General features: G+C 41.6%; 4 protein-coding genes across 6 annotated transcripts; 2 read left to right on the top strand and 2 right to left on the bottom strand.

The window, feature by feature from the left end:
• Positions 1-11995: 11995 nt before the first annotated feature.
• Positions 11996-22813, bottom strand: LOC127950439 (gastrula zinc finger protein XlCGF57.1). The gene is made up of 3 exons (XM_052547492.1): positions 22751-22813; positions 22400-22531; positions 11996-15737 (listed from the first exon to the last, which is right to left on the bottom strand). The coding sequence occupies exons 1-3, from the start codon at positions 22755-22757 to the stop codon at positions 14077-14079; spliced, it is 1800 nt and encodes a 599-aa protein (XP_052403452.1). The 5' UTR covers positions 22758-22813; the 3' UTR covers positions 11996-14076.
• A 3797-nt stretch (positions 22814-26610) lies between these two features.
• LOC127950440 (tripartite motif-containing protein 16-like) lies at positions 26611-30691 on the bottom strand. Of its 2 annotated transcripts, XM_052547493.1 has the most exons (9): positions 30652-30691; positions 30302-30409; positions 30066-30206; positions 29083-29612; positions 28507-28602; positions 28194-28427; positions 27643-27802; positions 27459-27506; positions 26611-27250 (listed from the first exon to the last, which is right to left on the bottom strand). In XM_052547493.1, the coding sequence occupies exons 3-9, from the start codon at positions 30202-30204 to the stop codon at positions 26733-26735; spliced, it is 1725 nt and encodes a 574-aa protein (XP_052403453.1). In that variant the 5' UTR covers positions 30205-30206; positions 30302-30409; positions 30652-30691; the 3' UTR covers positions 26611-26732. The 2 variants fall into 2 exon arrangements, with proteins under 2 accessions (XP_052403453.1, XP_052403454.1); XM_052547494.1 differs by lacking the exons at positions 30302-30409; positions 30652-30691 and having other exon boundaries at positions 30066-30219.
• A 3973-nt stretch (positions 30692-34664) lies between these two features.
• On the top strand, positions 34665-62370 carry LOC127950447 (alanine aminotransferase 2). The gene is made up of 11 exons (XM_052547510.1): positions 34665-35329; positions 35692-35781; positions 47804-47912; positions 48309-48442; positions 48574-48817; positions 49889-49968; positions 51652-51788; positions 59255-59429; positions 59689-59844; positions 61006-61118; positions 61328-62370. The coding sequence occupies exons 1-11, from the start codon at positions 35225-35227 to the stop codon at positions 61416-61418; spliced, it is 1434 nt and encodes a 477-aa protein (XP_052403470.1). The 5' UTR covers positions 34665-35224; the 3' UTR covers positions 61419-62370.
• A 1319-nt stretch (positions 62371-63689) lies between these two features.
• LOC127950458 (oocyte zinc finger protein XlCOF26-like) lies at positions 63690-67583 on the top strand. 2 transcript variants are annotated; one of them, XM_052547537.1, is made up of 3 exons: positions 63690-63768; positions 64392-64556; positions 65137-67583. In XM_052547537.1, the coding sequence occupies exons 2-3, from the start codon at positions 64472-64474 to the stop codon at positions 66114-66116; spliced, it is 1065 nt and encodes a 354-aa protein (XP_052403497.1). In that variant the 5' UTR covers positions 63690-63768; positions 64392-64471; the 3' UTR covers positions 66117-67583. The 2 variants fall into 2 exon arrangements, with proteins under 2 accessions (XP_052403497.1, XP_052403496.1); XM_052547536.1 differs by having other exon boundaries at positions 63735-64092.
• The last annotated feature ends 4193 nt before the right edge of the window (positions 67584-71776 follow it).

The raw sequence follows: 71776 nt of genomic DNA, 5'->3' as shown, positions 1-71776 counted from the left end.
CACCTGCAATCTCTGTAATTTACAGGAATAATGTGAGCTATTGTAATGTACCATAATATCTTGTACTAACGTAAAAATGGAATAGATGGACAGTGGTAATCATGTAAAATTCATGTACTTCGTTACTGATTTTAAATGTATTCATAGAACGGACTACTATGATGAATGATATATGATTAATGAAATTAAATGATTTTAAAAATCTAACCTTAGGCAAGCAAGCACATAGCTATCTAAGTTAAGGTTAGCTTACCTGAATCTGACAACCTTTACAGCACCCGGCGTGACTTATTTACTGGATCATTGTAACCGAGCCATTTCTCAGGGTGTGTTCATCAGTCGGCCTCCCGTCCATGATATCATATAAACATGCATAAGACGGTTCCTCTAAAACCGTCCCACTGGGTGCTAGCACAGTCTCTTGCCCCCACAGAGTACTCGCCCCCTTTTCCTGCCGTCTCATTTTCCCAGAGACACCCTTTGTTAAATATCCCTATACTTATTCAAAAGCCAGCCAATTGGTTTGCAGTTCATCTGGGATCTGGACCAATGTCCCTACCTCCAGGACCAGGCACCTATCTACCAAATTACCCGGATCCCCACAACGCCAACAAGCCAGCCCTAGTGGCAGGAAGTGGACCAGGGAATTTGCGTGGGGTGGCCGCATGAGGCCCGTCGAGCTCCCCCGTGTGAAGCGTCCCCGTTCCCTTCAGCATCTCAGCTCCCATCTTCCAGCGAGGATTGGCCCTCAATGGCCCACCAAAATGGGTCCTGGGGAAAGGAACGGGTTTAATGGACAGGGAAGAGAGAGAGACAACAGAGGAGAGAGATGGACAGGAGTGGTCTGCCAGCTGGTCCTCCGCCAGTGGGATGGCCAGATCCAGTGACGCCGGGACACTGGGCAGTCATCTTTGGCAGACGAGAGAAAAAACTGTTCAAGTACCACTTTGTCGATGATGGCCTTGGCGTCGCTCCCCCCGACTAACAGCCATTTGCGGCATGAGTCCCAGAACTGTTGCGCCAAGACAAAGGGTCGGCTTGCTTCCGCTAATTCCAGGGACTGGAATCGTTGTCAATGTTATTCAAGGCTGAAACTGACCCTATGGAGAATGGCTCTTTTCAAATCAGCGTACACCAGGAGGTTCTGGATGGGGAGTTGTTTAGCCGGATTGTGGGCTTCCCCCGACAGCAACGAAATCAGCCACAGCGTCCAGTTGGTCGATGGCCACTTATTATTTCAAATAAATCCAGGAAGGCCTCTTGATCATCAGACAGACCCATCTTGGAGAGAGACATGTGAGCGGGGGTGGGGGGTGAGCTCCTGGTCTAGCTCCGGAACAGCTCGCGGTCCTCCTGCTGGGCTCGCATCATGGCTTGAAACCGATGTACCTGGTCCACCCGTAACTCCAGCAGGGCTTGATTGTTTTCCTGATGCATACCGGCGAGTGAGCTGATGATGTCCGCAAATAGCGTTCCCGATGTTCCTGACGGAGTTTGCATCTTGGGGGCCACTCCTCGACCACAAGTCCTTGGCTCTCTCTCTCTTTTCGAGCTGGTTTCCAACCGTTTATATATGTGGACATCCCACACCAATTACTGCAACGAAACCCAGCTGTTAAGTAATTTTGCACCTGAATCACTTACAGCCGCTCGTCTCTTCACTCTCTCTCCCCCGCCAAAAAGGCATTCTCGAACAAATCCTATGCAGTGCTGCAGACGATTTTGAAGAACATTGAGATGCGCGGTCATGCTCTCCTCTGGTCAACATGTGCGCAGGTGTGCTTTTCCTAGAGAAGTGCAAATGTAAGGAGTTCTGCTCTAGTCTACGTCATTAGATTCACGATTAAAAAAAAAAAAAAAACAGCCGAAACTTGTACCAACCCAGAAGTAAGATTTTCGGTAAAGAAATTCTCAGTCATTCTTTAAATAAATTGTTACAATATTATATATTATTATTATATTATATTAATATATATATTGGGATCTCTTTTTTTTTTTGGCCATATTGCTTAGCCCTAATGTGAAACACAAGAAAGACAATTAGTATAAGTATAATTGAAAACTAATCGTTTGATGCACACTGCAACTTTTTTTCTCATAAAAACCTACCACACTGAGGGCTGTGAACAGATTTTGTTGATTTTCATGTTCCAAAATGAAAACTTTTGCAATTTCATTCATTTCTGACTCTCAATCTTTTAATTTGATTCATTCAATTTTGACTGCTATATCAGGTACAGTACATGCCAAATTTTCGCAGGAAAAATCTATCAGTTAATGCTGTAAATTAGAGAGTTGTTACAACATTACTAAACTGCAAAAAAAAAAAAAAAAAAAAAAAAAAAATTAAGGAACAGTTTTTAATTGGAGTATAGCATCAAGTCAATTAAACTCCTGGGATATTGATCTGGTCAGTGAGTGGTAGCACAGGGGGTTGTTAACCTGTTTCAGCTGCTTTGGTGTAAATTAAACTAACAACAGGTGCACCACATGGGCTTCAATACGTGCCATTGCCAGAAGGTTTGCGGTGTCTCCCAGCACAGTCTCAAGAGCACGAGGATATTCAAGAAGACAGACAGTTACTCCAGGAGAGCTGGACAGGGCCGAAGAAGGTCCTTAACCCATCAGCAGGAATTTCTGCATCATTTTGATTTTCGGGACATCTTTGAATTCAGCCCTCTGTAGGTTTACAATTTTCATTTCTATCAAACACATCTGATGTGCATTTCATTACATACATTTTAGTTTAAAATATTCCTTTAATAACAATAATAATAATACACAATACTTTTGACTCTTATGTGTAAAAAATTACTAAAGAAAAATAAATGCCAAATATCGAATCATTCAATTATACACAAAATTATTTATACGAGTAATTGAAAACAAATGGTTTCAAACTCCTGCATACTTAATTTTCTCTTACAACAAAACTGACAATTTTCTACTGTGGGTGCATCAACTGCAGTACAAAACCCCCGTTGATCTTTTAAAAATATTTTAACCTTTTGACAGCCTTTTTTTTAATTTATAACAAAAACACGCAAAGAGTTTAAATGCAAAGAGAAAAAAAATTTCACCTGTTTTATTCATATGTTTCACTTATATATTAATAAATGTACATGGTTTCAGTGCAGCTTTACCAGACAAGTAATGCATCCATGTGCAGTTCAAAGGGTTTATTTATGTATCATTTAGAGTCATTTTAAGTGTTTTTTAGGCTCAAGGATTCTTTTCAGTGTGAGTTTTTATATGATTCATAAGGTGTCCTTTATGTTTATAGCCCTTTCTACCACATTGAGGACATTTTTTAGGCTGCTCACATGACGCTCAAGTCATCTATCATCCTCAATGTGATACTTTTTAATATGCAACCTTAGGCTTCCGAAGTTTGGGCACTCAAAAGGCTTCTCTCCAGTGTGAATCCTCATGTGAATATTAAGTTGTCCTTTATGACTGAAGGTCTTTCCACAGTGAGGGCATGCAAACAGATTCTTTTTAGTGTGGATTTTCACGTGACATGTCAGACTTGTTTTATGTGCGAAACACTTTCCACAGTGAGCGCATGTGTAAGGCTTCTCTCCGGTGTGAATCCGTAAGTGATCGTTAAGATGTCCTCTATGTATAAACCTCTTTCCACACTGAGGACACGAGAAGGGCTTCTCTCCAGTGTGACTCCTCATGTGAACATTAAATTGTCCTTTACTGAAGCTCTTTTCACAATGTGTGCATCCCAAAAGCTTCTTTCTGGAATTATTTTTAAAGTGCCCTTTTTGTGAGAGGTTTGCAGGCTGAGAGTTTTCTTCAGTTTTAAGTGTCTGAAATAGTGGTTGTCTTCAAATTTATCCAGGACTTGACTCTCCTCTTTCACTTCTGCCAGGCCTGCAATTAACATTTAATTATTAAAATTTTTTCAAGAAAGTGGTACTCAAATTTTGCAGGTCAATCACTACCTTCAATCAAAGCGCTCAAGTACCTCCTCCTATTTAAGCACCGTTTTAAAGGTACAGTTCACCCAAAACATACTTGACCTCATGTTATTCCCATCCTGTATGGGTTTCCTCCTTGTGAGCATAAAAAAGTATTTTGAAGACAGCTGGTAACCAAACAGTTGATGGTAGCCATTGACTTCCATAGTATGGAGAAATACTTTGTAAGTCAGTAATGACCGTCAGCTGGTGGGTTGCCAGAATTGTCATTCTTGGGTGAACAGTCCATTTAAGTATTTTTAGCAACATGCATCACATTTTGATTAAATGGTTAGTAGAGCTGGTAGATAATACTTACGAATCATTTAATTTCACAATAACAATATATATTCTGATAAATTTTGCTTGAAATAAGGTTATTAAAATAGAACAAATTTAAATACCGCTAGTGTTGTCCCATTACCAAAGCTTTGACATTGATACGATACCTGACTAAAATATCTACTGAACCGATACCACAACCAATCAATAACACAACAGGAAAAGTATTTAAAAAATAGATCGAATAAATGATCGACATAGAGCTTATATTTTATCTATTAATAAATAAAAATCTTTCATTTGATCAGTCTCTGCCTGTCCTGCTATTCAAGCATTTCATCCTCCTTTAAAAAATATATTTACAACATTAGTAAGTTATCTAAGTTGCTAAGGTAAGGATAAATCCAAATAACAGTTATTATTGATGTTAACTGTCCCGTTCATGTCACAAAATAAATATTTTTGAATGAGTGAGGAATGGATATGATATGACCAAAATCTTAATTCACGATACGAGTAATTTTACTTGACGATAATTTAAATCATTATATATTATTTTTGTTATTAGTATCTTCGTCTGTCACTTTAAGACTTGCACCGACTCAAAATATGGGTCTCTTTCTCAGCTGTTTATGTTTAAGTCATAATACAAGCATTTGAATTAGAGGTCGACCGATATATCGGGCCGATATTTGTAATTTTTTAATATATCTGCATCGACCGATATCCATGTTTAGTAGCGCTGATTTAAAGTCAGGCACATCAGCGGGCAGCCCCGTGTTATTGTTGCGGTGGAAAGTGCTGCTGCCGCATGTGAAGCACCCCAAGTCAAAACTTTTGGAAGATTCAACAAGAGTCCTGGGAGATGAAGGTAGTCAGAGAATTTCACTCTGTAAATGGGGTGAAGTTGGCAGCTCTCACAAACACCGCAGTGTGATTGAGGGCTCCGTTACTCCGCCGCTCACAGACAGCACCGCGCTCGGAGAGACAGCTGTCCTGGAGCTGCCCAGAACTGTGAATCACATTTGTTTGGAAGCATGGTTTGAATTATCCCAAACGTAACTGTGGCGCTTGTGGCTGTGCTGCGCAGTCTATGAACCATTTTTTTTTCACTTCAAACATTTTATGCAAGTATTATGACCAGTATTTTTTTGTTTCATCCTGTTCTGCAAAATATTAGATTTTCAATTTTTGTGTTCCGCTAGGCCTATTTGTTTTAACCTGTTAGCCTGCACCCCAACGCGGGCGTCCTTAATGCCCCTAAACTCGCACGTGTCAGTGTTTATCATTATAAATATCTAAGCCTCAAGCATAGACGACAGATCGCTGTTTTTCAATGGAAAGCTTATAAAGACTGTATTTGCTAGATTTATGTAAGCAGTACACATAAAAAACATGAACATTAGAAACGCTGTACATACCAAATCCGTCCTAATAACAAGTCATAAACACAGCCACAGCTGTAAATCCCGGTTTAGTTAGAAAGGTTAGGGTCCACTGAACGACATCTCTTGAAGCATGTTTAGTCCAACGAAGCAATAACGTTGTAATATGGAACATAACTCCTTTGTTTACGTTTCATTTCTTCAGCGACACAATTGTTTGCGTCCGTTATGGAATAACTCAAGGTCGGAAACTGTGTCTTGGTAGTAAAAACACGGCATGGTTTTGCAACGTACAGTATCACAAACAGAATGAGACAATCCACAGGAAAAAAAAAAAGAATGATAGGCGAAAGATAGTATATTTGAATTTTGGTGCTCTGACGCCCTGTCATCTGATGGAGGCGGAACTTAGCAGCCATGGTAACTACTGTATAGCTGGTTATAACAATGAATAAACTTAACTCACCGAAAGTACATGTGACGCTACAGAGGGTACATCCAGCTTGTAAAACCTGGCGAATGTGTTCTGGGGAGACCAGCCAGCAGCAAGACATAAATCCTGGATAGACATACCTCTAACCCAGGCCCAGGAGGAAGATATTGCCCTCACAGAATGAGCTTTGATGTTGAGGGGACAATCCTTCCCTTGGCATTCGTAAGCCAACGCAATAGTGTCCACAATCCAGTGAGAAAGTCTCGGTTTTGAAACAGCATGTCCCTTATTACATCCACCAAAGCACACGAACAGCTGGTCCGACTGACGAAAGGCGGCCGAGCGATCCACATACATCCGCAAAGCCCTAACAGGGCAAACAGCGCTCTGAGCAGCAGCATTATGCGAGGCTGACGGCTCAGCAGATAAGGCAGGCAGCGAAACAACCTGTGCTCTAAATGGTGTATTGAGAGACTTCGGAACGTAACCTGGTCTCGGCCGGAGAGTGACATTACAGTCGCCAGGTCCGAAACAGATGCAATCGTCGTTCACCGAAAACGCATGTAGGTCTCCAATGCGCTCCAATGCGAGAGCAAGAAGCAAGGCAGTCTTCAGGGAAAGCTCCTTAACCTCAATAGAAGCTAAGGGCTCGAACGGCGGTAGAGCTAGAGCCCTCAAAACTAGAGCTAAATCCCAAGGCGGCACGGAGGGCGGCCGTGAAGGACACAATCTCCTCGCTCCCCTGAGAAAACTGATTACCAGGGCATGCTTACCGATCGATTGCCCGTCAATGGGGGGACGAAAAGCGGCAATAGCGGCCACATACACTTTAAGCGTGGACGGCAAACTCCCGCAGTCCATTCTGTGCTGTAGAAAGCGTAAAACATCCAACACGGAACAGGTCCCCGGGTCAATTTGAATGTTCTCGCACCATTTTGTGAAAACTCCCCACTTCAGAGCGTAGAGGCGTCTCGTAGATGGAGCGCGAGTCTCCGTAAGCGTATTCAACACCCGTGAGTGCAGAGTGTCCTGCTCGTTTAAGGTCCCCGCAGCGGCCACATGTGAAGGTTCCACAGCTCGGGGCTGGGGTGCCATATTGTGCCGTTCGCTTGAGACAGCAGATCCTTCCTGAGGGGGATTTGCCATGGAGGGGCCATCACTAAACCTCTCAGGTCCGCGAACCAGGGCTGATTCGGCCAGTTCGGGGCCACGAGTATAACTGACGCTCTCTCCTCCCTGATTTTGCATAAAACCATAGGCAGAATCTTCACCGGAGGAAACGCGTAAAGTCTGGCTTCCGGCCAGCGCAATGTCAGAGCATCTCCCGGTAGAGGGGAGTGAGATAGCGAGAAGAATGTCTGACAGTGCATGTTCTCGCTTGTGGCGAACAAATCCACTTCCGCCCTCCCAAATCGATCCCAAATCATATGAACTGATCCTGGGTGAAGCCTTGAGGAATCCCGTTCCTCAAAAGCATGTCCGCTCCGCGGTTCAGGATACCGGGGATGTGCGCCGCTCTTATGGAGAGAAAGTGTCGGTCCGCCTACAACAAGAGACTTGCTGCTCGTTTGAATAGAGCTCTGGAGCGCACGCCTCCCTTGCGATTTATGTACGAGACCACAGACGTGTTGTCGGTTCGAATTAGTACATGTTGTCGCTCCAGTTTCGACCGAAAGGCTTGCAGGGCGAGGAAAACAGCTTCCAATTCCAAACGGTATATGTGCCACGTTCTCTGTGACTCCGACCACAGGCCTGAGGCAGAAACGCCCAGGCACACTGCTCCCCAGCCTGAAGTTGACGCGTCTGTCGAGACCACGGTGCGCTAAAGGAGTCACTAAACCCAAAGGAACTCCTGCGCTGAACATATCCGTGCTGACGCAACTGTGAGTGACCGTAATTCATTTGTGGCTCGACGACCACGCCCTCTGCGGAACTCGAGCTTTTAGCCAAAGCTGTAGCGGTCGCATATGCAACACACCCAGATGGCACACTGAAGAAGCCGCCACCATCAGACCCAGAAGCCTCTGAAAATCCCTCAGTGAAACTGACCTGCCCGGTCTGAAACAGCGCAGAGTCGATGAGATTGTCTCCATGCGCTCCTGAGAAAGATGGGCTCGCAACGCCATCGAGTCCAAACATACTCCCAGATATGTTATAGTCCGACTCGGTAAAAGCACGCTCTTCTGCATATTTACACGCAGTCCCAGCGTATCCAAATGGCGGAGCAGCGTTTCCACGTGACTGATTAGCACATCTCTTGAGTGGGCTAAAATCAGCCAATCGTCCAGATAATTCAAGATGCGCATTCCGCTCGATCTGAGGGGAGAAAGCGCTGTGTCCACACACTTTGAAAATGTGCAGGGGGCCAGGGCCAGGCCGAACGGAAGAACTGAATACTGATAAGCCGTGCCTTCGAAAGCAAACCCGAGGAAGCGCCTGTGGTGCGTCGCTATTTGAATATGAAAGTACGCGTCTTTTAGATCCACTGAGGCGAAGCAGTCCCCGGGCCGTATCTGCATCAGGATCTGTTTTAGTGTTGTCATTCTGAATGCGCGTTTGTGAAATGCTCGGTTGATGGGTCTCAGATCCAGAATAGGACGGAGTCCTCCACCCTTCTTTGGCACCACGAAGTAGCTGTAAAAACCGCTTTTCTGCTTGCTTGGAGGGACACGCTCTATCGTTCCTTTCTCGAGCAGACTGCAAACTTCTTGCCTCAGAATTGAAAGGTTGTGGGGCAAAGCCAGTGACGGGACCACGCCGTTGAATCGGGGAGGTCTGCGTTTGAACTGGAGAGAATATCCTTGCTGAATAATTCCCAGTACCCATTGTGAAACGCCTGGGATAGCCTTCAACGCGTCCAGAAAATGACACAGCGGACGCGTTAGCTCTAAGGCTTCCATAGCTACTGAAGGCTTGTTTTGACCGGGGCCCCGCCCCCGCAAGGTTAGAAGCACTGGCTGGGGGACAGCCCGTGGCGGGCATTGTGTGTTGTTGGCACTCTCGCGCCCTCGAGAGGCCATTATAATCATTGCTTGTGACTCTGCGCTGTCCTGAGACAGGGCGAGTGACACAGTGTTGGGTGCACGAGGAAGAGAAAGCTCTTTTTGTGAAAAGATACATGTTTTTATTGTGGAACTCACACAAACAGCATTTAAACACACATTTAGCTTGTCGCCCAAAGGAACCTGGGGGACACGAAGCTCTTGAACACAGCGCTTGGGGGCGGGGCCACCAGCGCGCTCTCTCTTCATCTTGAGCGGCCCGTCAGGAAGATGGCTTTGCAGCAGAGGATGATGCGCTGGCTCTCTCGCGGCGCGGGCTCCTCTTCCTACTCTGATGCCTCTTCCCAGGCCCCGACCACTGCTTGTTTCGGCCGAAACGGACGTCACGGCGGACTGTTCAGCCAGTCCTTGGGCCTGGCGAGGTGCTGATGAAGAGTGGGACCTCGCGGATGAGGACTGAAGTGAGCAATGAGGCATCACGTGGCTCATCGCTTTGGCGCGCTTCTGAGTCTTGGAGAAACGCTCCGTGACCGACTCCACGGCGTCACCAAAAAGGCCGGGGGGAGTGACTGGAGCATTTAGAAGCGTCCTGCGATCCGCGTCCTTCAGGTCAGCTAGGGTTAACCACAGGTGCCTGTTAAGGACGACCATGAAACCCATGGAACGGCCGATGGCTTGAGCGGAGCGATTGGTAGCCATCAGCGCGAGATGAGGCTTTGTCCGCCTGGTGAGCTGTAAACCTGCACGGCTTGGAGGGCAGCGTGCGGACGGAACCCAACACTGAGGATGACGGGCACAGGTGCGCGGCAACCGTCTCCTCGACGGGGGACCCGCACAAATCTGGCAAGTAGCTGCCATCGGATGCGGAGAGGAAAAGGTGAGTAATCCTCTGATACAACTTCCACGATGGTAGATAAAAGACTTCAAAGCATGAAAATAACTTCATTAGCGTGAAGAAAGAGATTCTGGCATAATTTTCGCGCCCATGCAATTTATACTGCCCGCGAACCTGTCAGTATTTGCATGTTTCGCATCAATTGGCCAGCTGCCCCCAGCTGGCGTTAGCCAATAAGATTTCAGCAAAAGTGGAGAAGGGAGGAGTTCCCATATACGTCTTAGCTGACATAATGTTGAGTTACCGTCTCAAGAGGGAACCCATATCGGTCGATCTCTAATTTGAATGTAATTGTGTGGGTGTTCATCGTCGATGCACAGTAACTTTTGAAATAGATTGTGAGAGTTCTTTTTCAAGATTTGTTGCACTTAGCTAACTTTAGCATCAAGCAATTATTTTCAAAATTAAAGCATGTTAAAAGGTAGCAAATTTTGGAATGTTCTGAAATAAAGTGTATTTACTGCACTTTCTTCAGCTAGGTACAAGGTTTACTTACGTGAAACATTTCTACTGGATTTTTCATGAAAATCCAAATAGAACTTAGTAATATAGTATATATAAAATTCCACTTTATGTAAAGTGATGATTAAAAAATACATATAAGCTCCTCGGTTTCTTCATCTTTCACTCTGCATGGCTCTGGATCACTCATGTCCTCAGGCTCCTCTTTAATAAACCCCATCTTCACATCCATGACAATATAAAATAAAAAAGCTAAGTAAATAACTACTGGTCTCCGTGTGTTCAAGGCAATTTCCTCAGAAAATAACGCTAATATATTTTGGTGCCATTTACAATAAGACTTTCAGCAAACAAGTCATTGCAGGATTCCATTGAACATTCATTTCTTAATACCAGACAAACATCTGTGATACTACCATGTTGTCAGAATACATTTGTTTAAACAACTCTTAATCTAAAAATGCACTTACTGAACGGCTCAAAACAAACACGAGAAGCACACATAGACAGTAAAAGAAATGGACAAAGCGACCCCATTGGAACTCAATTGAGACAAGTGAGGCCCATTTTTAGCGTTTTTTAGCAATTCCGTTTCTGACGTGCAAACTCAAACAAAGCTTGACGACGTCAGCAACCTGTCTGCCAGATGTAAATCTTCTAGTAGCTGTGCGTGCAAACTGCCATCGTTAATCTTGCAGAGACGGCGAGCTTGAGCGGGAGGTTCTTTGTCGTGAGTGAGCAGGAGTAAGTATTCTGATTAATTATTTTGTATAGTATTTTAAAATGTAACGCCAGTACGCCATATTAAGTTAATTGCCTGCGAGCTTCTGCTCCTGTCTGTACGGTAATGCGACAGAGAGTCGAGTGGTTATGGCGCAATCGTTAGCCTATTTTTTACAAAAACTGTTTCTACGGGGCCATAATGTAACATAGAAGGTAATGGAGCACTTTATACATTGTCGTGTATCTTTAGAAATTAATAATGGACAAACGGAGTCTTTAAACGCCTCAGATGTAAAGTTATTCGCTGTCAAAGTGACGCCAAAATGAATGGGAGTCAATGGGAAGTTATGACGTCATAACTTCCATTTAAGGTCTTAAAATCACAAATAAAATAAAACGGCATCTTATGATTGTAATATTTTGGCAATTTCTTTTTGACTCGTCTGTGAAATTACAACATGCTCTGATATCCAGAATGTACTGTATAAAATGTGAAATTTAACCTCAGTCACACAAAAAAAATTCCCTTTTGATAATATCAGAAAATACAGGACATGTTAGCAATAGTCAGTGCAAAGTTGACTGAAAACAATAAGCTTGATAATCCCTCAAGCTATTTAAAACATTAACAACTACAGATCAATTCTGACATTTTTAGTAAAGATTTACATTAATCGTGAATGCAACATTATCTACTTAAAAGTGTAAGACTTCAAGTGCTTTTTATAGCAATAGTAGCACAACATACTATACCAAAATGTATAATAATAGTATGCTGTAAAGCCAGTTGGCTAAATATGTGAAATTATAACTTGCTAATTAGTATAAAAAGGACCTCAATGACATAAGTCAAGATTAACTTTATTTTCATTCAGCAATCATATAGAACATACACCAAACAATTATTTTACTAAAGGGCTAAGACATGCAATACAAAAATATTTACAAAGGAGGGAATATAACCTACTACAGCTATTGAAATGTGATTGCACAGAAAACCAGCTTTCTTTTCCACTTATAAAAGAGAAAACTCAGGTATGTGCATCTTTAATGAGTAGCTTGCTTGTTCAATTTGTGAGCGAAGCATGGAAAAGCATCAAAGTTTCAAGTTTCCTTGAGGCTCTGGATTACAGGTAATAATTTTGAAAACAATGTTCATTTTCTTGCACAGATTCATTGTTTTGCTTCATAAGACCTCAATATATATCATCAAGAACCACGGCTATTCATTTTGTGCTTCTTGATATGTTTTGTTTTTTTCAATCTCAAAGTGACGATAGTCATTTACTTATATTTTATTAATCACCAAAAACCATGGTTTTAGCTTAAAATCTTCTTCATGTTCTACAGAAGATATATAACCTTATAAAAATAGCCTTCATCTTGTAAGGGCTGGGAGTACCTAAATTAACAGCAATTTTTATTTTCATTATTAGATCAATTATTCCTATAATTATGGGCATCAACAATAGTTGTTCAGTGTTCTTTTATATTTGACAAAAGCAGCAACAATATGGAATTTTAAAGGTGCCACAGAATGGAAAACTGTATTTACCTTGACATAGCTGAATAATAACTGTTCTGTACATGGAAATGACATACCATGAGCCTCAAACCTCATAGTTTCCTCCTCCTTATGTAAATTTTGTGCAGCAAAAGGCCAATGAAAAATAGGCGAATCAGAACATAACAGACTTTTGGTCTATATAGCTAACTTTGCCCTTCATGACAACTGTGAGGGGGTGAATTTATTTATAACTCATCCGTTTAAATCATATTTAGCCTTAAAGTTCTGCATAATTAAGGGCGTGGCCACTTGAGTGACAGGTGGATTGCCGCTACTGTCACCGATGTCACGCTAGGGGGGCCGAGGTTTCAAAAACCAGCTCCCGTCTTCTACCCATTTTTGATTATCCGGGATTTTCATGCAGTGATGCGCTGTCAGGATTTTGGTTTTGCTCTCACTTTTGGCTTCAAAAACGCTCTTCGGAAAATTATGGGTGATGTCAAGGACACTACGTCCATGTTTTTAAACAGTCTATGGTAAAAACTGACCATTTCATTCTAGGGACAAATCCTAATGTTGTCAATGGACATGTAAAACTGTTTCTGGAGATTTGTTGCTCTTACCTTAGCCACATATCTTCTATGCAGACATAAGAGAACAATTTATAATATTGTATTAATGCATTATATGGCACCTTTAAATATTTATTGTATGTCAAAATGACAATTTCTTAGTGTCTTAGTGGTATAAATGGCATGTTTAACTACCGTATTTTCCGGACTATAAGTCACACTTTTTTTCATAGTTTGGCTGGTCCTGCGACTTATAGTCAGGTGCGACTTATTTATCAAAATTAATTTGACATGAACCGAGAGAAATGAACCAAGAGAAAACATTACCGTCTGCAGCCGCCAGAGGGTGCTCTATACTGCTGTGTGCTCCTGTAGTCTACACTGAGAGCGCCCTCTCGCGGCTGGAGACGGTAATGTTTTCTCTTGATTCTAAATAAATGTGACTTATAGTCTAGTGCCACTTATATATGTTTTTTTTTTCGTCGTCATGACATCTTTTTGGACTGATACTACTTATACTGAGGTGCGACTTATAGTCCAAAAAATACGGTAGCATTTTAACTTGCATCACATTTGTTTGAAGAGCATAAATATCAGCATTAGGTTATTTAACCCCTCTTAAAAAAGCACCATTTTGGGTGAAATTCTACTTTTGTCTACATCTGAATCTCACACCATTTACTCATTACCGAAGACAAACTTCACAATGCTCTACTCTTGAAAAATGTGAAGTAGATAAATAGATGTGCTTAAAATCCATTTTCCAAACTGTTTGTCACACAGTCGGGTTGAATGCCAGTCCACCAATCATTGGCTTGGCTACTCTCCTTTATGCATTCTTGTAGCTTTAGGGTTCTTGAACGAATGAACCCATGCCAGGGTTTTCTCCAGCATGTGTCCGCTGGTGCCGTTTCAAGTATGTTGCTCTGGTAAAAGCCTTACCGCACTCAGGACACACATGTGATTTCTCACTAGCATGTATTTTCTGGTGTGATTTTAAGCTGCCGAGCAGTTTGAAACTCTCTCCACACAGAGAGCATAAGTAGGGTCTCTCATGCGTATGAAGCTTCAGGTGTGCTTTTAATCGCGCCGCCAGAATAAACTTTTTCCCGCACTGATCGCAACTAAATGGCCGTTCTTCAGAGTGAATGAGCAAATGTGTTTTAAAGGTATTGCTCTCTGCAAACCTCTTGCCGCACTCAGAGCACTCATACAATTTATCTCCAGAATGATATTTCATGTGCATGGTCAGGCTTCTCTGAACGGTGAAGCTCTTGCCACACTCGCGGCACGTGTAAGGTTTCTCTCCGGTGTGAGTTCTTATGTGAGTCTTGAGGTGTCCTTTACATTTGAAGCTCTTTCCGCACTGAGGACACGTGTATGGCTTTTCTCCAGTGTGGATTCTCATGTGATCCTTAAGCTGTCCTTTATGTGTGAAGCTCTTTCCGCATTGAGGACACTTGGAGGGTTTCTCTCCGGTGTGAATTCTGATGTGAATTTTAAGGTTTCCTTTATGCGTGAAAGTCTTTCCACACTGAGGACATGTGAAGGGCTTCTCTCCAGTGTGACTTCGCATGTGGCGCTTTATGTACCCTTTATCTGTGAAGCTCTTTCCGCACTGGTTGCATGTGTAAGGCTTCACTCCGGAGTGAGTTTTTATGTGATTCTGAAGGATAACTTTACGAGCAAAGCTCTTTCCGCACTGATGACACGTGAAGGGCTTCTCACCGGTGTGGACTCTCATGTGACACCTTAAGTTTTCTTTATGCGTGAAACACTTTCCACATTGAAGGCAAGTCAGTGGGCTCTCTTCGGTGTGAATCCTTGCATGAATCTTAAGGTTTCCTTTATTTGTGAAGCTCTTTCCACACTGAAGGCACGCGAACGGCTTTTCTCCGGTGTGAATTCGCATGTGACACTTGAGACTTCCTTTACAAGTTAAACCCTTTCCACATAGATGGCATGTGAACGGTTTCCCTGCAGTGTGAATCATTATGTGATTGTTAAGGTATTCTTGCTGTGTGAAATTCTTCCCGCACTGATTGCAAGCAAAAGGCCCTTCTTCGATGTGAATTCTCATGTGACACTTAAGGCTTCCTTTATGTGAGAAGCTCTTTTCACACTGAGGGCAAGTGAAAGGCTTCTCTCCGGTGTGAATCCGCACATGACAAGTAAGGCTTCCTTTACATGTGAAACTCTTTCCACACAAGTGGCATGTGAACGGTTTCTCTCCAGTGTGAATTCTCATGTGACCATTAAGGCTTCCTTTGTGAATGAAACTTTTTCCACACAGACTGCACACATAAGGCTTCTCTCCGATGTGAATTTTTATGTGATCCCTAAGGTTTCCTTTATGTGTGAAGGTCTTTTCACACTGAGGGCAGGAGAAAGAATTTTTGGCTTCTGTTGTTTCAGTTAAAGACTCTTCTCCAACTTTAAAGTCTTCAATAAAGTGGTTCTCCTTGATGTCACTCGGTTCTTCTCTTTCCTCTTTCACCTCCATCTGGTCTAAAATGTAAATAATCAAAAATAAATCAGTTCAAGAAAAGTACATTACACTAAAGTACATTTCACTTTAAGTGATGCTACAAGGTAATTCAGACTAGAGGTCGACTGTGTATCAGTTTTGCCGATTAATCGGCACCGATAGTTAAATCCATGCTGATAGTTTTTCAGGTTGCATCCGATGCTGGAGCGGCTGAGAAGTGTCCGCTATCATTAAACAGAGCGAGAGCGGCCTCTACAGAAAGAATCACTCACACCTTGTGTTGTTTGTTTTGAAAAAGCAGACGGAAAATCATACCACGCCATTCACATAGTTCTATATTAAATTACATTACATATCACAAATAATTGATAGTTTGCACAATGCGTCACCCTAGGCTGTAACAATAGCTGTGTCCTAATTCAAGGACTGCATCCTTAGAAAGATGCAGCCTTCGCAGGATTTCATAATTGTGCCAACAGGTGTTTCCCAATAGGCGCTTTTATCACATAGCAATGGTGAGAGATACAGGTTATTTGTTAATGATAATGAAAATAACCAGAGATATATAAAGTACTAGAGACCCATACTTGAGTAAAAGTACAAGTGCTCTATCAAAAAAGTGACTTGAGTAGAAGTTGAAGTGCTCTTTAAGCACCACACTTAAGTAGAAGTATTCAGCATTTTTTGTACTTAAGTATTGCAAGTAGTCTATTTTAAAATTTACTACTCAAGTACTGAAAGTAAAAGTACAAGTATTGTGTTATGTAGTTATTAAAGAAAGTAATCAAAAGTTTGAACATATTGTTTTTACTATTTCAAATGATTAACCTAAAGGACAATCACAATTCCTTTGACTAACTTTTTGTAAACAAAAAACAGGGTTACAGGGTTAGTTCGCCCAATTTGCAAAATTATGTCATTAATAACTTACCCTCATTTTGTTTCAAACCCGTAAGACCTCCGTTTATTTTTGGAACACAGTTTAACATATTTTAGATTTAGTCTGAGAGCTCTCAGTCCCTCCATTGAAACTGTGTGTACGGTATACTGTCCATGTCCAGAAAGGTGAGAAAAACATCATCAAAGTAGTGTGACATCAGAGGGTCAGTTAGAATTTTTTGAAGCATCGAAAATACATTTTGGTCCAAAAATAGCACGATTTTACTACGATTTTATTCAGCATTGTCTTCTCTTCCGTTTCTGTTGTAAGACAGTTAAAAACAAAGGAGTTTGTGATATCCAGTTCGCGAACGAATCATTCGATGTAACCTGATCTTTTTGAAACAGTTCACCAAATCGAACTGAATCGTTTTAAACGGTTCGCGTCTCCAATACGCATTAATCCACAAATAACTTAAGCTGTTAACTTGTTTAATGTGTCTGACACTCCCTCTGAGTTCAAACAAAACAATATCCCGGAGTAATTAATTTACTCACACAGTACACTGACTGAACTGCTGTGAAGAGAGAACTGAAGATGAACACCGAGCCGAGCCAGATAACGAATAACAGACTGACTCGTTCACGATCAGGAGTCAAGAACCGTTTCTGTCAGACGCGTCCGATTCGAGAACCGAGGAGCTGATGATACTGCGCATGTGCGATTCAGCGTGAAGCAGACCGACACACAGAGTTTCTGGTTCTTTTGGTGATTGATTCTGAACTGATTCTGTGCTAATGTTATGAGCCCAGGTAATCCGAAGGCTTGCAGTCAACGCCAATGACGCCATTACGTCGAGCGCAAAAGAATCGGTGAACTGTTTTCTTCAACTGGTTAATTGAATCGAACTGTCAGAAAGAACTACTGGTGATCCGAAAACCGATGCAACCGGTTCTTGACTCATGAACGAGTCATTATCTGGCTCGGCTCGGTGTTCATCTCTCTCTTCACAGCAGTTCAGTCAGCACGCGCAGTCTTCTTAATCGCTTGATTCACTCAATGATGTGGCAGCTTCATCAAACCTCTCATCTACAGTTCTGGCAGTGGTTTGTAATGGAATGATTCGTAACATTTTTATAATTGTAACGAGTAACGATGCAGCACATAAAAAAATATCGGAGTAAAAGTATTAAACTAAGCGAAAATATGTACTGAAGTAAAAGTGGAAGTAAGAGAAAAAAATAATACTCTAGTAAAGTACAGATACCGCCTTTTAGTACTTAAGTACAGTAGTGAAGTAGTTCTACTTCGTTACTATACATCTCTGAAAATAACTGGAGCCTGAACTGCTAGTTTTTGACTTTTAATTACACTTTAAATTAGGGATGCTAATGAGGGTGAGTTGCCAAAATGAAGACAGAATTTCTTTACTTTTGGTGAACCATCCCTTTTTATGGTTTATCGGGATGATTACGGCTATATGATTATATCAGTATTGTCATTCTGTAATAGCAAAACAGCTGATGTCCGTCGGATGGTGGAGACGCAGTAAACTGCTTCTTGATGTTTTGGAGTAACATGACTGTCTGAATAATGTGTCCAAGATGTATCAGAACTGTAAGAAGAAAGAGAAGCGCTGGGGTGAGATCATCTCTGTTTTGAATGCACTGGGTGAGTGCAGAAAGCTGCTAGCACCTTAGTTAACAACATTGCTGACGAGCTGCAGAATGAGATCACATGAGGTGCATGATAATCTTAATAATATATTGTAGTATGTGATGATGCGCCACGATTTTCAAATCTTGTAGTGTGCGCATGTTTAAGATTTGAGGGAAGATAATCTGCAAAGATTTTCCTTATGCGTGTGCTGCAACTAGGCCTGTCGCGATAGTCAATAAATCAATTAATCGCACAATAAAAAAATTACCTCGATAATTTTTCTGGTCGCGATAATTTATTTTTTCAAATGTAACGTCATGATGTGATGTGGGGTTAGTCTGGAGCCCAGCCTGTGGACAGCCCACGGCAGAAAACACTCTCTCCGATGGCAGATGTCCCGGGAATAAAGAGATAACGTCTCACTAGAGCGGCCAGCTTTGGAAAGCGCCTTTCATTTGCTTGTGGATGTTTGCGTCGCAAGTGATTTTGCATTGTACTTGCACTACTGCTTTATTTTAATACTGCGTAGCATATTTTGCAAATAACTTTGTTGCCCTTTCTGTTGATATGGTCCCACATAGTAGCCTACTTTTCACTTGCTTCATTTATCTTGCTCAGCTAAATATGTCTGTAGGCGTGTGGTTGCGTGTGTCAATGCGCCCAGTGAGTTAACATGTATATTACTATGGCCGTTCACATGTCGGGCCTAAAAACGCACGGAAGATGTTTTGATTTCTCCTTCTTTCCAAAGCGCATTGCTAAGCATCCACCAGCTGCCATATACATTACAACAAGGAAATTTCAGCAATGGATTTCCACCACCGAAAATCCTTGTTGTAACTCAAAAACAACTGGGAATTTCACCTGAAGGAAGGTGATTGAGTTGGTTCTTGTCACATGACCTGGTGCTCTTGCGTCATGCTGAAAAGTTTAGATGTTTTTAACTAGATGTGGTGTGGACGCGCCTGAAAAAAACGAGCTTGTCGCATGGCGTGGGCGTCGCTTCCATTATGAGTGTGCATACCGTGCATCTACGTTGGAAATAACGAACTTGAGCACCCAAAAGACGCGATATGTGAACAGCCCCTTAATCTGTCAAATTTTTTACTTTCGGTTAACAGTTAAACGGTCAATATGAGCATCCATAACTGGCATATACAAACATACAAAATGTATTAATTTTAAGCCACACAAAGTCAACATTTTGGTATTTCTTGCTTGGAATCTGCCATAAAAACTCTTTCTCTCTCTCTCTCGTCCTTGGTGGACATAGACAGAAATTATTTGAACAAAGCTTTATGCTGGATAAATTATTTTACAAAAGTTTTTTTTTTTTTTGCATATGGCCTGTTGAGGCTTTGTTTGTTTGTTTACAAAGGTCATAACTGGCACTATTTATGTCTGTGCCTAATGTTTAATATTTTTTATGTTTTTTATATATATTTTTTTATATTTAAGTGCAGTTTTGTTTACATTCATTTTATTTATTGTTTTTGGTATTTATTCAGATGCATTTTTTTACAGAGACTGACAGTCCATTGCTTTTATTGCTTTTTGGTTGTTTTGTTCATTTCTTGTGGATATTTAAAATGTTTTCCGTTTTCAGTATTAAATATTCTTTGAAAAGGTCTACCTGCATTATTATGCCATTATCATTATATTAGTTGAAACTGGTCTTAGAACAACAATATTATCGTTTATCGCAATCATTTCTTGGATTTCTATCGTCCAGCAAAATGTGTTATGGTGACAGGCCTAGCTGATGCCAGACTTCATAATCAGGGAGGATTTTAAAACTCCTGTAGTGTGAGCCCAGCTCAATGGGGCTTTGAAACATTGGTTCATAAGATTCGTTCAAAACACAGATTAATTCAGAAACTGAACACTGACGTGTTGTTTAGAGACACAGAAAACTTCTGCTGTGGAATTTTAGGTAGTATTTTCATTGGCAAAGTTTACAAAAGCACACAATAATAAATTTAAAATTTAGCACAATATTAGCTTTAACTTAAAATTGACTGAAGTCATCCTAGGTGTATATGACTTTCTTCTTTCAGATGAATTCAGTTGGAGGTATTTTAAAAATGTTCCTTGATCTTTCAAGCCGTTTGAGAAGTTTAATGTTTAAGTGTCTCACACGGCTCCGAATACAGACCTCCTGTAGAGAATCGATGCATTTTGTAAGGAAAATATCCATATTCAAAAACATAATAATCACTTCAGGAAGGAAAGTTTCCTTACTTTAGCAAAAGAAAACCAGTCTCCTCTTGGCTTATACCAAAATCCTCTGATATTCTTCTTTGCAAATCCTTATTTTGCAGTTAGTGACCGTTGTTTTGTTTTGATCTCTCCGCGTGTTACTCCTGAGCGGCTCTTACGCAGCACTGACCTCATGCATCATTCCCCAGGAACGGCTTCAGTTTACATCAGTGAGCACAAGCTAGATTAATGTGACTATTACATTTGAATATGGATATTCTTCTTAAAAATTGCATTGATTCGCTACAGGAGGCCTTTCAAAATCAAAATATAAAGCACTTAAATGTTGACTTATATCTTAACAAATGTGATTTTAAGATGTTTATTCTATCGTTGATTATAATGTGCATAAATGGACCATGGTGAACATATTTAAACAAGTATTCAACCCAGTTTATTTTTATGCAGCGGAATATATAAAGTCAATTTACAAACTTACAGTCGCTCATCAACAGCAGCGGTCAACAGTCTTCAGTAGCAGCCTTCGACATCAGACGCAATTGTAATTAGCAACTATTTGTTAATGTTCTAGCAATAAACTTTGTTCCTTTCGTTTGCAAAATAAAGTGGTGGAGTGTAATGAAAAACATTACTTGTGTTCACAACTTGTATTCATATTTTATTTCCTCACAGGACAGAAACTCTACAAAAACATAAGTCCTTTACAATATGATGCACTGCTGTTCATTGAACTACAACAGTAGCCTATATAAACTGTTTTAAATCTAACAATCTTGAACACATTCAGAATTAAAATGCAACATACAGTACACAGTATAAAGCAAGACCATCTTATATAAAGTATTTTTCTGCAGAATACATGCCTTTAATTTACATTTAGCAGACGCTTTTATCCAAACATATGACTCAAAAACAACAAAAAGAGCAATGATATATAAGTGCTATAACAAGTCTCAGTTAGCCTAACACAGTACACGTAGCGAGGGCTTTTAAATAATATAATACATAAAAAGAAAACAGAACAGAAAAAGAATAGAGCAAGCTCGTATTAGAGGCCTTTTTTTGCATTTATTAATTTTATAACAAACATAAAGAAAACAAACAGACAGAACACAAAATGATTAGAAAAGCTAGTGTGTTTTTTTTTTTTTAAGAAAACAAGCAGTGAATGAATAGAGTGCAAGTCTAAAAGGGACACTTTTTTTGTAACAATAGAATCAGAATAGTGAGTGCTAAAGTTAGAGGGTCGAATAAAGATGGAAGAGATGTGTTTTTAGCCGATTCTTGAAGAAGGCTAAGGGCTCAGCTGCTCAGATTGAGGCAGGTCATTCCCCCAGGAGGAACATTTAATGTTAAAGTCTGTGAAAGTGATTCTATGCCTCTTTGGGATGAACAAAAAGTGACATTCACTTTCAGAACGCAAGTTTCAAGAGGCACATAAATGCTATCAGATGAATTGATCAGTATCCACTATCGGTCAACCTCTAATTCTGACAGACATGTTAACATTACTGATATGCAATGTTAAGGCCATTTAGATTTAGTCAGTTTCTCTGTTAGAATCAGAATGTTAAAGCTAAAGTCCATGGATTTTTTTGTGTTAATAATTTACAAAATTGATATAATAAGCGGGTACACCATGAATCCATTTTCAACCCTTGTTTTTGGCTTGAATCACAACGGTACACTTATAATAAATGTTAATATTCGGACTATTTTAGACTGGTTCGAGTAGGTACCGCCGCGGAGGAGCACAGTACCTGCGTGATTCGACACAGACATAAACAGAGAGAAGTAGCTCCGGCTCCAGTCCGCTCTCAACTGAAACTTGCTTTGGATAAAATCATCTCACAAATACATAAATGCAACAACCTCACTTTAATGTTTCTCATTAATCTTTAACAATCATAAATGGATACCAACCTCTCTGTTCCTCATGATCTTCATCTTTCACTTTGCACCGTTCTGGATCACTCATGTCCACAATCTCCACTTTAATAAACTCCATCTCTACAAGAGTTGTGTCAGGCACATCTGGAAACTTTTCGGTGTCACCTTTAAGATATAACGTTAGTCACCAAAAACAAAGGATAAGTCAATCACTCTCTTCCTAATGTGTGGATTCACACATCTTGCCGAGAAACAAGCACTAGACAAAAATAAAACATTACGTTCAGAATTACCGACATAAACTGCTGTCGGAAATACTATCATGTTGTTAAGCATAACTTTAAAACACTTAGGTCCTTAATTGCTTAAGGGCTCAAAACAAACCTTTCATCTGTCACAGAGCAGCAAAACGAAAACGTCGCGGCGCAGTTTGTATGACGTCACCACGCGACAGCCGTACAGAGTGGCAAAATAAAAGACTTTTGATCTTGCTTAGTAATAATAATAATAATAATAATAATAATAATAATAATAATAAACACCCCATCTTTATATGACCCTATAACTCTAGCATTCTCTGTTCTAATTCTATTTTATCGATTTTTTTTCTTTATATATATATATATATATATATATATATATATATATATATATATATATATATATATATATATATATATATAAAGTTAGTTATAATAAAATATAGTTAAATTGTTATTGTGATAAAGTAATGGTTAATTGTTGATAAGCATAAAAGACAAGGCAGTGCAAAACTCTAAATACATCATACTTAATTTACATACACTGTCCCCAATTTTAAAGAGTGTTTTTAATAAAATAAATATTGTTTATTTAACTTGGAGTATGGAGAAAATCCTTACAAACTGTAGACATTAGGCTATATAAAACTGCAATGCTAAAGTTAAATAAAAACGTTCCCTTTACAAGAGACAACAAAAATAAATCCCAAATATATAGTATTAATAATATGTCAAATTTAAAATGGGCAATATTGTGCTGAATGTAGAACTTGAAGACAATAACAAAAATAACATGTCAAGATCCGGGAACTGTACCATGAAGCTGGCTAGCCATGAAAGTTTCAGGTTAGTTTGCACTAATCCTGGGTTTTAGGTACCATGTAAGTGGCTTGTCTTTTAGAGGCATTTAAAATTATTGTCATTGTGATTCATATTATTATTATTTATCTATTACACACAAACAATTTTAGTTTAACAGTTATTATAAATAGTTTATTTTAAATAAATATGAATGCATACAGATCATGTAATATAAATAAGCTGTATTATCAAAAGATTGCAAATTTGTTTATTTTATTAAAAAAATAAAAAATCTGACCTTGTTCCAATTTCTATCACTATATATTTTCAAATGTATAAACTAAGTTAACAAGTTTCACTTGTGACTGCACTGATTGAGCAAGATAATTTATTTTATTTGTCCTACTTCATTTTTCATTTGACGTTTAAATTTGTCATATTCTTCAGTCTCTTAACCTTTAGCATAATCTTTAACCTTTAGTTTTGAATCTCGCTGGGCCTCTCACGAGAAGTAAATCAAACTTGCTTAAAGTGGCAAGGCTCGTGATTGGCTGTTTATCAGTGATGTCACACATTCATGTGCACGTGCTCCACAAACTCAGGATCAAAGCCTGAGTTGACAAAGAAAGTTGATGATCAGCATCATGGTACCAACAAAGCAGGATTGGAGAGGTTTGGTTTTATCAACTCAAAATGAATCCTGTAATTCTGAATTTGTTCAGCTGCCATCATGGTACAGGCCCCTGGTCTTTGAACTGCTGTCAATTCAGCACACAGACTTTCACACTACACAGTACACCATGGACTACATTTCCCATGATCCATTGCACCAATCACAAGTTCACCTGAGAACAATCACACACACACAGCACAATCATCAGACACACTTTACATGACTTTAATAAAGTAATTGCAGTTGTGTTTTATGTAGTGTAATTTGTAATCTGTAACCTATTGCATTTAGTTACATTTCCTTCCCAACACTGTAAATAAGCTGCAGGGTTTATGATGATCTGTTCTCTCTCTCAGTCTCTGACAGAGTTTTATCAGCTCTCAGTGAAGTACAAGATCAAATCAGCTCGATGTCACGAAATGTGTCTCATCAAGCCACCTCACGTCCTCACGTTTACCTTCCGCAGTGAGCAGGAGGTGCAGGAGAGGGCCACCCTCATGATGTCATCGCTCAGAGACTCTCACAGAGGTCAGAGGTCATTTAACCCTACTCCGTCATATGTGATACGTGAGTTTCTAAGGCCTCTGAAATAGGCCCTGTCCCAAATGGCGCACTTCATGTGGACTTTCGGTCCCGAGGGCTTGAATTGCGTTGCTTACGAGTCCATATTCCAAAATATTTAAGTGTTGGTATCATTACGGTTTTTATGACCTAGGTGTACATTTTACCAGTTGTTAACTACAGTTTATACAAACATTATGGTCATCGAGGAGTGGTTGATATCTCACACATAATAATTGCGCGTTGAATAAAAGGATCGCATTATGATTCATTAAATAAATAGAACCGAATGTCAGGGCTTTACTAAATCATATGTAAACTTAGTATTTATATTTAAACCTGTAAATTCATCTGAAACTCACGCACATGTTTATTATGTGTTAAAATTGTAATCTTAGTTCAAATGTAACATTATGTATTATTACAACTGTATACATTATTTAAATAAGCATGTATATATTGTCTAATGCCCAGGTGGCATAAGCAAAAGCAGGCTGTGTAGTTGATATGGAGATAATATTTTGCAAAAGAAAAGAAACCTGTTCCCTTTCCTCCGTGCATTTCTCTGCATGGCAAGCCATCTTGCAAACACAATGGTTAAAACAACAACAACAATAGGCAGCATATTCCCCGTACCTGCAGCTCCTGTCAAAAAACAACCAGACCGTTATTTCCGGAGTGACGATCGAGTCTGTCCCAAAAATACCTCTCAATGCGCCCTCGTGGACTCGCACCAAGGGTCCTATAGGTCTGCACTACATGACGTCACCAAAGTGTGGACTCTGGGGAAGTCTACAAGTCTTAGTGTCGCTTTTAAATAGCTTGTAAAAGTGTTGTGTGCATTTTACTTTCACTTTCATATGAGCGGCAATTCAGCGTAAATTGAACTAAATACAACATAGAACATAGAACTTTTATTAACAAATTAAATAAAAATACAACATGCGATAGTTTATTTGTTCTTCTGCGTTCACTGAGTTCAGTTTAAACTGTTGTGTCTTAGTGACTTGACAACATTTCTGCCAACAACTCTGTCTTGCCACTTTCAGTAAAAGGTTTGTTTTCTAATGCGAGTGTTGTTTTTTTATTGATCATTCATCCAGCATTGTTGTAGTCACAAAATAAACTTGATATATGTAAAAGCACCCTTTTGTGGCACTTACTGATGTGATGGTTTACAGAAAGCTGTTTGCAGTGATATTAAACTGGCTCCATGTTCTCCAACTGAAAACATTGGACTATTCGTTTTAGTATGTTGTTTTAATATTGTTGCTGCTGATATTAAAAATAAGTTTTTATTGTTGTGATATGAAGATTAAATGTTACAAAAACATGAAATATATATTGGTTCTGCAAATACAAATAATCTGTATCGGTTATAAAAGAAAATCAACATCAGTACATCTCAAATCTTGATTCCACTGAATTGAGTTGATCTTACTTGAGTTTATCTGCTTTTTATGTCAATGATTTTAGGATGAGAGAAGAAACTATAACAAGGTTCTTGATTTGTCTTCTGGAGATCTGCACAGAGGAATAAAACACATCTCCTTTGTTCGTCAAGTGTGTAGAAGCTTTATTTATATCAGAGAACAGAAACAACACATTAAAAATCATTAAAATAATATTTTAATAATGAAAATATCAATTATTAATAATTATTATTAATGATTAACTAAATGACTGATTTTAATTTATACAAATGCAGGATGTGAAGAGCACAGAAACACAGTCACTCAGCAGGACTCACACACACTGATCTTTCTGTCTATGTGAGGATTTATCACATTTATGTGGGAACGGAGCGAGGCCGGTGGAGTGATTGGGAAATGAGCGACACCTGCTCCACTCAATGATCTCCTCCGTGGGACTCGAGACCGGTGACTGGAGCAGGTGTCGCTCATTTCCCAATCACTCCACCGGCCTCGCTCCGTTCCCACGGCCCTCGGCCCCGCACCACTCATCACAGTCATGAAGAGATAAGAAGAGATTCAGTAATAACACTGTTACAGATTTATCATGCAGCTCAAAGCATTATGGGTAGAATCTCTCGTCAGTGTATTCTGATTCATCAACACAGTTTCACTGATGATCTTTTATAAACCCCAAACCCAGGATAGAGCGTCTGAGTGAATGTGGTCTGGACTGTGTGGATGAGGCTCATTGTGTCAGAGACGCTGTAGAAGGACAGAGTTCCTGCTCTGTGATCCACAAACACTCCTATTCTACTGCTGGTGGACTTCACAGAGACATCCGTCTGTATGTTACTGTGCATGAATGAGTAACTGGAGGAAGAGCAATACAAACTCCAGGACTGATCATTACATCCAAACCAACACTCAACACCCCGTCCCTTCCTGCTGATGCTCTTATATGACACTGATATAAACACACTTCCACTCCACTCAATCTCCCAGTAACAGCGTCCACACACACTCTCTCTACACAACACCTGATGATAATAATCAAATCTGTCTAAATGATCAGGATACGACTGGAGTGTGTAAGTGTTAGTAATCACTCTGTTGTTCTCAGACAGACGGAGGTGTTTATTCACTGTGTTCAGATCCAGAGTGAGCTGACGGGAATCTGATGGAGATAAAACACGTCAGAATCAGGAATTATGAATCTGTTTGATCTCTTCATGTTCAGTGTATCATCAGTGTCTCAGTACAGATGAACAGATATCTGTGAACATCATCATTTACATCATCAGTTATAAACTCTTCTTTCTCCTTCTACAGGAAGAACATGAACACACTCAGAGAGTTTTCTGCTGGTTTTCTTACTGACTTACATTGTAGGAAGTCCTTCCTGGTTCTGGGATCAATGTTGGTGAATGTGACTGTGGAAATCAACATGAACAGAGTGATTCTCATGATCCTGTATCTATTCCTAACACATCTCTAATATGATGTTCTCCATGATATGAGATGATGATGGACTGGTTTCTGAGAGCAGATGAATCTCCAGGACTTTACCTCTGTCTGAGATCTTCTTGAGCTCCTCTTTGCAGAAATCCTCAAGTTTGTCTCTCAGCTGATGGACAGAATCTCTCAGATCATCAGAAGAGAAGAGAGAACTGAAGAGATCATCATTTACGTCTGTAGATTCAGGAGCTGCTGAGAGAGACTGGAAACTCTACAGAAAACAGAAATCAAACTCATCAGCTCCACACTTCACTCAGTAACCTGCAGGAACATCAGATTTGATCTTTAGTAACTCTCCTCAATCCAGCACTTTCACTTCATCAGCTTCATTCTTCTCATATTCATTATATCACATTAGAGCTACAGATCCTAGTATTCACCACATACACTGTTTGTGAACTTTCTAGTAAACAGTTTGGATGATAAAACATCTGCTAAGAACATAAATGTCCATCTAACAGCTCAAGAACATCAATGGAGTCTCATTGTAGAGTTGAGTAGATTTGATCAGGAGAAACAGCTCAAAGTTATGATTAGATCGATCATTATTGATATCTTTCACTCAGGTCCACTATGATCCTTTTCTTCTAGATGTGTGTTACCTGCAGGAACTGGATGTGATCCTGTGTGTGTGAAAGCTGCTCCAGCTCAGCGTCTCTCCTCCTCAGATCATTGATCTCCTGCTCCAGTCGCTCCAGTCGTTCTTCAGCTCGACTCACTGCAGTCTTTTCCTGATCTCTGATCAGTCGTATCAGCTCAGAGCGGCTTCTCTCAATGGAGCGGATGAGCTCAGTAAAGATCCTCTCACTGTCCTCCACTGCTGTCTGTGCAGAGCGCTGTTAGGACACACAGTGATTCAGCTTCAGTGAGTCTGAACTGAGACGGAGACAAACTTCTCTTCTTCTCCAGACTCACCTTATGAGACTCCACAGTCTCTCTCAGCTGCTGGAGATCTTTCTCTCTCTGCTGGATTCTCTGCTGGAGCGTCTTCTGAGTCTCCTTCAGCTGCTTCTGCAGGACAAACAGATGATCGTCAATCTCACAGAAAACTACTGGCTCTAAATCATCATGAACAGATCAATCCAGGAAAAGTAGGGTGAGGCATTTTAAAGGTTAATTATCTGAACTGATAATCAATGGCTGTAGGTTCAAACTCCAGAAGAGATGATTGATCATTTACTACCATCTTTCATAAATTATCTATCATGTGTGATTAAGGCCTGTTTCACACTATGAGTGTATATTATGAAAGTGTTCTGTGTAATTAAGCTGCAGCTCTAGACAGAAAATAAAGGACTGAAGTGAAGCTATAAAGGGCTAAAATAACCTGGATTCAGTCAGTTTTACTGAACAGAAAGTGTTTGTGTGCAGCTGTTGTTCATTTCTGCTGTGGTGAACAGTGTGAATGCTGTAAGCTGTTAATATGGTGCTGATATAAACACATATGAAATGAGTGTCAGCAATATTTCATCAGTGTCTAGTGTTAAATACCTGTTTCTCTGTCCTCTGTGCTGCAGCTGATACAGTGTCATGGTTTTTATGTTCAGTAACTGTACACAGCACACATATACACTTCTGATCTGTGCGACAGAAAACCTCGAGGATCTTCTCATGTTTCTGGCAGATCATCTCCTGCAGTCGTCCAGTGGCTTCAATCAAACTGTGTCTCTTTCCTTTAAACCAACTCTCATGTTGTTCAAGGTGATTCTGACAGTAAGACTCCAGACACACCAGACAGGACTTGACCGCTCTGTATTTTCTTCCAGTACAGACGTCACACTCCACATCTCCAGCTCCAGCAGGAACCACACTTTGAAGTTTAGTCTTCTTCAGTTTCTCCATCATTTCAGCAAACACCACGTTCTTAAATAAAGCAGGTCTTGGACTGAAGGTCTGTCTGCACTGAGGACAGCTGTAGACTCTCTTCTCATCCTCTTTATCCCAGCAGTCTTTAATGCAGCTCATACAGTAACTGTGTCCACACTGGATGGTCACTGGATCCTTCAGGAGATCAAGACACACTGAACACAAGAATTCATCCTGAGAAAATCTAGCTTCTGCCATTTTACTGCAGAAATACAGAGTCACAAACACACAACACCTCAGCTACACTTTCACTTTCTCTTTCCCCGAACTCATGTGATTCCTGTTTCCTGGTTCTGTGTTTGAGTGATGTGTGTAAAACTATATTCAAGGATTCAAAGTGTTTATTCAAAAACATTTATTCAAAGCGTGATCTCAACGAATTAGAATAGTTTTTTAGAATACTTTTTACAAATGTTAGAAATGTGGCTTTCTAAGCACAGATTGCTATCAAATAGCCAGCAACTCCTGCAACCCATCCTGAGCACCTCTCCAAACATCCGTTCACAGCATTCACACCTCCTGCATCCCCCCTCTCCCCCACACCTGCAATACAGATAAGTGAGGATGCTGTGCGCCAGGTCTTCCCGAAACAGAAAAGAAAAAAGTACCAGGCCCAGATTGTGTTACACCAGCCTGTCTGAAATCCTGTGCTGACCAGCTGGCCCCCATCTTCACACAGATCTTCAACAGATCGCTGGAGCTGTGCGAAGTCCCTTCATGCCTCAAACGTTCCACCATCATCCCCATCCCTAAGAAACCCAAAATTACAGGACTAAATGACTACAGGCCTGTGGCTCTAACGTCTGTAGTCATGAAGTCATTTGAGAAACTGGTGCTGGCCCACCTGAAGGACATCACTGGGCCCTTGCTGGATCCTCTTCAGTTTGCCTACAGAGCAAACTGGTCTGTGGACGATGCAGTAAACATTGGACTGCATTATGTTCTGCAACACCTAGACAGAAAACACAGGCACAGGGGCAATTTCTTACCCTCAAGCAATCCATCTAATGGACAATTGATAATAACTGTGGAACACACTACACTATTTATATGTATATACACATACACTTATTTATCTAACACACATACTTAGTGTACACTTAAATTTTGCACATAATATACCTGTACACACATAACTGCTTTTTGTAATATACCTGCCATACAATTGTCAATTTGAATATTGTCATCCCTTACCTACTTATTTGTATTTTATTCTTTTATTATGTGTTTTTTGTTCTGTCGCTGTCATTATGTTGTACTGCGGAGCTTCTGTCACGAAAACAAATTCCTTGTATGTGTAAACATACCTGGCAATAAAGCTCATTCTGATTCGTTCTGAATGCTGCGCTAAGATCCAATAGCAAGAGTTATATAACAACGATCGGATGATAAGAGCAGGATCTTTGTAACTCTAAGGAGAGCAGTCTCAGTTGTATGATATTTTCTAAATCCTGACTGGAAATCCTCACAGATACCACTTTTCTCTAAGAAGGAATATAAATGTGAGAATACCACCTTTTCTAGTATCTTGGACTGAAAAGGGAGATTCGATGTCGGTCTATAATTAACAAGTTCTTTGGTTTCAAGTTTTTTTTTTTTTCTTTTTTTTTTTTAATGGGAGGCTTAATAACAGTCATATCCTAATGACAATGATGAGTTGATAAAAGTCAGAAGAGGTGTAGCGGCCCTTCAGCTTTGTATAAAAGAAACAAGAGTTTTCAACAGGAGCCTTCGATTTATTTTAAGATGCAATAAACTTAATTGCTGAAGTATTCATTGTCTCAATTCTTTGTTACAAATGTTCTCCATGCATCACAACACTGTGTTTACACATTAACTTCATAGCACCATAACAATTGTATCACAGCATGGTGGTACTGTAAAACTACAAAGAAATCATAAAAGAAACAATACATTGATATCAAACCAAAATAAACTCAATCAACATTCACAATATAAACAAACAAGCAAACAAACATTCACTACACATTTAACATTGTTCAAATTAATCAACAAATGGTACCAAAAAAATACATAGAAAACAAGCTAACATAGCTCGCTCTGCTTGCCAAAGGGATACTAAAGCTTAAATCTTGAACCATTTTCTCAAGCTTGTTAGCTCAAAAACAAACGTGAAAATACTATTGCTTTGTTTCCTCTCCCTTAAGTGTATATGCAATAAATGTATTTCGCCATCTAGTGGTGACGCGAAGCAAAACAAATTAAAGGGGAAGGCCATTACAAGAGGATCTATGACTTCTGGAGGCACCTCTTTGAGGAGCTTAGATGGTATACGGTCTAACATACATGTTGTTGGTTTAGATGATTTAACAAGTATACAATGCTTCCTCTCCTATAGTAGAGAATGAGTGGAACTGTTCCTCAGGGGGTCTATAGTGCAGTGTTTGAAGCGATGGCTGAATGGTTACCCTAATAGTATCGATCTTAGAAGTAAAGTAGTTCATAAAGGTGGATGAGGAGATACCCCCTGACAATGTAAAGCACTTTGAGTGCTTAGAAAAGCACTATATAAATGTAAGGAATTATTATTATTATTATAAAGTCATTACTGTTGTGCTGTTGGGAAATATCAACACCTGCTGATGCTTTATTTTTTCTTTAATTTAGCCACTGTATTGAATAAAAAGCAGTTTTTAATGCTTTTCTGTAGGATAAGTTACTTTCCCGCCAAGCAATACGAAATACCTCTAGTTTTGTTTTCCTCCAGCTGCGCTCCATTTTTCGGGCTGCACTTTTCTCTTGGTGATTTATGTACCAAGAGAGTGCAAGTGCCCTAGGTTTTCTGGGAAATCAAAGGATTGGGTCGAAGAGGCCCGACACCATCTGTCTATGCATCCAGTGTCATGTACTGAGCAGGCTTTGGCTATTTTTTATTTGCTGGATGGTAAAGCTAGGACAGAGGTTAGGTTTCTCTGGGTTAGACTCAGAACTGTGGCAACGCCTCCAGAATATTCAGTTTCTTGCACAGGCCAATCATTTCATTTTATAAGACCTCAATATATTCAGAAGTCACAGGTATTGATTTGCTATTGCCTGATATGCTTTTTTGATTCTCAGGGTGCCTTTAGCCATTGACTTGCATTTTATGAATCACCAAAGAGTTAAGAACGGTAAATATTTGATTGTCTGAGGGTGAGTAAATTAACAGTGAATTTTCATTTTTAGATCGACTGTCCATTTCAATCTTGTTTACTTTCATATGTATTTTACCCATATATCAGTTAGAATGTTTTGTTTTAGTTTTTATTAGGCTGTCATAAACTTGCACTGTAATGTAAAGAAAAGAAAGTTGTATGAAAAAAGTTCTGTCAGGGCCAGTATCATCAAAATGATTGACACTTAGCATACAGTTTAGACTGGTGTTATGGTTCTGTTCTGGGCAAAAACTCCCCGTCATGAATGAGCATGGAAATTGATATGTTTAAGTGTAACAACATTATTCAGGATAAAAGGAGTCTGATTCAAAAAGAATATCAGAAAGCCAAGTCCTGACTGTGGTGAAAGGAGGAGTTGGGGATGGAGGAGGGTAATTTACTCCTGATCAAATTATTTCTGTGATGCGCAGCTGAATTTTCTGTCATTGCTCCAGCCTTCAGTGTCACATGATCTACAGAGATCTACTGTACATTTACATTAAGTCATTTAGCAGACGCTTTTATCCAAAGCGAATTACAAAAAAAATAATAAGAAGAAGAATGTAATTAAATTAACATTCTTTCTTCAGACTCATAAACCTGAAACACTTTAGAAAACTGTTCCATCAATAATGAATAATCACCAGAAACAAATAAGTAATGCAATATTAAGACTTAAGTAACTAATATAAAGTAACAAGAATCTCTGATTAATGAATTAGTAATTTATAGTGCTTATTCCAATGTGGTAGTTCACTTTTAGCTAGTATTTTTTCATACCTCCCACAGAACTACTAAGAACTATTGTATAAAGGTTAATAATTAATATGAACCAATCTGTGTATCAGTATGTATAATTTACTTTAAATTAATGTGTAGACTATTTATCATTAATTCTAATAATAAGTGAAGTTCATGACTTAAGTGTATTATCTAATCCTTCAAAAGGGATTACCAATTATTGGGAACGGTATTCTAAAGTGAAGATCATGGTAAGTCTGTAGTAATGACTAAATCATTTTAAACTTTTGAGGTTTTTGTAACAGAATACTTAGGTACAGAAGATTAGTAGTGGAATGATCTTCCCAGATCAATCCAGAAAGCAGAATCCTTGACAATATTTTAGCGACATCATCTCTTTCATCAACATTTGACTCCATCCTCCTCCTCCTACTATTACAATCCCTCCCTGTTCTAATCTGAATGTCTAATACTTTGTATTAAAAGCACTTCATGTGTATATTTGCCTCTTTATGGGATAACTGTGTCTAATAAAAGTGTATTCCTAGTGTATTAGTGACAAACAGCACAGGTTATTGTGTCACTCACAGTGTCATATACAAACCAGTCTGTCTCTCATTAAATCTGCACCAATAGTCCAGGAGTCACATAGAGGACAGGCTTCAGAAGTTTGGAGTTGGTAAGATTTTTTAATGTTCACAGAAGCTGCATTTATTTGATCAAAAATCCAGTAAAAAGCTGTGAAATATCATTCTAATTTAAATAGATTTTTTCTAAGTGAATATCTGTAAAATTGAATTGGTTGCTGTGTTCAAAGCTAAATTTTCAGCATCATTAGTCCAGCCTTAAGTTTCACATGATCCTTCAGAAATATAAATTTCATTTAGCAGACACTTTTATCCAAAGGCTCTTACAAATGTTGACAATATGTAATCAAAACCAAGAAAAGACAAATGATATACAAGTGCAATAACAAGTCTCAGTTAGCAAATGGAAAAGATTGCATAAAAACACCATTACAGGGTATACTTGTGTAAATGTATGTATCCTAATATAGATCTGTCTCCAAGTTTAATCTACGTGAAAAAAGCAGATTGTTGTATTATGTAATGAATATAGTATATTCATCTCTCTGTCTTTAGTCAGGCTGGTCCTGTCCTTCCTGTACATTCATAAATAGGTCTATGAGACCTGGCTGTGAAATCTGCAGCACAGTTCGACCCAATCCTCTCAATCACATTTCACTCACAACTACATATACACCTGTTCAGTGTTCTGGAACACTGTGCGCTGATGTTTATTCTGTTTCTGTTTTAGGAAAAATTGAGAAGATTGAACCTGTACAACTCAGCATACCAAGATATTTTGGACATTGCTTTACTCTAGCTATGAGATCAGTTTCAGGAAGGTTCTGTTCTGTTCCAGCATGACTGTGCCTCAGTGTACAAAGCAAGGTCCAGAAAGACATGGCTGGATGAGTCTGGTGTGGATGAACACAACAGATCACAAATGCATAACTGGATGAATAAGCAAAAATGCTTGTTTGAGACATGACTACAAATGGAATGTTAATTCGGTAGATGATTTTCATTCCTCTCCTGTGGTGAGACGTTGAGCATGGAATAGTCATCCATTTATCCCAAAATGACTTTGTTAATGTCTCAACGAGCCCGAGCCACTATTGGGACTTTGCTCCTATAAGAAAGTTTCCATATAGGACCAAAGATCCAGGTTTAATAACTAAACATGTGATAAAGACTGATTTTGAACATTCAGCTAACTGTGAAGATCTTGAATTCAGGAAAGTCGTCTAACCAAGTGAATTAAACAACAGAGAAAATACACACAGATCAAGACGCTATTGAACAACAATGTCCTTCATGAAAGACATCAGTCTGTTGGTGAAGAACAATTTTCTCTCTGGAATTGATGTTTTATCGAGACGTGCGGCACAGATCACAGTTGAAATACAACAGGTGTGGTATTACTTTAATAATAGTCTCATCTTTTATAGCATTAGTATGGTATTTTGCTGCAAATTAATCTAACTCTAGGCAGCATGGATAGATTGGTGGCATGCCCTTATTTGTGGAAAACCTGTTGCTTTTTCCTTTAATTCACTTTAATTTTATATCAATTTATGTTGTTTTTGTTTTTTACTTGTATCATGTTAGAATTAGATAACCAATTCAAAATCTGGATCCTGAAGTAAATGAAGTAAAACCAGTCAGCCTTAACTGAACTGCCTTGAATCTAATTTTTTAAGCATAGTCTGATTTTATGATTACACAGGGAAACAATAATTCCCTTTTGTGATTCTTATGTCAACTGATTTTAGGGTGAGAGAACAAACTATAACAAGGTGCTTGATTTGTCTTCTGGAGATCTGCACAGAGGAGGAATAAAACCCATCACCTTTGTTCGTCAAGTGGGTAGAAGCTTCATTTATATCAGAGAACAGACAATAACAAATTGAAAAAAAATGTAATATGAAAATATACATTACTAATCATTATTATTATTAATATAACTCACTGTTCCCAATATATCATGTGGCTCAAAGCATTTTGGATTGAATCTCGCATCAGTCGAGTCTCTTTCTTTTATTTATTTATTTTTTATTATTATGTGTACATTCTAAATCACATCCAACAATCCCCCGACCCTCACCATCAAATTTCTAGAGTAGCGTCCATCCTGTCCTTTAATTCAGATAAGAATTGTAATTAGAAGAACTGAGCATATATATATAACAAGACAAAATAATAACAAGGTGGCAGCGTGAACTTATCATCCGTAGTGGTTGTCATGTATTCGTTCTCTTAAAGACTGATCACTTAACTTATAACACACACTATGTGGTGATAACGTAGAAGGACTACGTGAGAACCTCTAAGGATGATAAGTTCGCTCTGCCGACTTGTTATTATTTTCATGCACACCAGACTATAATGTGATGTATGCAAAATACATAGTTTTGGCCGTTACATCCTCTACATCCTCAAACAGAAGTACATCGTCTGCAGATATAAGGAATTTCATTGCACTTTAACAAGTAATCTGAACATCCTAAATATGTGCAATATTGTAAATGAGCCCTCACTAACTGAGTTTATTGCCAAAGTAATGTTAGAATGCTTTTCATTCTTGTTTCTGTGGCGACCAGAAATGGACAAAGAGAGTAGCCGTGGAAATGGAATGCGGCTACTCGCCCCAAGAACAAACAATTGCAATCTTATCTTCTTTCGGCTTCCCTCTACCAGCACTGGTCTCGGCCAAGGTCGCTTCCACCTGCTGATGTTGACTCTGTCTGGGACCTGAGCAAGGCTGTCTCCATGGCAACTTGCTCTGACGTTATCACAATCTGCGGACTGAGGCACCTAGATTGAATCGCAACTCTCCAGGCCTACAAATACACGAACTCTAACACACACACAGATACAGATATGCATTCACCCCCAACCTCCCCCCATCCCTCGCCTTCACCACTTTGTACCGCCAGTCTGTCAAGCGGGTCTGTGACCAGCGCTTTAATAGCAGCAGGGTAGGACGGCTGCTGCCTGCACTGCATTACCTCGACCCCCCAATTTCTGTCCACAGTTGCAAAGTCTTGTGTTTATGGTGTATGTGCTTTTGTTGCTGAGGTGTTTTTTTTCGGTTTTTCAGCATACTGTACTCCCAAAGAAACATAGTCTGGCTGTTGTTTTTTTTCTCCTCACTTTCCTAATGTTATGCTGTATTTCTTCCTCAATTCCCTGTCTTCCTGTTCTGTCTACCCCATTGTATGTATGTTGTTTCGCTGGTACTTGTGACTAGTGACAATAAAGGGCTACTACTACTAATAGACTTAGTAGACTGTCCTGTTGGGTTCCGCTGTACAAGTTAAACAGCCTAGAGTGCAGACTATTGTTCAGGACTATTGCAGAGGGAGAATTATAAAGTAATTTAAACCAAGAGAGAAAGACTGGGCCAAATCCACATTTTCCCAAAGTTAAAAAAAGGTACCCCACTCCACTCTGTCGAATGCCTGTTCAGGATCCAAGGAATCAACACATTCTGGAATGGCCTGATGCTGAGAATATATCAGGGGAGAAGATGGTGGGGAGGACCTCTTCCAGTCTTAAGGCAAGCACCGTTGCTAAAATTTTAACATCACTGATGAGCAAAGAAATCGGACTATAGGACACACTATAGGAGGTGGAGCAAAAGTGGTTGGAGGGCCAGGCCCATGTGGAAGTGGAGGAACAGGGGATTGAGGTAGGGCAGAAAGCAAGTGTGGAGCTGGTAGAACAAGACACCAAAGACGGCAGAGCAGGGGGCCAGGGTGGAGCAAATGAAGCTGAAGTCCGCCAGTGTGTAGCAAGTGGAGCAGAAGTGTGTCCACTAGAGGTCTCACTTCCACTTATCATCACTGTTCATTGTTTTCAGCTGTTTCCACTTACATCGTTTGCACCTATCTTTAAATACCTGGGTTGTTTCTGTCTTTCTCAGTCCTTGTTTGATGTCAGAGCGTTACATGTCTGTCAACTCTTGCCTTGTCTTGCCTTGCCCTGTGTTCGTGTCCTGTTTATGTTTTGTTTGGATATTCTGGATTTGACCCTGCTTTGCTTGATTACCCATTTGGATTACCCTTATTAAAGATACATACCTGCAAATGGTTCTTTCATTTCGTTCCTGCAACGCCGAACGTGACAGAAGGACTCCGTCACAACAGAGAACCAGCGGTATGTCTGTTCATGCCTCATCCCCAACCACAGAGCGGGACAGAGGTGGTTTTGAGGGAACTCGTCTGGTGGTTTTCCGGGGGACCAGGGGAGGTCGCCGAGGAGGGAGTGGTCGAGAGGAGACTCGGCATCACTCTCAACCATGGTCTCCCGTCAATCCGGGGCTTCTGTGGAATGGGTCAGAGCCACCGTCTCACCATGGCGGATGGAGAGGGGAGAAGAAGAGCATGCCCGCCATGGTGGCGCCACTGCCCATGATGGGCGCTAGATCCACGCCACGAGGCAGGATGGACGCCAGCCCAGTAACGCCACAGCACAAGATGGCCGCCAACCCAGCGCCGCTGCGATGCAGGGCCACCAACCCCGCACCACGAGGCAAGATGGAAGCCAGCCTCACACCACAGGACCAGATGGCCACCAGCTCAGCCCCGACATTCAAGATGGCCGCTGATTCATTCCTAGAGTATTTCTCCACGCTGTCACAGATTCTAGAAGTTCCCAAGACTATTCACGTCAAGGCTGCTGAGTCAGCGCCACAGCCCAAGATGGCCGCCAGCCAAGTCCCACAGCACAAGATGGGCACCAGCTTAGAGCCACAGCACAAGATGGCCGCCAACCCAGCACCACAGCACAAGATGGCCGACTCAACGCCTGAGTCGCCAGTCAAGGCACCACCGACTCGCCATCATAGAGGACGGAGGACGGGGAGACGGGCGTCTACCGTTCCTCAAGACCTGGAGAACATTCCCGAGCGGGCCGCTGCAGATGACGGAGCAGATGACCACCACATCCTTGTGGTCACCCTCGGAGTCCCCCAGGGTGGAGCAGATGACCAACACGCCCCCGAGGTGGAGGCCGAGGTGGTGCCCGATGCCGAGGCGGTGCCCAAGGCTGTTCCGGAGGCCGATGCTGTGCCCGAGGCCGCTTCCGATGCCGTGGCCGAGGTGGTCCCCGTGGTTGTTCCGGAGGCCGAGGTGGTGCCCTATGCCGAGGCGGTGCTCAATGCTGCTTCGGAGGCCGAGGTGGTGTCCGATGCCGAGTCAGGTTCCGGTGGACTCTCCGGAGTCGAGTCAGGTTCCGGTGGACTCTTCGGAGTCGAGTCATGTTCCCGTAGACTCTCCGGAGTCAGGTCAGATTCCCGTGGACTCTCCGGAATCGGGTCAGGTTCCGGTGGACTCTCCTGAGTCGAGTCAGGTTCCGGTGGACTCTCCGGAGTCGAGTCAGGTTCCGGTGGACTCTCCGGAGTCGCGTCAGGTTACGGTGGACTCTCCGGAGTCACGTCAGGTTACGGTGGACTCTCAGGAGTCAAGTCAGGTTACGGTGGACTCTCAGGAGTCGAGTCAGGTTCCGGTGGACCCTCTGGAGTCGAGTCAGGTGCCGGCGGACCCACCGGAGTCGAGTCAGGTGCCAGTGGACCCTCCGGAGTCGAGTCAGGTGCCAGTGGACCCTCCGGAGTTGAGTCAGGTGTTTGTGGACCCTCCAGAGCCAGGGCCAGTCACAGATGACCCTCCAGAGCCAGGGCCAGTCACTGATTACCCTCCAGAGCCAAGTCAAGTCACTGGGTGGTCTGCTGCTCCGTTCTGGGGGACTCCAGCCTCAACCACGGGGGCGTGTTGGTCATCTGCTCCACCCTGGGGGACTGCGACGTTGACCACAAGGATGTGGTGGTCATCTGCTCCGCCCTGGGGGACTCCGACGTTGACCACGAGGACGTGGTGGTCATCCGCTCCGCCCTGGGGGACTCTGGCGGCGACCACAAGGACGTGGTGGTCATCTGCTCTGCCCTGGGGGACTCTGGCGGCGACCACGAGGACGTGGTGGTCTTCTGCTCCGCCCTGGAGGGCGCAGGCTTTGACCACAAGGCCGTGGTGGTCTTCCGCTCCGCCCTGGAGGGCTCTGGCCTTGACCACAAGGCTGTGGTGGTCTTCGGCTCCGCCCTGGTGGGTGCCACATGGTGTTCCTTATGGACTTCTGTTTTGTGTATTTGAGTTCTGTTATGTTTCTGTCTGTTCCCCTCAGTTTGTCTGGCCCTCCATCCCTCCCCCTGAACCTCCTCCGGTCCTCCTCCCTCCTGGTCTTTTTGGTTTGTTTGGTGTGTCTGGGTAGCATCTGGTAGCTGTTCCTTAGAGGGGGGGGTAATGTCACAGTGTTTGGTCTGTGTATCCCTGGTGGCGCCACTGCCCATGATGGCCGCTAGATCCACGCCACGAGGCAGGATGGACGCCAGCCCAGTACCGCCACAGCACAAGATGACCGCCAACCCAGCGCCGCTGCGGTGCAGGGCCACCAACCCCGCACCACGAGGCAAGATGGAAGCCAGCCTCACACCACAGGACCAGATGGCCACTGTCACAACCTGGCTCAAGGGTCATGACAGAAGAGGGAACGAGGCAGCATAAATAATCAAAAAGTGATTTATTTAACAAAAGAGTCACCAAACATAACTATTTAAATGCAGACGGTAAGTCTCCGTAACACAAATAAACCCAAACAAAATATAATAGTCGGCGTGATCAGGCCATGGATGACATCTGGATTGCAGAGAAGAGACTTCCCGAGTAGTTTGACCAAGCGGAGCTTTATCTTCACTAGTTCACAGGTTCCAGGTGCACCCAATCAGCGATCACCTCAACAGAACAAAGATAATTAATCACACAAGGGCCGTCACCCCCCCCCCCCCCATAAAGTCGGTGACCCAGAGGGGCCACCGGCAAAACAAATCACAGGTACCATAACCCAATATAATCGAAAATGTTAAATTACAAAATTACCACAACACAATAAATGGCAGAATATTACACAGCCGAAATATACATTAAATTTCAACTTGCGTTTAAGCTACTGCTTCCCTCCATTCCATCTTCAGCAACCCCGACCTGGGAATCAAATTAAGAAAACAGGCATAGGAAAAACAAGTCTTAAGACAACAAGAAGCGGCATCAACACTTAAAGCATAGGAGCACGTGATAACGCGTCTGCTATTACGTTGTCTACACCTTTAATGTGTCTAATCTCCAGTGCGTAGGCTTGCAAAAACAACGACCACCTCATGAGTCTCTGATTGGGACACTTCAGTGACTGTAAAAATGTCAACGGATTGTGATCGGTGTACACAACAAGTGGCCGCCCTCCTCCAATGTACACCTCAAAGTGCTGCAAAGCCCAAACAAGTGCCAGCGCTTCTTTCTCTATCACTGAATAATTGAGCTGATAACGGTTGAATTTTTTGGAAAAGAAGCTAACTGGTCTCACCATTCCCTGATCATCCTCCTGTAACAAAACAGCACCTGCACCCACCTGACTTGCATCTACTTGGAGCATGAATGTTTTATCAAACTGTGGTGCTATCAACACAGGAGACGAACACAACAGGGACTTAATATTCTCAAAGGCTTGCTGACACTCATTAGACCACACAAACTTTACCTTAGCTTTTAACAACTCAGTCATATGAAAAACAACTGTAGAGAAGTTCTTACAGAAACTCCTGTAGTATCCAACGAGACCCAAAAATCGTTGTAACTCTTTTTTAGTTGTAGGCCTAGGAAAATGTTCTACTGCCCTGACTTTGGCCTGGACCGGAGCTACATGGCCCTGCCCCACTACACGTCCCAAATAAGTCACCGTTGCCCTCGCAAACTCACACTTGGCCAAATTTACAGTCAAACGTGCCGCAGACAACCGGTCAAACAAAGCTTGAATGCGTTTAAGATGAGCATGTCATGTGTCACTATAAATAACCAGATCATCTAGATAAACAGAACAACCTTCTAAACCTGACACAACACGATTCATCAAACGTTGGAATGTCGCTGGAGCATTCCTCAAACCAAACGGCATGACTCTATAAGAATAGAGTCCAGATGGTGTAACAAATGCCGACACCTCCTGAGCACGCGCAGACAGCGGAACCTGCCAATATCCTTTAAGCAAGTCAAACTTGCTAACAAATTTGGCAGAACCAACCTGATCTATACAGTCGTCCATACGTGGCAACGGAAAGGAATCTGGTTTAGTGACTGAGTTTACCTTCCTGAAGTCTGTGCAAAATCTAGGCGATTTATCAGCCTTTGGAACCAAAATACACGGTGAAGACCAACTAGAAGGTGACGGGATTGCAATATTATTTTCCAACATGTAAGCAACTTCAGAGTCTAGATATTTAAGTTTCTCTGGAGACATGCGGTAAAAACGCTGTTTAATTGGTTGTGCGTTTCCAACATCAACATCATGTTCGATCCAATTTGTGCATGTAGGAACATCATCAAACAGACATGGATATTTCTGTATCAGATCTGACAACTCACCACGCTTAGATTCAGTCAAATGCAACAACAGACTATCAAGGTTACGAAGGGTCTCAGAATTTTTTAGACGACCATATAACAAACTGTCATCTGGTTCTGGCACTCCATCTACCTCATGTGATTCTGACACTGAACTCACAAGCAAAACCGGATGCACCTGGTCTCTTACTGTCTGGCTTACCTCAGCCTCACGCTTATAATATGGTTTGAGAAGGTTGACATGACATAACTGTGTTGACTTTTTCCGTCCTGGTGTTGCTATTATATAATTCAGGTCAGACCTTCTCTCAACAACTGTATAAGGACCAGCATATTTAGCCTGAAATGGCGAGCTCACAACAGGCATCAGTGCGAGCACTTGATCTCCCGGACTAAACTCTTGATGCTCTGCACGGCGATCATAGTTATTTTTCATCTTACTCTGTGACACTTGCAATTTCTCCCTCGCCATTTCACCTGCTACAAACAAACGATGTTTAAAGCCATTGACAAAATCAATCAAATTTCTGGGTGGTTCTGCCTCCACCAGACCATCTTTTAAAACAGCCAAGGGTCCACGCACTTTGTGTCCAAAAACCAAGTCATTAGGACTAAAACCTATACTTTCCTGCACAGCTTCTCTTGCAGCCAACATAAGCCAGGGAAGACCCTCCTCCCAGTCTCTATCCAGCTCTGTGCAATATGCACGCAGGAGAGACTTCAAAGTCTGATGGAATCTTTCCAAGGCCCCCTGACTCTGTGCATGATAGGCTGATGATTGGTTATGACTGACACGCAACAATTTCAAAATTTGACCAAACATGTGCGAAGAAAAGTTGGACCCCTGATCGCTCTGGATGACCTTCGGAATGCCAAAGACCGAAATGAACTGACTTAGAGCTTTCACTACCGCCTTAGTGGTAATTGCCCTCAATGGATATGCAGCAGGATACCGAGTATTCTGACACATAACAGACAGCAGGTATTTACAGCCAGACTTAGAGCATGGTAACGGACCCACACAGTCCACAATCAGGTGCTCAAATGGCTCATTCCTAACCAAAATGGGTTGTAATGGAGCAGGTTTAACATACTGATTGGGCTTACCCGTTAACTGACACACGTGACATGTCTTAATGTATGTTGCAACATCTTTTTTCAACCATGGCCAAAAGAAATGCTTCAAGACACGAAGATAAGTCTTTTTCACACCAAAGTGCCCACTCTCATCATGAGCAACTTTTAAGACAAGGGGACGAAATTTAGTCGGTACCACCAACTGAACGATAGCATCCCCAACAAAGTCAGTACCCAGAATCAACCATTTCCTAAGCAACAAGCCTTTTTGTAAGAAATACCCACTTGCTACACTGTTGATCTCCTTAGCAGATACAACACAATTAAACATTTCTTTAAGGGAAGAGTCACTTTGCTGTTCCTGTATCAACTCAATTTTTGACACCGATAGTGGAAAGTCCGACATTGATGGAGTCACGAACTCTACTTCACCCTCATCAGACTCCCTCTCAGACTCCGCTTTACTCATAGCTCGTGTACTTACACAGGCTGAGAAAACTTGAGGTAAATCAGCGGCAATATGGTCAACAACAGACTTAACTGGGCAAGATGCAACGACTGGCAAGGGAGTAGTGTCAGCCCAAACATGGCTACCGGCCAGCCCGTTACCCAGAATGAAATGAATCCCCTCAATGGGCAATGCTGGATGTACTCCTACATTTACCTCTCCTTTTACCAGTTCACAGTCCAAGATCAACTTATGTAACGGTAAGGGAAAAACAGTTAAACCCATACCACGACTTAGTATGCATTCACCCGTGTCAGTTTCTTCTGACAATGACAACACAGATCCCACAATATAAGAGTCATAGGCCCCTGTGTCCCTCAGAATTTTTACTGGAACCCTAACCTCACTTCCTACCAGTGACACAAACCCATCTCTTATAAAAGGGGCATAAGCTGCCAAGACATCCAGTTCAAGCTCTGTTGTAAGTAACTCAGACACACAGTCCGTAACAACCGGTGCCGCGGCTGCCACAGGATTAACCTTAGATAATACTTTTTTATTTCTAAAATGCAGCAGCGGACAATCAGCCTTCCAGTGACCCTCTTCATGACAGTAGTTACAGTTAGTGTCAACATTACCTCGCGATACTGCTTCTAACTTCGGTGCACCAGCTCTCCAAGAATGCTCACATGTTATAGCACGCTCTCTAAAACTCCCTTTATGGAGTAACAAATACTCATCTGCTAATTCAGCCGCACCTGCCGCCGTGACGCACTTTCTCTCACTAACATATGTTGCAATATAGCCAGGAAGCATGTTTTTGAACTGCTCCAAAACAACAAGGTCACACAGATGCCCAAAAGTAGTGACCTCCAGCGCATCCAACCAACGTTTAAAATGACCAGTTACGTCTCGAGCAAACTCCATATAAGTTTGACCAGTGCGTCTTTCCCAGGACCTAAAACGTTGGCGATACGCTTCTGGTACCAGCTCATACGCCTTTAACACAGCAGACTTGATTTTTACTAAGCTAGAGCTATCTTCTGCGCTCAAGGATGAATAAGCTTCCTGCGCTCGTCCTGTCAGCACACACTGAAGCATCAAAGCACAATCTGCTTCAGGCCAACCTCTAGCTTTAGCAACACGCTCAAATAATATAAAAAAAAGTATCCGGGTCCTTTTCATTAAACTGTGGCAGTAGTCTTAAATTATTAATATCAAAGGAACACCCAGCTCTAGACAACTGCACACTCTGATCTATAGTGGACCCCTTACTATTATTTGCCAAAGATAATCGGCGCCCTTCCAGATCTAATTTGGCCTGCTCGATTTCTTGCCGAATCCTCTCCACCTCAATCTGCTGTTTAATTTGCAACTCATGTTTACATTTGTCATGATCAAGCTGAATCAACAACAGTTCTTTCTGTTGGTCAAATGTTAAGCCTTGAGTCTGGATAAGTACGCCAGCAGAAACTGGAAAATCATCTTTCTCGTCTACAGCCAACACACCCTTCTCCCTCAACTCAGACTTCAAAACTACCTTAATGTTCTCTTTAAGGCGTTTGTCCCCTAACACTATAGAGAAGTGCTCTGCAATCTTCAGTAGCTGCTCTCTAGTACAACGCTCCAACGCCTCTTCAGATGGCGTTGCAATAAATGCATCACAATCTGCCATTATAACGATTGGCACATCAAAACCACAGCAACAGACCCAGCAAGACAATGTAGCTTCCTCGTGTGTACTAAAAGGACTAAACCTCAAATGGTATGGAGTTTTCCCGCTATCTTGATCAACCCAGCTAACTAACTCATCCCTAGTCTTCATGCAGCTACTTGTGGTGGGTATTTATGCACTAATGACCACTGGCTTGGAAGAGCAACTAGCACGCTAGCGACCCTCCCAAAACCATGGACATGCTCCCAAGCTAAAAGCTTCACCCACGTTCGCCACAACACTACCAAGGACCCGCACAACAAGCCCAAAAGTGGACCGTCGCTACAGCCTACAAGAGAAAACTCCAACCGCTTTTGAAAACAATATGCACACAAGGACCCACAACATTCACCTGGATTATCTGTTGACTGTAACAACAAATAATTTGTAAAAGAAACAAAATCACCTACAAGTTTTCAAATGCCAAAACCAACCTTCACTTACCCTGCTCAACCAACAAACCAATCACTACAACACTACCCCAAATGAACAAATGAGCAAACAAACAATTACCAAAGTAAAACAAACTTCTTACCATTCGCACAAACTGCCACGCTCCCAACAACTAGAACCTTATACATAGGCCTACCTATTAAACATTGATATCTTATTAAATTGCCTGAATTCTAAGACCGAGACGAGCCCCCATTTTGTCACAACCTGGCTCAAGGGTCATGACAGAAGAGGGAACGAGGCAGCATAAATAATCAAAAAGTGATTTATTTAACAAAAGAGTCACCAAACATAACTATTTAAATGCAGACGGTAAGTCTCCGTAACACAAATAAACCCAAACAAAATATAATAGTCGGCGTGATCAGGCTATGGATGACATCTGGATTGCAGAGAAGAGACTTCCCGAGTAGTTTGACCAAGTGGAGCTTTATCTTCACTAGTTCACAGGTTCCAGGTGCACCCAATCAGCGATCACCTCAACAGAACAAAGATAATTAATCACACAAGGGCCGTCACACCACCAGCTCAGCCCCGACATTCAAGATGGCCGCTGATTCATTCCTAGAGTATTTCTCCACGCTGTCACAGATTCTAGAAGTTCCCAAGACTATTCACGTCAAGGCTGCTGAGTCAGTGCCACAGCCCAAGATGGCCGCCAGCCAAGTCCCATAGCACAAGATGGGCGCCAGCTTAGAGCCACAGCACAAGATGGCCGCCAACCCAGCGCCACAGCACAAGATGGCCGACTCAATGCCTGAGTTGCCAGTCAAGGCACCACCGACTCACCATCATAGAGGACGGAGGACGGGGAGACGGGCGTCTACCGTTCCTCAAGACCTGGAGAACGTTCCCGAGCAGAGCGCTGCCATCCAGGAGGACGTTCCCGAGTGGACCGCTGTCGTCCCCGAGGCGGTGTCCGAGGTGGTGCACGATGCTGTTCTCATTTCCTACATCAATAATTTTAAAACTACATTTAAAAAATATATTTTTTATATTTTTATTTTTGTTTTTATGTTTGAGCTTATATATCTCTATTATAATAACAGTCTGAGTGATTCTGATTCAGTAAACTTTAAAGTGTCAGCTTTGTGAACAAAGGTTAATTATGTATCTAGTCAGAAAGAATCATGAGCAGAAACCTTTTTATTTTGGGTATGTAATTTCTGTCTACATGCCAAAAAAGGGGGGTTACTAGTAAGGGGTTAACAGTGGTCTCAGGAGGCATAAAAGGACAAACAGACAGTTCAGAAACAGCATCTTTGGCCGTATCAGGGTGAGCAGACAGTTCAGGTGCATCCCTTTTGATAGGCAGAGAGTTAATACCGGACTCGGTAGCCTTGGGACTGACTTTGTGGTTCTAGGCATGGTTGACATGACAGAACGAGGCTCTGGGATGGCAGCCATGATGGGACAATAAAAATAAACAGTAATGGACAGGTCAGGCAGCAAATGGTCATAAAACAGATAAACAGTCCGAAATCAAACAGACAAAGGCAAGGCAAGGCAGAAAACAGGAAAATGTTACAGGCTAATAATACTCCACAATGTGTCAATCTGCGTGTGCAAGCTTTATAGTCCTTATAATATGAAACAAGTGATAGCCAATAACGAGTTCCTGGGCAGAGGGAACCTGGGAAATGCAATAATAATAAGGAATGTAGTTCCCTCTAGCAGAGCTCATGGGTACTCCAGCTGGCGATCGTAATAATTGGCCAATCCCTTTTTTTTATTATTTTTATTTGCAGGTCCTTGCTGCCTGCTTCTATCCAGCCCTTTTGGAGGATGACAGTCTGCCATTAGATGTTAAACAAAGGGCAGAAATTCTCCTTAGTGAATGTGATGGTGGAAGCATAGGTGAGTTTTTGTCCCAGCACAGTAAATATACTGGCATATCTTGCTGTTTTCATACATTTAATTACCTTAAAAAAACTGTAAAAAAAAAAAATTATGTTTACACGTTATAAAAGCTTAATGACTAAATGTAAAAGCATCCTCATTTCCATCTGGAAGCTTTAAGTTTTGAGAATCGAACATAAAGTTATCAGAAAGGTAACATTTGCACCACTTGTCAAATGTTAATTCATTTTTTACTTCAAATGAATGTAAGCTTTCAGTTTCAATTGATTTTATTTTATTTTTTACAATGTGGACAGGTCTGTTTGAATATTCATTAACATATATGAATTGGTTGAGTTTAATGTTGAATCCTTTCATGTGTATGTGATACTTATGTGGTGACAATCTCTTCAGGCTCATATACAGATTCAAGCGGAATTGCCAAAATTAAACTCTGCGTGTCTCAGTACATTACCAGGAGAGATGGAGGAGTTCCTTCTTCACCCGATAATATCTTCATCAAGTCTGGGTCACAGACGGCTCTCATGGTTCAGTCAACAAAAATCTTTTATCTTATTTTATTTATTATTATCATTTTATAATACTTTCCTTTAAAAATGAATAACTGGACATGGTGTGTGGCACTTTATGCCAGACTGACTTAATATTTTCTCTTTAGATTATGCTGAAGCTGCTGATTCGTAGCAAGGACTCATGTCAGACTGGTGTACTCATACCTGTACCCGCATATGCTTCATTTACTCTTGCTCTGGAAGAACAGGGAGCTGCCATAATACCGTACCATTTGTGTGAGGAGCAGGGCTGGACGCTGCATGTGGAAGAGCTTCGCAAGGCACTTCATACTGGCAGAAAGACCTGCAATCCAGTCGCGCTTTATATCTGCAACCCAGGAAATCCAACTGGTACAATAAGGAATTATTCTCATTATTGCAAGAAATCTATGCAGTCTAACTTGGCTGAAGCTTGTTTACCTTCATTATCCTGTCTAAAACATACATTCTTCTCTAACCATATTTATAATTCATTCTGCTGTAATAATTCCAAGGATAAAGAAAACTAGTCCTGACCCTACTTTTCTCATTTTAGACCAATTTCTAACGTAATATTTCTTTCAAAAATACTGTAGAAGACTGTAGAAGCTCAGTTCCATGCTCACCTTAAAATACTAAACTAACAATGTCAGTTTGGCTTTTGTGCATTTCATAGTACAGAAACTGTAATGGTTAAAGTTACTAATGATCTGTTGATGTTGGCTGATTCTGTACTCTTAACTGTATTCATTCAAAATCCTCATAGAGAGATAAGCTTCTATTAGAATATGTGGTACCCCACTTACCTGGTTAGATCAGTCTGTTAAATTATACAAATGTAGGCCATGTACTTCATTTTTTACTACTGGTGTTCCTCAGGGCTCTGTATTGTGCCATCTTTTGTTTATTATTTACCAATTCTACCACTTGGTTATATTATTAGGAAATTTGGGTTCATTTTCATTACTATGTGCATGACACCCAGCTCTGTCCCCTAAGCCTGATTCCATTCAATTCCATTTTTGCATTTTTCCTAAATTAAATGGTGATAAAACTGAAGTTAGAACTAAATTCAATTTGACAAAATCTGACCATTTTTATTGATTATTGATAAACCTATAATTTCCATCTTCTCAGGACAAGAGTTTGGGTGTCATCATTTTAGTAGCCCATGCTTTGAAGCAGACATTAATAATATGACTTGGTCCATATATAATTCCATCTAGAGAAAATGAGTCATCTGCATGTCTTGCATCAACTAGTACTGGTGTTCTTGTACATGCCTTCACATATTGCTTAATGTAATGCCTTTCCTCTTTGGTGTACCCAGCTTTGTTCACTGTTTTGAAACGCACTTATAAAAAGTAAATGCATTTAGTGTCCAATATTGAAAACAAGGAAAGTATTTATGAATGGATGAATAAATGTTACTTTGAATATTAGGTCACATACAGAGTAGGAAATCAATAGAAGAAGTGATCCGCTTCGCTGCAGAAGAAAGGCTGTTTATACTGGCTGATGAGGTGAGTTTATCTCAGGTAATGTAAGAGCTCTCTGTCAAATATAATTCAAATATTTCTAAATCTTCAGATCAAGGGTGTCCATTCCTGCTCCTGGAGGGTTACCTCCTAGCTGAGTTTAGCTTTAGCTTTAACACTCTCATTGCATTCAGGTCAGTTTTGACCGAAAAGCGGTACAGAATTTGTTTTAGTGTGGGAAAAACTTGAAAATGCAAATTGATCAAAATTACCAAAATACTCATCATTTATTCATTTTATTATTAAAAAATTTGAAATGGAAAAAAATTAGGTGATTGTGGCCTAGTAGTTAGAGAGTTGTACTTGTAACCCAAAGGTTGTGGTTTCGCGAGGGGAGTGAATGACCTGGTCCGGATTTCCCGATAACGATTGATCTTGGCACTTAAGAGTGTTTTCTACGAGTAATTTTGCAGTTGTTCGTTATTGTTTCACGTACGTTTCCCAACAATGCACTTAAAACAGTCGCACGTAGCTGTGCTTTAAGTGCTACTTAGGAGCCGCTGTCCATTTGTCAAGTGCTGAAATCTCATCTTATAGGTAAAAAATGTTAGCCTGAATGAACTGTAAGTCGCTTTGGATAAAACCTTCTGCTAAATGCATAAAATTATTTAAATTAATTTATTTATACACAGTATAGAGAGAGAGAGTGAGACGTTATTTTGGACCAAATACATAGCTGGTTTTCGTGCACTTCAGCAAATCATTGACATATTTTTTGTTCAGTCATTAAATTTAAATGTGTATTTCGATAGTTCTCCCCTTTTTAATTATTTCATTTATAAATTAATAAAACAAATATAAGAAAACGAGTCATAAAGTGTACAATAAAGCACAATCAAACCATTATATTATAATCACTTTGCACTTGAATCAAGTTAAAGGTGTAATCTGCTGATTGTCCTGAAGGTGATGCATAAATCTTTCTTCTTACGATGCACTTAGGGCTTTACGATTACTCCAGAGCACCCGTAGATCTACTATGATTTTTAAGTGCTACCTAAGTTACGATGCTTTTGGGAAACAGACCATAATATTAAGATCAGTTGTACGATTGTTTTTACGAACTTCTTAGGCTTACAAAGCTTTTGGGAAACCCGGCCCAGTGCTCTCTTCCATCTTCAATACCCATGACTGAGGTGCCCTTGAACAAGGTGCTAAACCCCCAATTGCTTCCTGGGCACCACAGCAAAACATTACACATCCAGAGTGTTTGTGTGTACCACTTGGATGGGTTAAATTGACAAATTCTGAATATGGTTACCATATTTGTCCATCACATCACTTAACTTTCACTTTAAAATATGTTTTTAAAGATATATAACCATTCAAACTAAATTGTTACACCTTTTGCGTTCGGGTCAGTTTTGACCCAGAGGTAAACTGTGATTTTACAGTTCAGTGTTCTGAGAGTTTTATTAGCCTCTTTCAGTTTAGAAATTCAATACTATACTGATAATAATACTGGTAATTATACTGTCACAATATACTAGTAATAATAATAATAATAATAATTAATCACATCTGAACCAGCTAATCAAGGTCCACTAGAAAATTCCAGACAGGTGTGTTGAAGCTAAACTCTGAATAAAGTTGCCCTGAAGGAGCAGGATTGGAAAACCCTGCTCTAGGACCACCTTTTGACATGTTCGGTCATTTGTTTCTCTTCAGGTGTATCAGAGCTGTGTGTATGGAGATGACACTGAGTTTTATTCCTATAAGAAGGTGTTATCAGAAATGGGCTCTACTATTTCCAGCACTGTGGAACTGGCCTCCTTCAATTCGGTCTCTAAGGGCTTCATGGGAGAGTGAGTAGTTGTGCTACTGAATGTTATGAAGGGCCCCTATTGCATCTGTCGGTGTTCTTATTCTTTTTTTAAAGGTAGTCAGTGGCAGCTCTATGAACAGTACACAGGAAAATTATTAAATTTGGCAGACTTATAGTTGTGGTCCTGAATAGTATCTCTAGGACAAACTCTTCACTGCCAGTTCAAAAATAGACTTTTCAAATGTTTCTAAATTCTTATTTGATGTATGTATAAATATAATTAAACCATATCATTTTCCATATTAAAATGACTCTTAATTCAAATTGTACTAATAATTGGAGGTGGCTGGGGTTTGATGGTTGCACTTTTAATAAATCACCAAATGAAGTACAAACCCAATTTGAAAAAAGTTGGGACATTGTACAAATTGTGAATAAAAACAGAATGCAAAGTTTCAAATTTCAATATTTTATTCAGAATACAACATAGATGTCATATCAAATGTTTAAACTGAGAAAATCATTTTAAGGGAAAAATAAGTTGGTTTTAAATTTCATGGCATAAACAAATCTCAAAAGTTGGGACAAGTGTGATGGGTATTGAAGAGAGAGGACTCAAATGCAAGGGCAAAATGACAGTCTTTAATTAAACAAGGGAAAGCCACAGGTAAATCCAACCAAGGAGTACAAACAATGAGAACCGAGGGAGGCCCGAAGGCTGGGTATAAATAACACAGGTGACCTCTGTGGCTGGAACGACCAGCAGGCTGGCGAGGCGGAGGCTAGTCCGGGCTCAAGGGAGAACCGGAGATGAGAGCTCGCAGAGCGGGAAGGCCGCAGCGTTGGACAGCAGGTAAGGTTCTGTGGGGTGCAAATGGTGAGCACAGAGAAGTACGGGCAGTGATAGCAGTTAACTAACCCAACAACGATTATACAGGACACGACAGGACAGGACCAACTTCTAGTGAAGATGCCAAAGACCACAGCCTCATACGGGAGTAACAATCTGACAATGAGACACGGGAACGAGAGGGTAGAAGTAGCCCAAATAACGAGGCAAGATGAGAACCAGGTGGAGGGGAAATTATCTTAATGAGAAGTGAAGACAGCTGTGACACAGAAGCGAAGAGCGAGGGAGACAGGCGGGGATAAACCAGCAGGGGGAGACAAAGAGAGAGAAAAAGAGAGAGATAGAGACAGGGTCATGACAAGACCATGACAGTACCCTCTCCTCAAAGAGCGCCTCCAGGCGCTCCAGCGGGGAAATGCTGGCGAGACCGGAGGAAATCATCAATGAGCGAGGGGTCCAGGATATCCTTAGGGGAGACCCAACTCCTCTCCTCAGGACCATACCCCTGCCAATCGACTAAATATTGGTGTCCACGACCCCGACGCCGCCTATCTATGATCCTGCGGACGGTGTAGACCGGGGAGTCTTCGATACGAACGGCAGAGAAGGACGTGGGGGGGGGGGGGGCGGGAGACCGGTTTAATGCAGGAGACGTGAAACACCGGGTGAACACGACGAAGATTCTGCGGCAACCGGAGTTTGACGGTGACAGGGTTAACGATCTTGATAATGCGGAACGGTCCGATGAAGCGGGGGGCCAATTTACGGGAGTCAGACTGGAGGGGTAAATTAGATGTAGAGAGCCAAACCCTCTGACCCGCGACATAGCGAGGACTCTTGACACGCGATCTATTAGCAGCCACGCACATGCGTCTCTTAGAACGACATAGAGCAGATCTCACCCTCTTCCAGGTTCGCTTACAGCGGTTGATAAAGGCCTGAACGGACGGGCAGTGAGAATCGGTCTCTTGGGAAGAAAATAAGGGCGGTTGATAGCCGAGGCAACATTGAAAGGGAGAGATACCAGAGGCCGAGGAAGGGAGGGAGTTATGAGCATACTCAGCCCAGGAAAGCTGTTCGGCCCAAGACGAGGGATTGCGAAAGGCTAGACTGCGGAGCATGCGGGCAACAACCTGATTGGCTCGCTCGGCCTGGCCATTAGTCTGTGGGTGAAAACCCGAGGAAAGGCTAGCAGTGGCACCTATGAGACGGCAAAATTCTCTCCAGAACTGCGAGGCGAATTGCGGACCCCTATCGGACACGACGTCGGTGGGCAACCCATGAAATTTAAACACATTATCAATCATAATCTGGGCCGTCTCCTTAGCAGAGGGCAGTTTGGTAAGGGGAATGAAGTGCGCCGATTTAGAAAAGCGGTCGACTACCGTCAGGATGACCGTCTTGCCGGCCGAGGGAGGGAGACCGGTGATAAAGTCGAGAGCGATATGGGACCACGGGCGAGAGGGAACAGGTAGCGGCCGGAGAAGCCCAGCAGGTGGGGAATTGCCCGCCTTGGTCTGGGCACAAACAGAGCAGGCGGCGATAAAACGGCGCGCATCACGTTCTAAAGAGGGCCACCAGAAACGCTGGCGGATAAAGGCGATAGTACCTCGAACACCGGGATGAACCGCTAATCTAGAGGAATGAGCCCATTGAAGAACGGCTAATCGTGTGGGAACTGGGACAAAGAGGCTGTCCCTAGGGCAGTTACGGGGAGTAGCGACGTGAGAGAGTGCGCGCTTAACCTGTTTCTCGATTCCCCAGACCGTAGCCCCCACCACCCGACCGGGAGGAATAATCGCCTCTTGGGGGGTGCGGCCGGTCGAGGGATCGAAAAGTCGAGACAACGCGTCCGGCTTACCGTTCTTAGAGCCCGGACGGTATGAAATGACAAAATCAAAACGCGTAAAGAAAAGGGCCCAACGCGCCTGACGCGAGTTCAATCTCTTGGCGGAGCGAATGTATTCTAAATTGCGATGATCAGTCAAAACAATGAAAGGGACAGAGGAACCCTCTAACCACTGCCGCCACTCACCCAATGCCAAGCGGATGGCGAGGAGCTCACGATTCCCGACATCGTAATTGCGTTCCGCGGGGGAGAGGCGGTGTGAGAAGTACGCGCAAGGGTGTATCTTATTATCTGACGCTGACCGCTGGGAAAGAACGGCTCCCACCCCTACCTCGGAGGCGTCGACCTCAACGATAAACTGTCTTGAGCTATCTGGAGTGAGGAGGATGGGCGCAGACGTAAACAGGGTCTTAAGCCGGTCAAACGCCTCCTGCGCAGAACCGGACCAACCGAAACGAGACTTAACCGAAGTGAGGGCGGTGAGTGGCGCGGCCACCTGGCTATAGTTGCGTATAAAGCGGCGATAGAAATTAGCAAAACCGAGAAAGCGCTGTAGCGAGACACGAGAATCAGGGACGGGCCAATCGAGCACGGCCTGGACCTTGGTAGGATCCATACTGATCCCCTCTGCTGAGATAACGGAGCCTAGGAACGTTATAGACGAAGCATGAAAGGAGCACTTCTCGGCCTTAACAAAGAGTCGATTCTCAAGCAAACGTTGGAGAACGCGGCGAACGTGCTGCACGTGAATCTGGAGAGAGGGCGAAAAAATCAAAATGTCATCGAGATAGACAAAAACGAATAAATTGAGCATATCCCGAAGAACATCATTAATCAGCGCTTGAAAGACAGCGGGGGCGTTAACCAATCCGAAGGGAAGGACTTTATACTCGAAGTGGCCGAGGGGCGTGTTAAAGGCGGTCTTCCACTCGTCCCCCTCCCGAATGCGTACGAGATGGTAAGCGTTACGTAGGTCAAGCTTGGTAAAGACTTTTGCCCCCTGCAGGATATCAAAGGCTGAGGACATCAGCGGCAGTGGGTACCGATTCTTTACAGTGATGTCGTTCAGCCCCCGGTAATCTATGCATGGGCGCAAAGAGCCGTCCTTCTTCTTAACAAAAAAGAATCCGGCGCCGGCAGGCGACGAGGAGGGAACGATTGTGCCGGCGCTGAGAGACTCAGATAAATAATTCTCTAAAGCCTCCCGTTCGGGAGCGGAAAGAGAGTAGAGCCTACCCCGAGGGGGCGTGGTCCCCGGGCGGAGATCAATAGCGCAGTCATACGGGCGATGGGGCGGAAGAGACATGGCTCGAGAACGACTGAAAACCCCCCGCAAATCGTGATACTCCTCCGGTACCCCAGTCAGATCTCCTGTCTCCTCCTGCAACACAGAAACAGAAGACACGGGGGGAACAGCCGAGGCTAAACACTTAACATGACATGACAACTTCCAAGACAAAACAGACCCCTTAGCCCAATCAATGTGTGGATTGTGAAGTTCTAACCAAGGGTGCCCCAGTACTAAAGGAGTAAAAGGAGACTGAAAAATAAAAAAGGAAATTGTCTCTTTATGGTTGCCAGAGACGGTCAGAGTTAATGGGATAGTCTGTTTCTGTACCCTAGGTAGGGCGCTGCCATCAAGGGCAAATAAAAGGGTGGAGTCTCTTAGCGGTGTGAGCGGAATACCTTGTTGGAGCGCCCACTTCTCATCCACAAAGTTTCCCTCGGCCCCAGAATCGATCAAGGCCACACAGGAGGCTGACGACCCCGCCCACTGGAGATGCGCTGGAAGTGTCGTGCAGGAAGTGGAAGGGATAGTCTTAGAGGTAGCGCTCGCCAGTAACCCTCCTCCTACTGGTCGAGCGTTGGCCTTAACCGGACAAGAAGACACACAGTGAGAGGCACTAGCACAGTACATACAGAGGCGGTTATGAATCCTCCTCTGACGCTCCTTAGCGGAGATACGCAGACCACCCAGCTGCATGGGTTCAGGTTCAGAGTGGGAGGGGCTGACACGGGGCGGCGAGAAAAGACTCTCCTCCAGGCGATGAGCACGACGGCGTTGATCAAACCGTCTCTCCACACGGATGGCCAGGTCGATAAGGTCGTCGAGCCGGGCAGGGATCTCACGGACGAGGACCTCGTCCCGCACCTCTGGAGACAAGCCCTCCAGGTAGCGAGCGGTCAGAGCGGGTTGGTTCCACCCGCAGGTGGTAGCGAGGGTCCGGAACTCAATGGAGAAATCCGGCACGGATCGTCTCCCCTGCCGAAGTGTGGAAAGCCGACGGGAAGCCTCCTCTCCATAGGCGGAGCGGTCGAAAACCCGGATCATCTCCCCCTTAAACCGCTCAAAGCTTGAGATGCACCCCGCCTCAGTCTCCCAGTTGGCCGTTCCCCACTCGCGAGCCCGCCCGTGGAGGAGTGAAAGAACGAAAGCAACCTTGGCCTTCTCCTTAGCATATGTGACGGGCTGGAGCGAGAAGACCACCTCGCACTGAGTAAGGAAAGCGCGGCACTGTGTTGGCTCACCCGAATAGGCCAGAGGATTATTTATGCGAGGCTCCGTCTGAACAGGAGGACTATGAGAGGCGGATGGCTGGAGACGGAGGTTGTGAACCTGGTTGGACAGCTCGGACATCTGGGCGGCCAAAGAACCGACGGCGTGTCGGGTAGCGGAGATGTCCTCCTCATGCTTCCCGAGAAGGGCGCCCTGATGCTCAACGGCGCTCTGGAACGGGCTGCCACTCGCTGAGTCCATCATTCTGGTCAGATTGTTCTGTGATGGGTATTGAAGAGAGAGGACTCAAATGCAAGGGCAAAATGACAGTCTTTAATTAAACAAGGGAAAGCCACAGGTAAATCCAACCAAGGAGTACAAACAATGAGAACCGAGGGAGGCCCGAAGGCTGGGTATAAATAACACAGGTGACCTCTGTGGCTGGAACGACCAGCAGGCTGGCGAGGCGGAGGCTAGTCCGGGCTCAAGGGAGAACCGGAGATGAGAGCTCGCAGAGCGGGAAGGCCGCAGCGTTGGACAGCAGGTAAGGTTCTGTGGGGTGCAAATGGTGAGCACAGAGAAGTACGGGCAGTGATAGCAGTTAACTAACCCAACAACGATTATACAGGACACGACAGGACAGGACCAACTTCTAGTGAAGATGCCAAAGACCACAGCCTCATACGGGAGTAACAATCTGACAATGAGACACGGGAACGAGAGGGTAGAAGTAGCCCAAATAACGAGGCAAGATGAGAACCAGGTGGAGGGGAAATTATCTTAATGAGAAGTGAAGACAGCTGTGACACAGAAGCGAAGAGCGAGGGAGACAGGCGGGGATAAACCAGCAGGGGGAGACAAAGAGAGAGAAAAAGAGAGAGATAGAGACAGGGTCATGACAAGACCATGACAACAAGGCCATGTTTACCACTGTGTGGCATCCACTCTTCTTGTTATAACAGTCTGCAAATGTCTGGGGACTGAAGAGACAAGTTGTTCAAGTTTAGGAATAGGAATGTGATTCTTGTCTAATACAGGCTTCTAGTTGCTCAACTTTCTTAAGCCTTCTTTGTTGTATCTTCCTCTTGATCATGCACCAAATATTTTATATGGGTGAAAGATCTGGCCATTTCAGTACCCGGATCCTTCTTCTACGCGGCCATGATGTTGTAATTGATGCAGTGTGTGGTCTGGCATTGTCATGTTGGAAAATGCAAGGTCTTCCCTGAAAGAGACGACGTCTGGATGGGAGCATGTGTTGTTCTAGAACTTGGATATACCTTTCAGTATTGATGGAGCCTTTCCAGATGTGTAAGCTGCCCATGCCACACACACTCATGCAACCCCATACCATCAGAGATGCAGGCTTCTGAACTGAGCTCTGATCACAACTTGGGTTGTCCTTGTCCTCTTTAGTCCGGATGACATGGCGTCCCAGTTTTCTAAAAAGAACTTCAAATGTTAATTCGTCTGACCACAGAACAGTTTTCCACTTTGCCACAGTCCATTTTAAATGAGCCTTGTCCAGAGAAAACGCCTGCGCTTCTGGATCATGTTTAGATATGGCTTCTTTTTTGACCTATAGAGTTTTAGCCGGCAACGGCGAATGGCACGGGGGATTGTTTCCACCAACAATGTTTTCTGGAAGTATTCCTGAGCCCATGTTGTGATCTCCATTATAGTAGCATTCCTGTATGTGATGCAGTGCCGTCTAAGAGCTGAAGATCATGGGCATCCAGTATGGTTTTCCGGCCTTGACCCTTACGCACAGAGATTGTTCCAGATTCTCTGAATCTTTGGATGATATTATGCACTGTACATGATGATAACTTCAAACTCTTTGCAATTTTTCTCTGAAAAACTCCTTTCTGATATTACTCCATTATTTTTCGCCGCAGCATTGGGGGAATTGGTGATCCTCTGCCCATCTTGACTTCTGAGAGACACTGAGACTCTATTTATACCCTATCATGTTGCCAATTGACCTAATAAGTTGCAAATTGGTCCTCCAGCTGTTCCTTATCTGTACATTTAACTTTTCCGGCCTCTTATTGCTACCTGTCCCAACTTTTTTGGAATGTGTAGCTCTCATGAAATCCAAAATGATCCAATATTTGGCATGACATTCCAAAATGTCACACTTTCAACATTTGCTATGATATCTACTGTATATAAATATGAGTTTATGAGATTTGTAATTATTCCATTCCTTTTTTACTCACGATTTGTACAGGCTCCCAACTTTTTTGGAATCTGTTTTGTATATTATAAGCTGTGCTAGTCCCCTGCTTGAGTGCACTTTGCGTCCAGGTGTGGGCTTCGCGGAGGCTACGTGGAGCTGGTGAATCTCGACCCTGCGGTGAGGGAATATGCTCGAAGACTTTTTTCCACTAGGTCCTGCCCACCTGTTATTGGACAAATTGCACTTGACCTCATGGCAGATCCTCCAAAACCTGGCGATCCTTCATTCCCCACCTTCTCTGAGGTTGGTGTGCTCCATATTAGCAATTAAAGTAACCCTATTAAGGCATTTAAAAAGTTCTTAAAATAGGTTTACATGCATCCAGAGAAAAAACAACAACTGTTTTATACATTACATAATTATCTTTTTTTTCAGTCTCTAGAACTGTTGAAATAATGAGAGGAAATTGTCCAACATCAGTAAACAACAGTAGTCAAACTAATTATCAGTCTATGAGATTTTCTTGATTTTGAATTTTACTGAATTAATATTTTTTTATCAGGAGGCCCAGTCCATTAAAAATATGATATGTAAAAACACTGGTCGGATTCAGGAGGTATTTTCTGAGCTGCCGGGGATCAGCTGCCAGCCGCTGAAGGCTGGGTTTTTTGTCTTTCCATGTCTACACTTCCCTCCGAAGGCAATAAAATGGGCCAAGGTGAGAATCTGTGTATTTTAAAAGTTTGTGATTGAATTAAAAGTACTGTTGTTAATTAGAAGTAATGCCATGGTAAATAAAACCATCTTGTCTTAGTGTGTAGAACATTTGAATTATCTGAAGAACTAAAAATAACATTTTGTGGAATGGAAAATTTCCATGGATGTTCAACCCAGTGTAGAACCTGTAAGTCCCGCAGATGGCTGGTAGTGATGTGTTTTGGAATGGCCAAGTCATAAACCTTTTACCCCAATCATGATGTTTTGGCATGATCTGTGCAAATCAATACCACTCAAGAAATACTGAACTGAAACAGATCTCTGGGGAGGAAAGATCTGAAATGCATGCTCAGATCTTATAAGAAGCTAGAGGACACATTTGGTGGAGGTTGTTGCTGCTAAAGGAGGATCTACAACAGGATCTGTTCATTCCGCATTTTCAATCAGAAAATCAGGTGCATTTGATTGGGGTTAGAGATAAACACTGCAGGAAGGCAGATTTTCAGGAACATGATTGAGCAATCTACAGTGTACCAATTTCAAGGGTTCAGTTACTTTTTCCAGTGAATGACTGCAGATTGTATTTGATTAAACTCTTGGAAAAGTATAACTGTTTTCATGTTACTAGTCTAGATTGTATTTGTCTATAAATCTGACCAATATCATTATTGGAATAATCAACGCAGAAATCCAGGTAATTCCAAACTGTCCATTAATTTCGATGATACTGGGAGAAGCAAACATAGAAATACAGTTCATAAACGCATTCTAGAACTGTGTCTGGAACTGATATTTTACAGGGTAACCAGGGTTAGACTTATTGATTGGAGGGCCAAATCATTTTGTCTAGTGATGTGACCATGAAGAATGATAAATGTTTGCCTCTATACAAAGAAATAAAACAGTGCTTCTCCACTGAAGGCTAATAAAAGTAGTATATTTACACAAAATATGAGCCATCATCCAGTCAGCACTGAAATCTGAAGCAAGTAATGTGTCATGAGGCAGAATGTAATTTTCCTGAGCCGTGAAAGCGTAACTGTCTCGATACACATGATCTGTGATCGATTGCAATGTCTTCAGTTCAGGCATGAATTCTGAGTACCTCAGCAGTGAGCAAATGCATTTACCAGACTGTAGTTCTGATGTTTTCTCTTCATAGAAAAGACAGATGGAACCAGACATGCTGTACTGTTTGCATTTGCTGGAGGAAACCGGACTGCATGTGAGGCCAGGTTGTGAATACGGACAGAGAAAGGACAGCCATCACATCAGGTTTGTGCGCTGCCACTGTTTTCAGGTAGCTACTGCGTGTATGTGAATGGTAACCTCACACAAAACACTAAATCATGCTGGAAAATGTGAATTTGTCAATTATACAGTCAGTTTTACCCCAGTTGCCATTCAAATAAATCAAATATTAACCCGTCTTAACTGCATCTTCCATTGATTTCCTGTGAAAACCGATTCTTATTGTTTCTCAGGCTCTTTGTGGCAACTCAAGAGAACATAATGGAAGATGCTCTGCAAAGGCTGAAGACGTTCCACATGCGATTCATGAAGGAGTTTTCTTAGTGTCATCTTTAGATTATCAGATCTGTTTAACCCTTGAATGAATAAATGTTTCACAAATCAGACCTGTAATGATCTCTAAACTGCCCCAATAGTATTAAACTGTCCTGATATTTTAATTACAATTGCAAAGTGGAAAAATAAAGCATGTTTCATTATGTTTTGGAACTTGGTCGGGTGTTTTGAGCAACTGCTTCCCATTAACAGGTTACTTTCAGCATCTGGCTCTTATTGGGGTCTGAACCTTTCAATACATTATTCTCAATAAAAAAAACTATTGTAATTTGCATTTATATGTTTAATCCATACAATGCATTGTTGTCTATTGCTACAAATATACCTGTGGTACTTATGGCTGCTTTTGTGCTTCTGGTACACATATTTAGGCAACCTGTACTGGTTATTAGTCAGGTTTCGGTTAATTAAAACTTGGCCATATATTAGTTATGCAGTTTGTGATGGTTATATCTCTTAATAAACAATTATAAATAAATAAATGTGTATTTTAAGGGTTTGTAAACTTCCATTTCCTTACTAAAATGTACTCCGCAATGTAATTTTTTATTTTCATTTTTATGAGGGATAGTGTTCATAAACTCAGCATGGACCTGTGCACTCATAATAATGATGGCCTCAACAGTTGTATAAATTAGATTTTTATTCAGTGTTATTAGATGGCCATATAGTGTCAGTGACTCTTGGCTAGTTTTAGCATTATGTGTGTCTCACAGTCACCATGTATGAAGCGCATACTGGCTCCAGACAGAGTGTGTGTGTCCAGAAGCTCCTGACCTTGCTCTCTCCAGCTCTGAACGACTCAACTGAAGACCAGGTGACCGCTGCAGCTGGGGCCGTTCAGTATGGAGTCAATATAATGATGCATATATATGCAAAAAAATTATGTTTTGCAAACGAAAAAATAAATTTGCTATTTGTGAACAAAAATAAAGAATTGCAAATACAATGCTTTTATTTTGTGTGTCAGTCTAGTTTGAGCTTGCTATACCGTTTTTCCTTTGGCACGATAGATCGCTGTATAAATGCCTCAGTTAAAACGAGTTAGTTCAAATTTCTCCTTTACAAATGTGATCGCATGGATGTTTGAATCGAGATCACAATCTTTTAACGATTAATTGTGCAGCTGATCATTAAGAAGTTTGTTTTACCATTTCATGTACTGAAGAATTTTATGATAGTAAATTTAAGAAAACGCACCTAGGGGGGTTTTGCTTTATCTGCAAAAGTGCTCCTTAAATACATTTTACAGTTTGCACATATTTATTTTTATTTGTGACTGAAGGGCACGCACTGTTCAGCTGTCTGGGAAATATCTCTTCACTTTATGACGGCGTCTTTCATACTTTTATGGACCTTGACAGTGTAACTTGGCAGTCTATAGGACAGTCAAGAGCCTCCTGGTTTTCAACCAAAATATCTTAAATTGTGTTCAAAAGACAAAAAAGCCTACAACAATGAGGTAAGTGATTAATGACTAAAATTTCATTTTGTGGTCGAGTATTTCTTTAAATCCATGCCCACTCCTGAGAAGCAGGTGCTTCATCAACATCTCCCTGAGCCAGGCTGTTGTCCCTGTGTGCTTCAAAAAGACCAAAATCATCCTTGCCTAAGAAGTCAATGGTGATACCGTGTACGCAGAGCCTCTGCCACTGTGAATGATTCATCTCACCCCTCCCACCATCTTTAAGACCCTCTGCCATCAGGCAGACGACTACGCAGCATCAGGACCACACGGCAAGGTTCTGCAGCGGCTTTTCAGAATCCTGAATAAACTGATCCCACCCAGCATCTTACTCCCATCATAAACTGCCTTCCTACCCCATGTCTACAGGAAAGAAGAAAGAAACCTCATTTAACATTTCTGCCTTGTTATATTTATTGTGCTCGTCATGTTTATTGCCTGTTATATTTAATGTGATCTTATGTCTGACCCCTGTTGTCATGAACACATGTGTATACTTGTTTTGTCAGTCTTTGCATCTTGGTCGGTCAGAAACAGCATTTCGTTCTTCTGTATACAGTGTATGTGGCTTGAAGTTGAAGTTGAATATGAAGAAATACGTATTGCAAGACATGCCATTTTATTTTATTCACAATTACATTTAAAACACAGTAGTGAAAATAAAACTCTTATTTAAACATATGAAATGTGTATTATTTAGCAAAAGCCTAAGGGACAGAATCAGAGATTTGAACTTAAGAGGAAATAATGGAAGACATACGATTTAAAAAAAAATTTGTTCATGCGAGAGAGACTTTTATTTTGGCTCCGCCGAACGGCGTGATGACGTCACAATGAGAGTGACGCAGGCAGCTATGCGTCAGCTGAGGAAAGGTTTGTGCTTTACGGCGCTTCAGTGTTTACTGTATTTAAAGCGATATGAAACGTTAAAGGTGCTTGAAGTTCTGCTGTCAACAGTGCGGAAATATTACTGAAACCACCGTGCCTCAGTAATGTGAAGTGAATGAAGAAAATTACAGAATGCAGTGCTGTAATGTTTCGAGGCCTTCTCCCATCAAGAGTGAAGCACAAACGTACAAAATAAGAATATTAAATATATTTATTCTCACTCTGCACTGCTCACTGTACCACTGAAGCTGCATTAATTCAGTATCCTTTATAGTCCTTCAGAATCAGCCCATCAGAGCTTTATCGCAGGTATGTCTTCATTATTGAGTGTGATTTGAAGGCATTATTGTTTTAAAGTGAATGATTGAAGTGACTGTTTTAAAAAAAAAAAAGTTTTTAGAACCATTGAAGAGTTTTTGCTTTGTGACGTTATTTTCAAAACAGTTAAATATCTGTCAGTGTTTATTATTTCAGTAATAAACTAACCCTAACCCTAAAAATACAAAAGTAGATGTTTAACATAGTTAAAACTCGTTGCTTTGCAGTAATTAAGCAGTATTACTAGAAAGCATACTGATTTGTTAATAGTTGGCTTTGTCTCTTGTCAGATCCGGAGCGCTGTATCTCAGCAGAAATCTTGATCTTCAGTGAATCCGTCGTCTCAGAAGCAGAATAACCCTGATCTGACATGGAGTTTGTCAGGGTGCTGATTGGGGACCTGAGCGATCCAGAACCCTTCAAGATATTAAAGGATGACCCCGAGGAGCACACAGGTCAGTCCTAGTTTTGTCAAATTATGGTTAATGCTGATATAAATCAAAGATGTAATATGATAAAAAAAAAAAAATTGAAAGATGAATAAATGATCTCTCCAGTGATGTGTGGTTTGTTCGGAGGACAATATCTGTCTGAGATACAACTATTTGAAAATCTGGAATCTGAGTGAGCAACAAAATCTAAATATTGAGAAAATCATCTTTAAAGTTATTCAAATTAAGTTCTTAGCGATGCATATTACTAATCAAACATTAAGTTTTGATATAGAGTCAAGTTTTGAAAAAAAAAAATCAGGAAATTGTATTATTTGAGTTCTAATAAGATGGCAAATAGCTGTAAATACATTTTCTGTTGTCTCTTTTTGACTTTGTCCTTTTAAGGGTTTAAGTGCATCATACAGATATTTAAAGTGCATATTTTCTTATAAAATTGAAACACACTGTAGTGTGCATAATGGTGCATAAGTACGTCAATTGTGATGCATCTGTAGTTTTTGAGGGAAAAAAACTAAAAGCATATAAACGTGGATAGTTGCTGCATTGCTTGATAATTTTAGATCTTTTGTGTTGATTTCAGACCTGGTGGAGCTGAAGGAGGAAAGTCAAGAGCTGAATGAACGTCCGTTTGAGGAAACTCATGCAGTCACAACCAGTGATACATCATCAGTGAGTCTCTCACAGACTGAAAATAAAAGCACACAGAAAACAGCACTGATCTGTCCTCACTGCGGAAAGACTTTCAGACAGAGAGGTCATCTTGAGGATCACATCAGAACTCACACCGGAGAGAAGCCTCACGCCTGCCTCCAGTGCGGGAAGAGCTTCACACACAAGGGAAACCTGAAGGATCACATGAGGATTCACTCGGGAGAGAGACGCTTCTCCTGTCAGCACTGCGGGAAGAGGTTCACACATAAAGCCAACCTCACGGATCACATCCGGATCCACACGGGAGAGAAGCCGTTCTCCTGCGATCAGTGCGGGAAGAGCTTCACACACGCCACCAGTCTGAAGACTCACCTGCTGTCTCACTCCGGAGAGCGGCCCTTCAGCTGCCATCAGTGCGGACAGAGCTTCATCCTAGCGGCGCACCTGAAGAGACACCTGCGGATCCACACCAACGAGAGACCCCACGTGTGCTCCTTCTGCGGGAAGAGCTTCCTGTGGCTCTGCTACTTCAAAGACCACCAGAAGAAGCACTCGGGTGTGAAAGCTCACGTGTGCTCCGAGTGCGGCAGCGCCTTCACGAGAGCCAGCGAGCTGAAGATGCACCAGAGGACACACACCGGAGAGAAGCCCTACACCTGCTCGTGCTGCGGGAAGAGCTTCGCCGAGTCTGGAAACCTGAAGAAACACCAGCGCGTTCACACCGGAGAGAAGCCCTACCAGTGTCCCTCGTGCGCTGCCAGCTTCAGTCAGTTCAGCCATTTACTGAGACACCTAAAACACCAGAGCTGTCCGAAGCTGACGCAGTTCCTCTTCAGGCCTCCGGGGGAGCAGTCCTCCTCAGCTCAAACACTCACCATTCACCCGAAGGAGGAGCTTCTGCCACAATAACACATCAGACTCTCCTATTTAATAATAAGAGATGTATACTGCTGACAGAGTTTGTCTGGGATCACTTCAAATAATTGTATTAAAATGATCTGTATGTGTTATTATCATGTGTCCCTGCAGCACAGAAGCAGTCATCAGTGTCACAGACGTATATTTGCAGCAATAGACAACAATACATTGTATGAGTCACAATTATACATTTCTCTTTTATGACAAAAATCATTAGATATTAAGTAAAGATTATGTTCCATGAAGATATTTAGTAAATGTCCTACCGTAAATATATCAAAACTTAATGTTTGATTAGTAATATGCATTGCAAAGAACATCATGTGAACAACTTTAAAGATGATTTTCTCAATATTTAGATGTTTTTGCACCGTCAGATTCCAGATTTTGACATAGTTGTATCTCAGACACATATTGTCCTCCGAACAAACCTCACATCACTGGAGAGATCATTTATTCAGTTTCACAGAAATGACTGGTTTTGTGCTCCAGGGTCATGTGTCATGTGGGTTTTGTAATGGAGATATCCACAGAAGAGCGTGATGTTTTAAATGCATTTCTTCGAGCGGTGATGTTTAGTGGATGAGTGTGTGTAGATCAGAGCAGCAGGTTGCTGTGAAGTGCCGTGTTTTAGAGGTGTTTCGCGTCTGGTGAAGCAGTGTTGATGTGAGAAATGAATCTCTCTCACCTGTGTCACACAGCTGTTCAGACAGAACGTGATTCTGACCATCACGCTTTAAAAAGGACAAGAAAGAACATTTGCTTTCCAAAAGCCTTTTTGTTTTCCATGAGAAGGAAAATTCATAGTAACACTGGATACTAGATTGTGACAAATGTTGATTTTAAAGTGACCTGTGCCTTCCTGACAATCACAGTGGAGAACTCAAATTAAATGCTTCCACAAAATACACCACATTTTTATTAAATGTTAGTGTTTCTGCATACATGCAATCATATATGTATTCTCTCGTCACTTTAAAGTTAGTTTTTCCACGAGGTCAAACATCATGATTCCTCAGATACATACAATATTAACTTCGTATATATGACTGAATGTCTTTACCTAACATGCATTCAGCATATCGCCGCTGGTTTCAGCAGATTGCAGCTGATTAAGAGCACGGTCAACAAACTGTTCTGTAAAACCTAGAACTTGTCTCACGTTTGTGTAGATAACTGTTTAAAATACAACTTGTAATAATGAATACATGCACATTATAAGGTGTTTCTAACATATTTTAACATAATTTGTAATCATTTGAGTTTATCTAAGTGAAGTATTTGTATTTATTATTATTATCAAAGTGAAGTATTAATAGTTTCATGTGACGTCACACACTCACCTGGAGGACAAGACCAAGTTCTGCTCCACTGACCGCCAGTTATTGGAGTAGTTTGCAATAAGTAGTAATGTAGTAAAGTGCAGATATTAAAAGGTGAAATTCGGTTAACACCTTATTGATGTCTATTTTGTACAGGCAAGCACATGAGCCCAGAATACAACCCCTGGCAAAAAGTATGGAATCACCCCTCTCAGAAGATGTTCATTCAAATGTTTAATTGTGTAGAGAAAAAACCAAGCACATCTATGCCACAAAACAATTTTCACTCAACAAAACAATATTCTGGCTGTATAAAACACTTAAAAAACAACAAAGAAAGATAACTATAGTCAATTACAACTGTTTTTACAGATCAAACAGAGGAAAAAAATATGGAATCACACAAATCTGAGGAAAATTATATGGAATAACCAAATAAAAACACTACTAGTATTTGTTGCACCACCTCTGGCTTTTATAACAGCTTGAATTCTCTGAGGCATGGATTTAAATAATGACAAACAGTATACTTCATCAATCTGTCTCCAGCTCGGTCTTATTGCAGTTGCCAGATCAGCTTTGCAGGATGGAGCCTTGTCGTGGACCATTTTCTTTAATTTCCACCACAGATTTCCAATTGGATCGAGGCCATGCCATTGACATTATGTCTTTCCTGTAGAAATGTTTTTCACAGATTTTGCCCTATGGCACGATGCATTATCATCCTGAAAAATGATGCTAACATCACCAAACATCCTTTCAATTGATGGAATAAGAAAAGTGTCCAAAATCTCAACATAAACTTGTGCATTTATAGAAGATGATGTAATGACTGTCATCTCTCCCATACTTTTACCTGACATACACCCCATATCATTAATGATTGTGGAAATTTGCATGTTTTCTTCAGGCAGTTGTCTTCATAAATTTCATTGGAACGGCACCAAACAAAAGTTCCAGCATCATCACCTTGCCCAATGCAGATTCGTGATCCATCACTGAATATAACTCTCATCCAGTCATCCACAGTCCAAGATTGTCTTTCTGTAGCCCACTGAAACCTTGTTTTTTTTCTGTTTAGATGTTAATGATGGTTTTCGTTTGGCTTTTCTGTATGTAAATCCCATTTCTTTTAGGCGATTTCTTACAGTCCGGTCACAGACGTGAACTCCACTTTCTGCCCATTTGTTCCTCATTTGTTTTGTTGTGCATTTTCTGTTTTCAAGGCATATTGCTTTAAGTTTTCAGTCTTGGCACTTTGATGTCTTTCTTGGTCTACCAGTACGCTTCCCTTTTACAACCTTTCCATTTGATTTGTACTTGGTCCAGACTTTAGACACAGCTGACTGGGAACAACCAACATCTTTTGCAACATTCCGTGAAGATTTACCTTCTTTGAGAAGTTTGATAATCCTCTCCTTTATTTCAACTGACATCTCTCGTGTTGGAGCCATGAGTTATGTCAATCATCTTGGTTCAACACTTCACTAATGTGTGCAAGCACTCTTTTTTAACTGCAGACTAATTAGCAGTTGTAATCAGATACAGGTGTTTGTTTTAGAAATGCAAAGTGCATGGTGATTCCATATAATTTTCCTCAGATTTGTGTGATTCCATATTTTTTTCCTCTGTTTGATCTGTAAAAACAGTTGTAATTGACTATAGTTATCTTTCTTTGTTGTTTTTTTAAGTGTTTTATACAGCCAGAATATTGTTTTGTTGAGTGAAAATTGTTTTGTGGCATATATGTGCTTGGTTTTTTCTCTACACAATTAAACATTTGAATGAACATCTTCTGAGAGGGGTGATTCCATACTTTTTGACAGGGGTTGTATAAACACAATGTGTAAAGTTTGAAATGGAGGAACACGACCTGTGGAGTCTAAAACAACCATCGGCTACATGCTACTGTAGCTGTTATTCACTCTTCAGAAATAAGGTGCCAGGGAGAGCCATAAAGGGGGTTTCCTGGCGATGCCATAATGGAATCATTTTTGGTTCCCTGAAGAACCATTTTGTGAAAGGTTCTTTAAAGTACCGGTGTTTTTCTTGGTGCCATAAAGCACCTTTCTGGTACTACAAAAAACCCTTTTTAAAGCTTCTTCAAAGAACCACTGATGAAGTGGTTCTTTATGGCCCCATTTCTTCCAGATCAATATGCTTACATTTATCATACTATAAATTTTCTTTAATAGGATGAATGGGCATCGCTCACTGCCAAGAGAAAAGTAGATGATGCGTTTGGATCAAACTGAAGCATTTATAACTTTTATTGCATTAAGATAAAATAACAAGAGGAACGTGGCCCACAGTAACGAAGTAAAAGTACAGATTTTCCCCCAAAAATGTACTTAAGTAAAAGTACCCATCTTTAATTATACTCCGGTGACAGAATGGAGAAAAAAACCTTGGGAGAAACCAGGCTCAGTTGGGGGTCAGTTCTCCTCTGACCAGACGAAACCAGTAGTTCAATTCCAGGCTGCAGTAAAGTCAGATTGTGCAGAAGAATCATCTGTTTCCTGTGGTCTTGTCCTGGTGCTCCTCTGAGACAAGGTCTTTACAGGGGATCTGTATCTGGGCTCTAGTTGTCCTGGTCTCCGCTGTCTGTCAGGGATGTAGAGGTCCTTTCTAGGTGCTGATCCACCATCTGGTCTGGATACGTACTGGATCCGGGCGACTGCAGTGACCCTCTGATCTGGATACATGGTTTTATCAAATTGCCTGAGTTTTGAGAACGTAACGGACGTAGAGGAGTATAATGTAAAAGGAGCTCATTCAAATACTGAGGTGCTAAACCATTCAGGGCTTTATAAGTAATAGGCAATATTTTAAAATCTATACGATGTTTGATAGGGAGCCAGTGCAGTGTGGACAGGACCGGGCTAATATGGTCATACTTCCTGGTTCTAGTAAGAACTCTTGCTGCTGCATTTTGGACTAGCTGTAGTTTGTTTACTAAGCGTGCAGAACAACCACCCAATAAAGCATTACAATAGTCTAACCTTGAAGTCATAAATGCATGGATTAACATTTCTGCATTTGACATTGAGAGCATAGGCCGTAATTTAGATATATTTTTGAGATGGAAAAATGGATGTGCAGAATATCCTTAAACACGGGCCTCCAGCCGTTAGTCTGCTATGAGTGAGAGACAGAGACCAGCAGCGCAAACAAAACCATGCCCTCTAATTAATATTCTGTTTCAGCTGGAGATATGTCACTACAATGAAATAAAGTCAGCAGACACTTCCGGGTCACGTGGACTTTAGGATGCCTGCGGACATTGAGCCGAATTTTACCTAGAACTCAAATAGAATAGAACCATGTATGCATCAGCTTGATAGATCCCATGCTCATAATAGCGCCAGTCTAAAGAGTGAGCTGTGTAAAGGAGAAGTGGGAGCAACGGTTCTCTGCAACTTCAGCCATAGAATCTAAATTATTGCATTGTAATGAAATACCAAGGTTAGTAAAATATGATAAAGTAATTCGCAGAAAGTGTAAAAACACACGCATAAATATCTGAACTGTAAAACAGAACTATTCTCTGGCTAACTCCCACAAAAACATGATAGACTCCATTTAACCTTAGGAACCCGAGAAGTTAACATTTAAAAAGAAAGCAGATCACAAATATTAGTAATGTATGGACTAGGACAAAGATAAATAAAATCTTGATACATTACCATTGCAGAAGGATAAAAACACTTTACATTTAACAAAGCTGCCTTACTAGCCAATTGAACTTCAGTGCCTATTGAATCCTGTAAAAGCATAAAGTCCTTAAACAAAGATTTTTGCAGAACTTTAAAGCAGATGTTATGAGTGAGCATACACTGTTCAGGACATTAAATCACTGGGCACAAACTAAGTTAACAGTAAATATAACCTCAGAGTCCAGACATTGGTGACGTCTACGAGGAAATTTGGAGATGAGGTCACCTATGATAGGAAGTACATAAAAACAGACTATAGGACGGCCTTGGTGAGTGAAAGTCCCAAGATGGAATTATTTAATGCTCGCCACACAGAAAGACGCCAGCTAGTCATTAATCAGAGCAAACTAATGCCACATAGCTATGTATGCAAAAGTAAAAAAGTAAAAGCAAAAGTATGATGAAATAATTAGTCAATGTAATGTGTTTGAGCATAGCAAGAAAACGTGTCCATTTACATTCATGCTCTTATTCAGAGGATGCTGGTGCAGAAATAGACAGCGAAGACCTCTTTGCACAATGATCTATGCGACAGGAGAGACTTAAGTCGTAATACCCCATTACAGTACAAAGCATTCAGTAATTGTTATAGATAGATGCGAATGAAACAATG

Source organism: Carassius gibelio, chromosome B2, assembly GCF_023724105.1.
Source record: "Carassius gibelio isolate Cgi1373 ecotype wild population from Czech Republic chromosome B2, carGib1.2-hapl.c, whole genome shotgun sequence".
NCBI classification, from domain to species: Eukaryota; Metazoa; Chordata; class Actinopteri; order Cypriniformes; family Cyprinidae; genus Carassius; species Carassius gibelio.
The sequence above is the reverse complement of the archived record's forward strand: the minus strand, read 5'-3'. Positions and strand labels throughout refer to the sequence as shown.

Bases quoted from the DNA above. Each gene is read 5' to 3' on its own strand.
- LOC127950447 (XM_052547510.1), top strand. From the start codon at position 35,225: ATGTCCTTCATGAAAGACATCAGTCTGTTGGTGAAGAACAATTTTCTC. The intron at 49,969-51,651 runs GTGAGTTTATCT...GTTTCTCTTCAG, and splicing joins TGTTTATACTGGCTGATGAG to GTGTATCAGAGCTGTGTGTA. The intron at 59,845-61,005 runs GTGAGAATCTGT...TTCTCTTCATAG, and splicing joins AGGCAATAAAATGGGCCAAG to AAAAGACAGATGGAACCAGA.
- LOC127950440 (XM_052547493.1), bottom strand. From the start codon at position 30,204: ATGGGGATGATGGTGGAACGTTTGAGGCATGAAGGGACTTCGCACAGC. The intron at 28,603-29,082 runs GTATTTAACACT...TTTGTCCTGCAG, and splicing joins CACAGAGGACAGAGAAACAG to AAGCAGCTGAAGGAGACTCA. The intron at 27,803-28,193 runs GTAACACACATC...TGTTTTCTGTAG, and splicing joins ATCACATCCAGTTCCTGCAG to AGTTTCCAGTCTCTCTCAGC.
- LOC127950458 (XM_052547537.1), top strand. From the start codon at position 64,472: ATGGAGTTTGTCAGGGTGCTGATTGGGGACCTGAGCGATCCAGAACCC. The intron at 64,557-65,136 runs GTCAGTCCTAGT...TGTTGATTTCAG, and splicing joins TGACCCCGAGGAGCACACAG to ACCTGGTGGAGCTGAAGGAG.
- LOC127950439 (XM_052547492.1), bottom strand. The intron at 15,738-22,399 runs GTTGGTATCCAT...TTTACATTTTAG, and splicing joins AGATCATGAGGAACAGAGAG to ACCAGATGGAGGTGAAAGAG.